We start from the raw sequence: 72,089 nt of genomic DNA, 5'->3' as shown, positions 1-72,089 counted from the left end.
GGGACACCATCTGGTAATAAAACTAGGTATGCCGTTACTAGTTTGTACAGCATGGAGCTTAGAACTACCTATTTTTTGTCATACAAGTCATTGCCCTAGCAATCCTAGCATTCTACCGCAACGGCTTAAAAATCAAAAAGAGAAGGAAGTGTGGGGGCAAAGAATAACTACTCTGATGTCTAAATTCTTACCGATAGGCCTAAGGGGAATCAAAACAAGGGATTGGCTTTTGCATGCCAAATTGTGCTACTTTGATATTAGCACAGGTCGATTTTGCATTTGTTGGAATTTTCTTGGCGAATTCAATTGGAATGTCTCCACTGATCTTGTTATAAGAAAAATTCAAGTAGTTAAGACTCTCTCCACCGAAATTCTTCGGTAAAGATCCATTAATCAAATTCGACGACAAATCTACAGCTTCTAATGAACTAAAACCACTAGAAACTTCGCCAATGAAGTAATTATTTCTAAGAAAAAGAGTTGTAAGATCAGGAAGAGAACTTAAGAAAAAGAGTTGTAAGATATATTTTGTTGCCATGGCCAACAAAATATAGTCTACATCTTTAGGGCCCCGTTTGAAAATTAAAAAATGAGTTGCTTTACATCTTGTTGCTAAACTTTCATAGTGCTCATCTTTCATACCTAGTATTTTTCTTTAGGGCCTGATGTTATAAGAGAAGATACTTTTACCATTTTATGATTAGTGTTTTTGTACATTCTGTTACTCACCTTTCATACTGCTTATGTTCTTGAGTCTTGACTAATGAGTAATGACTTTGATCACATGCAGCTTTTACGAGTACTTGCTTAAGGTCTGGATACAGGGGAACAAAACTGAAGCGGTAAAGCATTATAGGTGAGAAGCTCTTTCTTTGGTCATCATATCTTTGTGTTTTCCTCTTTGCTGCTAATGATTTCTGCTTTACCAATCAAATGGAGCAAATGCATCTATTACTCTTTTCCTTATGAAACTAATATGCATGATATCAGCATATATCTTTTGATTTTGGGAATATGTCCTTATTGCTCCAAATTTTGGTCATCATTACTAACAAAGTGCTCATACTTTTTAAAATAGAATAGCTAGGTACATAGTTTCCTTTCCTGTGGTTATCTCTATTATATCTGTAAATAATGTTACACCATATGAGATCATTTTTGTTTCATTAAAAGATAGTGTGCTCTCAAGCTGCTATTTCAGATGCTACACACTTGTGTCTGACACTAATGCACGTACCCAGATCATTTTCACATAGGAGTGAGCATACTGTTGGAGAAGTGCGAGGTTGTGAGAGATGCGATAAATAGAATTTATGGCTAATGAGAGTTCTCATAAACTTCTTAGTGCTGTTGTCTAGCTTTTTAGAAATTCTAAAAATCTATGATGATGTGGACTTGGAATATTTTAGGTTCTTAGTGCTGTTGTCTAGCTTCTTGTGTTTCTTGGTATTTTTATGTATAGATCTTAGTATAATCTTATAGGCTAATAATGGACTCTGCACTTTGACACTTGTAATTGATCTATAAGATTGAATTTGTATATGAAACAACAATTTCACTTTGGAAGTCTATCTTTTCCTTCTACTTGCGTCCACCTATTATGCGGCTAGAAATTGTATTGTGGGTTGAATATTTTATAGGATGTTATGTGGTGAGGAGATCACCCTCACCAGACTCTCTAGTTATGACATACTTTATATTATGTATCTGCATTGATTTGTCAGAAGATGTTTGTATTAGTTTATTACACAAAATGGTGGAGGTGTGCATCTTCCTTTTTCCTTATAAATGACCATAGCATTCGCTGCAGGAGGTGAATCAAAGCTTGCCAACTGAGAAAAAGGTCAAAGTTGTCTTTGTACTTGGTGAGCATTCAAGGGTTCTCAACTTCTAGTTTTTTAGCCTCTACATGCTCTATGTTTTCTTTCAAATTGAGACTTCAAAGGCCAACTTCGGCAACAAATTTTGATTATAATAGTAGATGTATATTGGTTGTTTAACTTGGGATGAATTCTACCACTTGTACTTAACTAATTAATTTTCAGATTCTACGTTGATATAAACTAATGACTGCTTATATTCCTGAAACTCTCTCTCTGAACATACACACACAAGCTTCTTTTGTAGCTTCAGTTTGTATTAAAGTTTGTTTTTTTTCGACCAATAGAAATGATATCAATGTATATTATTATCTTTTTTTATACATTGTGATAGTAATAAGTAATAACGATGATGGTATGGTAGAGTTTTTGTTTAGTTTAGCACCATTCAATGTTATGATGATAAATGATATCATTAATTTCCCTTTAGTTGCATTTAATCGAAAATAATTTGTTTTACTAATTTAAAGAATTTCGTGTATTTGGGATTTGGCATAATGTATGAGGCGATTATGATAAGGATGACTATAGAGTAAATAAGGATTAGGAGGTATATCAACTTGTTTATCAATTGGTTTGAGTGTCTCCCTCGCATTTTCAACAATGTGAGTTTAAAAGGTTATATGTACATATGGTTGTTGGAAGGATGTCATTATTGATTTTCAGGTTATGACAAGTTTAAGTATACGAAACGTTGACCAAACAAAGGAAACTCTGCCCAAAATTCGATAGAATTTGGATAGCATAATGCCTCATTCTATTTCTTCATATATACTTGGAGTTATCATAGCAAGCTTATAAGTATATTAGTTTTACAACTGGGATTATCTCCCTTTTCTAGTGTTTTTCTTTGTACATTGTTTCTTTAAATATGGTTTATTTAAATATGGTTTACTAATACTTGTTTTATTTTTCTTTGTAGCGATGGGTCCTTGATCAAAGAATGTGAAGAATGTAGCGAAAACTACATTCAAGGGTGTGAAGAAATTGTTTGGTGGCAGTTCCTCTAGTGGTGACGCAGTTGGAAGAAAGAGACAAAGGGCAGAGGACTTAACGACATCAGCGCGTAGAGGGGACCATTTGGAAAAAGAGGTTCGTGAGGTTGATTCATCCAGTGAAGATAGTGTAGATAATGTAGATAGTGATAACAATGTAGGTTTAGATGTAAATATGGACAAAGGGAAGAGTATAGTTGAAGAGGATAGTGAGGAGAGTGAAGAAGATGATGAGGAAGGTGATGAGGAGGATGAGGTGGAGGATGAGCAAGATGATGATGTGGAAGAATATGTGGTAGAACGTACCACCAGTGGAAGAAGCACCTCCAATATTGGATTTTGTAAGAAAATCCAATGATGACTTGGAGTTTCAAAGAGGTGTGTATGGGGGTGGCCCATATGAGTCAGAGTTGTTGTATGACTATGCGGTGCATGTCGCTCGCGATGTTTGGGAGAGAAGGGTAATATTTTGTTTTTCTTCGGTACTTTGATTTTCTTTTACAAAATCTTTTGTTTCTGCTCATATATATCTAATGCGTGCTCGATTGTTTCAGGAGGATCACGGAGCGTTGAAGTGTGTTTCACATTTAGCGAAGTTATCCCAATGGGATTTCAAGAATTAATGTGAAAGGTCTCCGAGATTTGCCCAACAGTTGAGAAGGACTGGGTTGTTTGATCTCGTGGAAGGTTATCACGAGCATATGAATCCACCATTGATCTCTGTGTTTGTGGAAAGATGGCATCAGGAGACCAACACCTTCCATATGCCAGTTGGGGAGATGACTGTGACTTTGGACGATGTTGTCCAAATCTATGGAGTCACAGTTAGAGGAAGAGCGGTGCAAGGGGATAGTGAGCTGAACTTATAACAATCGATAAATCTCCTACATATTGCTCTGGGGCTCCCTATTGATTTGATTAGAGCGGAGATGGAATCTAGCAGGTTCACATCAAAAGTAAGGCTAGAATTCATCCAGAAGCATTTTGTGAACAAGGTTCATGATAGCCCCATATGTGACGCTGCTGGGAAGGTGATGGAGAAGGCCTCGAGTTTCCAGGAAGTCCAACGGGCTGTCAGAGCTTTTATCCTGTTTTTCTTTGGATGTGCCGTTTTTACTAACAAGTCTGGGACTGGAGTGCCTATATGTTATCTGAGGCCGTTGTTGAAATTCAGTGAGATAGAAGAGTATGCATGGGGTGCAGCAATTTTGGCGTTTTTGTATAGAGGTCTTGGGGCTGCCATATGTGCGAAGGTGAAAGGGATTATAGGCTATATGACCCTTCTACAGGTAAAACTTGAGTATTTTAGAGTTTATTTTTTTTAATGTTGATTTTATTACTCTATCAATATGTTAACTATTTATGTATATCTAGGCGTGGATCTATGAGTATTTTCCGTTACTCAGAGCAGTCCCAAACTTCAACTATACCTCATCTCAGCCGCATGCTCATAGACACACCCCAGTTGCTCCACACTATTACGATATAACGCATGCATTGCAATACTATCGAGCAATAATTGATGATTTGAATTATTTCAATGTAAGTATTTAAGTTTGTTTATATTTTTTTTTAGTAATTGATCATTGGAGTTGTTAATGACACATTTGATTTTGTTTTAGGTTGATTGGCATCCCTATAAAAATGTCAGAGATACAAACCCGATCGATGACATTGCATTTTTTGAGGGATTACTATGTTTTTTCAACATTGTTGAGCTTTACGTTGTCGCAAGGGTGGTGCGTCAGTTAGGTCACGTGCAACTTGTACCTGTAGATCCTCCAATACCAAATTGGAGAACAAGAACTGTGGCAGGACGCGGGTATGAGGTGAACTGGACCAATATTAGGCCACTTTACTGGGAGTCATGGCAAAATCATGGGATCCAACCCTGCAATCGATGACCTATCTCGTCTTATCCATGGGAGTGTCATCAAAACTACATGACTTGGTATGTGAGAATTCTCATGTAGTTTTGGTGAACCCTGAGCGTCTTTCTATTCATCCCTCCCTGGAGACACTACCTAACTGTTCACCGATTGTAAGTATTATGATTTTTAATTGAGTTTCTATAACTATGATTTTTTGCATTCGATTGGTAACTTATCTTGATTTCCCTTTTTCGACAGAATGACATCATCGATGAAACCAGTCGTTTGCTAGAGAGAGGTCTACAATTGGCTGGGAATAATCTACCAGAGGAAGCAAGGTCCTCCTTCGAATGGGCGTACAACTTGACTAGGTGCAAGTACAGTGGTGGGCGTTATAGTTCATGATTTGTTTTAGTGTAGGGTTTGTAACTTTGTAATTTGTTTGATGGATGGATTATTTGAAACTTTGTTAACTTTGTTTCATTTTTAGTTTGATGGATGTAATTTGTTTCAGTTTAGGGTTTGTAACTTTGTTAACTTCGAATGGATGGATTATTTGATTTGGAACGAATGGATGAATATGATGTTTGAATGGATGAATGAATGTTTGAATGGATGTTTGATGTTTGAATGGATGAATATAATGTTTGATGTCTGAATGATGATTAAGTGGAATTTGATGAATATGAAAGTGTTGTAAAAACGAAATGAACTTTCAAAATTTTTTTGTCCAAATGACCCAGCCGCATCGTTTGGTATAAAGGCCAAATAACCTCATCAGATTGTTCGCCCTTTATACCAAATAACTTCGGCAGATCGTTTGCCTTTAAGCCCAAACGACCCACCCACATCATTTGGTATAAAGGCTAAACGACTTCGGCAGATCGTTTGCCTTTAAGCCCAAACGACCCAGCCACATCGTTTGGTATAAAAGCCAAACGACTTGACCATGTTGTTTCAGTCATTATTGACAATATACGAACATTATTTCAAATCACTCGATTGCCGTCTGAATCAACTAGTCGATCACTCGATTGCCATCCGAATCAACTTAGTCAATCTCTCGATTTCCAAATCACTCAATTGCCATCCGAATCAACTTAGTCGATCGTTCGATTTCCAAATCACTCGATTGCCGTCCGAATCAACTTAGTCGATCACTCGATTTCCAAATCAAATCAAATAAAAGCCCTAACATTATTTCCAAATAACATAAAAATCAAATCAAATTACACTTGTTCCAAATTACATCAAAATATCAAATTATATTAATATATCATATCGACAACATACAAATAACTTAGTCGATAATATGTACTGTTGGCTCTTCAACGGGCTCGTTTTCCCATATTAAATTGGGAATGTTCAATGCCATAAATTTCAATTGCCTTACTGTCAAGGCTAAATTCCAACTTTCAGCAATATCATATCGAGCTCTAAGCCATTGGCGCATTACTGGAAGAACCGGACAATCTTCAACAAGTTCAACATTAACAAAATAATTTCCACTAACATGTGCGCTACCCAACACTTGGGTCACTCTTTCAGGATTTGCTTGGGTTCTCAGCGGCATGATAAGGAAGCACTGACGAGCTCCTAAATGCAGGAGGACAACATTAAATCTTGAAGCAAATAGGTATCTAGCAAAAGGCATACTCATCCACTTATTTATGGGTGCGTAACCTTCTTCATGTAGGATTTCCTTCATCGCATAAACAACCTCACTTTGACTGTACAAAGTACAATAAAGGGGGAGGTTGTCAATAAGCTCTTGGTACAAGTCCTTTCTCATCTGCGGCCAATCTTCTTGACTTTTTCCTAATGCAATGCAGAAAGCTCTATAACCGCAGTTGCTATCGCCAACAGGGTCATGGACTCTAACAATGTATTTATGCATTTCTTCAGGAATATCCAACCCGTAATCCTTAGGACCCCTTGTCTTTCCAAAGTCTAACCCATCTCTCACATTTCGTGGTGTGGCTGTTTTTGGAGAAGGCTTATTTCATGGTGTGGTTGTTTTTGGTGTTTTTGGAGAAGGCTTATTTCTTGGTGTGGTTGTTTTTGGTATTTTGGGTTGTTATTTTTGGAGAAGGCTTCTTTCTTGGTGTGGTGTGGGTGTTTTGGGTGGGCGTAGTATTTGGTTGTGACGAGACCCACTCCTCATGATCACATTGAGAATGTTCAAAATGAGATGGATCTTGCTTTGAAAAGTTCTCATCTTCAGTTGGAAGCTTTCTGCTGCAGCTACCTTTCGGCCGACCTTTGGTTTTTGCTTCCTCATAAGATGGTACTAGCCATGTACTTTCTGGTACGGTAATCTCCATAAGCTTCCTAATCATAACCCTTTGCTCTTTTTCAGAAACCATTGCAAACCTATTCATGAACAAGTCCATCAAAGGTGTAACATCGGGACCAACACCCACTAACACATTGGGAGAAGCAGATAATGTTTTCCAAAAGGGGTCGATAGCAGTCAAAGGGATGGACCGCTCTTGCTCTTCAAACTCAATTAATTCATGAGCACATGGCAGTCCATGGCTCATGCGCAAATAACACCAACACCTGATCTCTCCATCTTTAACACGCTTTACGCGGGTATCTATTTCTTCAAATAGCAAGTCCAAACACTTGCGTGAGACAAGCCCTCTGAGTTCACAAAACAAAGGAATCTGGTGGTGGTGCTGAGTTACAATCATACTTCTCTCGAAGGTAGCTATAATCTCGGACATCTGGATCTCTAGAATCGGGTGGATTAAGCTAAACATACTCAAAAAATCGTGACAGTTTGCATTTCCTAGTACACGCTTCACCTGAGCATGAGACCCTTCAACTTTATTGGTCGTTGTACTCCCAAAGTGAATGTGTTGGTCAGTCCAACAACATAAGAATCGATCCCTGTGAGGAAACCAAGTCTCTCGCAAATAACTAACAAAATTGGAGTACTTAACCCTGTAATATTTTTCCAAAGCATCCCATCTACGCTAGAAAATAACCTCTATCTTCGATTTGACTACAGTGTTCCACGAGAACTGGGACTTCTCTACAAGTTTTGTAGTTAGAAAAATATCGTAACATTTTAAAAGGACGCACGTAGCGATATGCCATCTATATAGATGCTTGTGTGCGTTAGGGAAAACTTTGTCAGCGACACTCATCAGGGCCAAGTCCCTGTCAGACACGATCACGGATGGGCTTATGTCACCAAGCAAGCCACTAAAATGATGCAGGGCCCACTCATAGTCGATCGTTTGTTTTGGAAGCAAAGACGACACGACATCTGGTAAAAGACTTCCACGTTGAACTCACCCCAACAAACTGTACAAAAGGCCACCGATACCTGTTAGTTTTGTAGGTAGCATCTAACATGAAAACTGTTAGAAAAGTCTGAGCCAACTTAACACCTTCTGGATGGGCCCATAACAACCCCGTTATCTCCTCGGTATTCTCATCCTGTCTCAACTCCTCAAAATAATGTTCTTTTGTTAACAACTCACACAATCTCTATAATTATGTGAGACCATTCATATCTAATTTCCTCACCATCTGCCTTATAGTGTATACTTGGGATATACTAGATATGTTATCATGATACCTATTCTTGATGGAATCCAAAATTTGTTTAGGCTTTATTCCACACTTACTCATCTCTGACAAGTATTCAAACTCTGGAACGGTCAGACGAGTAGCAAATGCATGTCCTTCAAGGGTCTTCACCAATACATGGTTGTGAATACCATTTCTAACTTTTATTTTCCAACTATCGACAGTGCTGCATTGGAAAACACCTTTTAACTTAAATGGACATCCCGATTTCTTGGTTCCCGACCTTCTCTTATTAGCCCTCCCTTCGCCTTCCTTCTTGTGTGACCGGTACACACCTGAGCACTCACAAGCCAAATTCAATCTTGCTACTCGGTTTCCCTTGGCACACTCTGACTTTTCAATGACCACAACACATTAACTTGTCTTCCTCTAGCGGTTGCCCAACCAATTGCCTTGCTACGTGTATGAAAGACCTAAACACATAAAAAACAACAACTATTATTATTAATACACTAATAAAATTACATTTAGAAAATAAAAAAAAAAATGAAATCAATGCCTACTCAATCATACCCCTTCCATAGTAAAAATTTATGTTGTATCACTTAAAATCGGTTGACAATCCACATCATTCGAGTTTGCAGAAGATCGGTTCCTAGATAGGGGCAATGAATTCTAGATATAGAAGAATAAAACAAGAGTCTCAAACAATTTGCATTTAGTTTCAAAGTCACAAAAAAAAAAAAAAAAAACTTTTAACAAAATTTAGTCCAAACGACCAAGCCATATAGTTTCATAGAGGGTCCAAACAACCCAGCCATGTAGTTTCATAGAGGGTCCAAATGACCCAGCCATGTAGTTCTATAGTGTCCCCAAATAACCCGGCCATGTAGTTCTATAGTGTCCCCAAACGACCCGGCCATGTAGTTCTGTAATGTCCCCAAACGACCCAGCCATGTCGTTCTATAGTGTTCCCAAACAACCAGCAATGTCGTTCTATAGTGTTCCCAAACGACCTAGCCATGTCGTTTGGGCTCGGGTTTTAAATTCATTCAAGTGTTTTGCATCCATTCATTCATTCAATCAATCAAGTATTTTGTATTCATTTTAATCAAGTGTTGTTACCTCATTATTTAGGTTTGCACTTTGTCGTCGACAATTTCTCGGCATCTCATTTGCTTGACTAGTCGCATCTTCAAATTCTTCAAATTCTTCATCTTCACCTTCAACATTTTGTTCCACTTCTTCACTTTCAACATATCTTCTATTTTCTCCTTCTCTAATTTGTTGTTGCACCTCAAACATTACCTCAAATACTTCTTCTTCATCTTCATGTTCCATTTAGAGAAACTTGAGTATTCTAATATGTAGAGAAATTTGAGTATTCTATGTAAGGAATAAGAATTTTGATGAGAAAATGAGCAAGGAGGAGTAATGAGTATTCTATATATATTTGAAATTTTGATATATTTCGAATAATTGAGTGAAATATGTTTGTAAACCCTAAACTCTAACCCCCCCCCCCCAAACTAGTTTATTATTCACAATTGAATAAAAAAAAATGGAAAATAACAATTTTAGATATAAAACAAATTATTATTTTAAATTTGGATAATTGAGTGAAATATGTTTGAAATTATAATTTTTTTATGTCGGTACGAAATTTGTAAACTCTAAACCCTAAACCCAAACCCCAAACCCCAAAACTAGTTTATGATTCAAAATTTGAAAAAGAAAATAAAAAATAATAAGTTTAGAAATAAAACAAATTATTATTTTGAATAATTAAGTAAAATATGCTGGTACAAAATTTTTAAACCCTGAACTCTAAACCTTAAACCCTAAACCCCAAACCCATCCTAGTTTATGATTCACAATTTTAAAAATAAAATAAACAATAACAAGTTTAGATATAAAACAAATTATTATTTCAAATAATTAAGTGAAATATGTTGGTACGAAATTTCTAAACCCTGAACCCTGAACCCTAAACTCCAAACCCCAAACTAGTTTATGATTCACAATTGAAAAATAATAATAATAACAAGTTTAGATATAAAACAAATTATTATTTTAGATTTTAGCATGTTTGATTACATGTTTTAACTTGGTTATAAATATAGGTGACTATGTTATAACAGATAAATAGTGCAGAGTGCATGTTGTGTTGGTGTAATTGTGTTGTTTCTAACCCAATTTTTTAAATCGGATTTCAATTTTCCTAATTCAATTGGAATATGTTGATAGTTGATCATTACTAATTCAATTTTGCACATAATTGTTTAAATAAATTATTATACACTTATGATCGATTAATTATTTGAATTATAAGAAAAGTGTTAGTGTTTATGTATAAGAAAAGTGTAATTGGTGTTTATGTCTAAACGAATTCACCATATCACCCCATATAAGTCCTAAACGACCCACTTGCATGTGATACCAAATGATTAGCCAAATCTAAAATGCACACACAAACGATATGGCCACGTCATTTGAGTATATACTCAAACAATATGGCCAAGTCGTTTGAATGCATACCAAAACGATGTGGCCATATCGTTTGAGTGTTACACAAACTAATACTCAAACGAAGTGACCATATCGTTTGAGTGTATATGGCCAAGTCGTTTGAGTGTATACTCAAATGATATGGCCACGTCGTTTTGGTATACACTCAAACGATATGGTCACGTAGTTTGAGTGTTAGTGTGAGTAACACTCAAACGACGTTTCCATATCGTTTGAGTATACACTCAAACGACTTGGCCATGTAGTTTGAGTGTTACTCAAACTAACACTCAAACGATGTGACCATATCATTTGAGTGTATACTCAAATGACTTGGCCAAGTCGTTTGAGTGTAAACAGAAACGGCCCGGAGGGTTTGTTTTGGCGATATCGGTTGAATTTGTTGTTGGGCCTGGGCTTTGATGGCAAACTTGTAAAAAAAAAATTTTGAGGGGTTGCCCAATCCAATTTGATGAGTGTCCGATGGAATACCAAAAAAATTATTACAAATTTGTCATTGACCTTAAAAATCATATTTTATGTTGGGCATCCCCAACTACATTAAGGTTGGTAACCTGTTGCCAACCTGTTTAGCCTTTCTTTTCAACCAGACGTAAAAGCTTCAAAATAAGGATTATCAACTCAAGTTAGAGTTTTGTTGCTGCCACTAACTAACACCAGTTCCCATAATCTTCAAACCACTCTGCAGCCAATGATATTCCTTCACTAATTTCATCAGGAACCTTTTTTTTTTCTTGTTTACTTGGTTTTCACCGTCGATCTCCATAGTATCAGAAACGGAATCCTCTGGATTAATAGCCAGAGATTTTTTAACTAATTCCTTCAGTATCAGGGCTTCACTGACAAGAAAAGCAAGTTGTTCTGTGCATGGTACCACTTCATGGAGAGCTACTTCCTTCTCAAGAAAAGCCTTCAATTCAGACATGGATATATCCTCATTTGCTTCACCCCCTGTATCAATATCGAATGAAATTGCTGCAACATGGGGGAAAAACCACCAAACTTGGCTGCAAGAAGTTCATGCTGCAAAATATCCAAAAGCAGATATTCCCAAATGAACAAATGCCCAGTGCCTCTCTCTTAGTAACATGTGATAAATCTCACATATGGCTGATATTACTGTACTTCCCTCGACTTCTACAATATTCATGTGTGAGAGTCCTGCCATAAAAAAGCCAAACCTGGCTTGCATTGATTCAATTGAGCGTCAGTGGGTACGGACCTCATGCTAAACAAGGTGTGAAGCTCCAAGATGACTTCTCTCATCTGAGAAGAAGCATATAGATATTTCATGATTGATATGATTGCCAATGTCTGGTTTAGAATTTTACAGTAAGTGTCTTTTAAACTTTCTGTAGTATTTCTACATCCATGAATAAGGGCAAGTGTGAACTTCACGGTCTTATCAAGTTATCATCAACATCAGAGCTACTAACCTGGCTGCATAAAACAGAAATATCTAGTTTAATCTTTTATAGAAGAATCTCAAAACTCATTATGCAACAAAATTGTACATAACTGAAAAACAAGCTAAGGCACTTACAGACAGTGTAAGGCCAAATATAGAGCATAAACTGGTCCCCCAAGCACACATGAGCTACAAGATCTCAAAAAGTTATCTCTATTGACCTAAAAACTCCAATATTCAATCGCTCTGAAATAATGGACTCACAACACTCTCTTTTCTCTCTCACTGTGCGGCCTCCTTTTTCGCTTCCCATCTCCTTCTCTTTATACTGGTTTCTTCTCACTTTCTAACCGTCCAGTTGTCCTCCCATCTGACTGATCCCCTTCCTGCCGTACACTTGCCACGTCCACGATCTAGGGTTTCTCGGCTAGGATTGCATACTTCCCAGTTTATATTACTAAGATGCACCCCACTCGGTGTCCCGCTGACCTGGTCTTTTCCCTGGCTCAGTTCCTATGCTCCTGCTCTATCATATTACTCTGACTCCCATATGACGTCCGCTAACCTGGCATCCTTTTTATAATTGGTCCTATACAAATGCCCCTTCTCGATTCTGCGGTCCTAATTATGGACCCGGGGTCAAGAACCCACTTTTCCTCGTTTTCTGTGCACCTTTTCTTCCCACTCCTGGGATTGCATGAGAGAGTGAATGTACTCATCACGCGCGTTTTTCGTCACCTCTCGTACTTTGTGCTGCCACGTGTCTCTTTTAGGCTGGCTCGCTGTCTTGTCACCTCGGTTTCCTCATTCCTTGCAATTACCCTTCTACCCCCAGTCCCTTCAGTCTTTCTGCCCCCTCAAAAATATGCTTTTACCCCTCCCGTATATAATCCACTCTCCTTCTTCTTTCTCTCCCATTTCATCTCAGTTCTTTTCTTTTTCACCTTGCTCTCGTTCTTCACTCCGGCCAACATCCAGTTCGTGACTACCCTCCCTTTCTTTCCTCGGTGAGCTTTTTCTTCCTTGAGCATTCTACCTGGGCAACAAACTTCCCTATTAGCTTTCCTTGGTAAGTTTATCTATGCTTGAATCTCTTTAATTTTTGCTTTTATTTGAAATATTCAACTTTTTGAGCCTGTTCATCTTTCCTCGATGTCGGTTTCTGAATATACTGACCCCTCGTCTTCCCAATCCAGGGGGGTAGCGTCGCCCCCTCCGGTTCCTGCTGCGGTCTCTTCAACCTCTGGTCGTCCGGCCTCCTTATTGCCACCCCCTTCCTGATGTCGTAAACCTAATTTGGCCGCAATTAGGGCTGCCTACGGTATTCCGGCCGACATAGTTTTAGAGCATGGGCCTGCTATCACCCATTACCCTCATCTGGTTCCCCGACGTCCAGGGTACCTTGTAGTCACAGTGGGCCAAATTGTAGCCGGCTTGCGGCTACCTCTCACTTTATTAGACATCGAGGTATGTAATCATTTCCACATTCCTCCCTGCCAAGGCATAGGGAATTTTTAGAGAATTATGTACGCTGTGAACTCCTATAATAAGTCCGGGGACCCCAAGATCACGAGCCGCGACATATTTTCTCAGTACTATATCAAAAAAAGTACCAAAGACGTTGGGGTAGGGTACCAGTCTTTCTGTTGCGTCCTCGCAAGAAGAATTTCCTACTTCATATCACCTCCTCGGATAAAGTATGGCACCACTACCCATTGTACGTGTCGGGCCCATTCCTATCTGCAGATCTCCCTGACGATTTTACTCTTAACCATCTCGCCTTCAGATCACGCGGTGCATATCTCGGTTTTCCCCTTCTCTCTGGATGTATTATTTCATTTTTTCCTAACTGTGGTTTCTCTTCCTTGTGCAGGGTGGCGGTCAGATTCCAAGTTCCAAATCTACTATGGTATTTCAAGTCCTATCTTCTGAAGACTCCATAACTTAGGACCTGACCAAGCCGCACAGCTGTGTATTCATCCTACCATTGTGACCCCACTACTGTAAGTTCCCGACCTATACCACATAGGCGGTTTATCAGCTCCTTTTTACCGCCCTCCCCGTCCAAAAGAACACAAACCCTGAGCATCCCCCCAGAAAAGGCATCACCCCCACGCACCACGCCGCAAATGAACCAGGTCCACTACCCCTCCATCCGTCTCCCGCAGATCTCAAGACACTCCCACCTCCTCTGCTCCGGAAAGTGTCCCCTCATTCCGCTCTATCTCTGACTGGGATGATCAATACCACAACTCTCCTATATACGACATGGATGTTCACAAGCAGAAGCTGTTTGATAGCGACTCTGATGATGAAGCAGTCATTGAGGTTTTCCCCTCCGTCGTACAGACTTCCACTGAACAGCAACCCTTTAAGAAGCCGCGGACCACATGCTCTGCAGAGCCCAACCTCTCCACACATCAAGCCCTACCTCGGGAGACCTTGCATCCAACCCTTCAACTCGGTCCCAGGCCGTTTCACCACCCCCCTTCCATCGGGCTGGCAAGGAACCCGCCTCCACGCCCGCACCCACAGATGCCCCAGCATCCATCCTTTCTACTGCAGAAGAATTTCGCCCGGTCTTCAAGGTGCGCAACCGCCGAGTCAATATTGACAACTCTACTCTGGACAATGCCACGGTTGCCTCCTCCCTGTTTTACAACTCTCATTTGCCCCGGGATATTGCTTATGCAGATGGAGGCACGTTCGATTCGCATCGTACTTCGTTGTACACTAAGCGGGAAAGTCGTTTTTTTTTTTTTTTTTAAACCTTCTCCCTTGGGTCTCAGGTAAGCTTGGATATCTTTTTTATGATCCGCGGCGCCTTTCGGTAAACAAAGCCGACCGCCTTTGGGAGAGGGAGTTGGACGGCCCCCTGGCCTTGAGAGCAGTCTATGCAGGCCTTCAATCCGAGTTAGCGGCTGCCAACTTGGCCAAACTCAAGGCTCAAGATGAGCTCCAAACTACGGAAAGTTCTCATCAAAGGTACATGGACCAAGTCAATGACCGTCTAAGCCAGCAATGGGATTCCCTTTTCCAGCACCATCAGCTTAACTTGGAATCCATGGCCCAACAACATCAGGATGCCCTGGAGGCACTCAAACAGAAGCATCAGGAGGCCTGTGCCGCAGAGTTACAAAAGAACTTGTCCAACATGAATACACTTTGCGACCACTTCAAGCTTCTGGCCGACAAGAGAGTGGCCAGGAAACTCCAAGAAGCAATGGATAGGCTCATCCAAGAGGGTTGCCTTCTCCCAGAAAAGCTTGCCACTCCAGCGACCGACCCTTCTGAGGCCACCGGGGATGTGTTACCAGCTCAAGAGGTCCTTTCTATGCAGCTGGAGTCGGAGGAACGTACCACCTTGGAAGCTGCCGCGGCTTTCTCCGTAGAAATCTCTGAAGATGTCATTGCCGCCCATGATCAACCGCCCTCCGATGTGTTGCCTGTTAATGAATCTGTTGCCAGAATAATTTAGTGACCCTTGTGTTGTAATAAGACATTTTTGCTTTCCTGGCCTTGTGATTGGTCATACTTCCCCTTTAGCATGATATTTTGTATTTTGTATGTTATACTATTGTCTCTTTATCATTTGAGGCTCCTTATCAGTTTGATCCACAAATTTTCTCTTTATCTAGATCTCTGTTTCTTTCTCTATTCTTCTCCAAGCTCTCTTCCTCTCTAGCATCAGCGAAGGGCTCAACCCCTCCGCTGCCTATTCTCCTGAGATGCTCTGAAACAGGTCGGGGACACTCTCTTTGCCCCCATGTCTCCTGCGCCTCTGGTCTGCGGGGCCCAGAAGGTTTCCTGCGCCTGCCATATTGCGCCTGACATCTCTAATCCGTGAGGGGCTCATCCCACCCCGCAGCTCGCTCATACTCTTACACCTGCTGGGAACACTCTACTTCCCCACGTGTCTCTGACATCTCTGATCCGCAAGGGCTCACCCCACCCTGTGGCTCGCTCATGCTCTTACACCTGTTGGGAACACTCTATTGTCCCACGTGTCTCTGATATCTCTATTCCACGGAGGGCTCATCCCACTCCACGACTCATCAAGCTCTTACACCTGTTTGGAGCACTCTATTGCCCCACGTGTCTCTGACATCTCTATTCCGCGGAGGGCTCATCCCACTCCGCGACTCACCAGGCTTTTACCCCTGTTGGGAGCAATTTATTGCCCCACGTGTCTCTGGCATCTCTGATTCGTGGAGGGCTCATCCCACTCCGTGACTCATCAGGCTCTTGCACCTGTTGGGAGCACTCTATTGCCCCACGTGTCTCTAACATCTCTGATCCGCGGAGGGCTCATCCTACTCCGCGGCTCTCTTAGGCTCTTACGCCTATTGGGGCACTCTATCGCCCCATGTGTCTCTTCTCTCTCTGCTGGTACACGGTTTATACTCTTCCCTAAAACATTGCAGGTCACAAACACAATTCCATTCACAAAAGTGCTGTGGTTTTATACATTTACATACAGCTGTTGTCCTCTATTTTGGACCTCCTTACATTGCTCGGGATTTCCTTACATTCAATTGTAAAACATTTTTAACAGTCTTACATTCCATGGCTTCTCTACCTATTTACCCTTCATGGTTTGCAATTTGTAAGTTCCTGACCCTCTGGACTCTACCACAGTGTACGACCCCTCCCAGTTAGGGCCCAGCTTCCCATCCTTCTCTTATTTTGTGCTTGGGGTCACCCAACGCAGCACCAACTCCCCTATCTTGAAATGCCGTGGTCTGACCCTTTTGTTGTACTGTCTCTGTAACCTTCTGTGATATTCCTCCAGTCGGATGCGAGCTGAGTCCCTTTTCTCTTCTATCATGTTCAAGTCCCCCGCCAATTCGACCCATCCTCCACAGCCTTGGTTCTCATTATAGCCGCGATCATCTCTGAAGGAATCATGGCTTCCACTTCGTATGCCAAGGCAAACGGTGTCTCCTGGGTGCTCATCCGCGGAGTGGTTCAGTAAGCCCAGAGCACATGGTTTAGCTCATCGGCCCACGCACCCTTCTTATCCTCTAATTTCCTTTTCAGATTGTTCATTATCGTTTTGTTGGAAGATTCCGCCTGTCCGTTGCCCTCTAGATTGTAGGGGGTTGAGAATCCTTGTTTCACTTTGTAGGCTTATAGAAATGCTGCCACTTTAGCTCCCGTGAACTGTGTCCCATTATCTGCGATGATAGCATATGGCAACCTAAACCGACATATGATGTTCTCCCATAGAAACTTAATCACTTGCGCTTCCTTAACTTGCTACAAAGGGATGGCTTCAATCCATTTAGTAAAGTAATTTGTGGCTGCCAGCATGTATCTCCTCTTGCCGCTTGCCATGGGTAGCGGTCCCACAATATCCATAGCCCACATGGAAAATGGCCACGGGCTCGACACATTATTCAAGGGTTGCGTGGGTGTGAATATCCTTTACGAGAACCTCTGGCACTTGTCACACTTCTTAGCCAAATCCAACGCGTCCTTTTTCATATGGGGCCAAAAGTAATCTTGTGTCAACAACCGGTGCGCAGTGGTCCTCCCGGCCGAATGGCTCCCACAGTCACCTTCGTGCAATTCTCCTAACACCTTTGCAGCTGACCGTGGCCCTAGACACTTTAACAAGGGCCCGTTGAAGTTTTTTCGGTACAATTCACCTTCCACTAGGACGTACCTTTGGGATGTCTGTTCCAACTTTCTCTTTTCTTTCTTGTCTGTCACCTCCCTTCCCCTCAAGAAGTCTCTAATGAGATCCATCCAACACTCTTCCTCCTTAGTAACCTGATACACCTCTACCACCTCTTCTGTACTAGGCTTGTCCAATCTTCCTACCCGTATTGTCCTTTCCTCTGACCCCGGCATCGCGCGCCACCTGCAAATACTTTGCCATTCTCAGGCATCGAGCTGCGAACCCACCATTAACTTGGCAAACCACGAGATTCGAATCTGAGTACACTATTAGTTCTTTAACCCCAGATCCTCGGCCATACTCAATCCCGCTATCACTGCCTCATACTCCGCTTCATTACTAGATGCCACAAAACCCAACTTTGTAGTTAGCTCTATTCTATGGTTGTCGAGTGTAACCAACACCACCCCTATGCCTTTGCTTTCGTCAGTGGCCAATCCATCTGTAAACACCCTCCATCCATTTCTCTTATCCCAAGGGTCCAGCACGTTGGGCTCCACATCTCTCTCTGGTTCCATAACCATCTCTTCTCCCCAATTGGGATCCTCAACGGGGAACTCTGTTAGAAATTCTGCCACTGCTTGCGCTTTTTCCGTGGTCCTTACTTGATACTATATCTCATATGCGCTAAGCATCATTGCCCATTTCAACATTCTCCCAGAACTCTCGGCCCTTAATGCCTGTTTGAGGGGTAGGTTTGTGACCACTACGATGGAGTGAGATTCGAAGTAGGGCTTCAGCTTCAGTGCCGAGAAAATTAGTGCCAGGGCATACCTCTCGATTCTGCTATACCGCGTCTCTACGTCTAGTAATGTTTTACTTTGAAAATACACTGGTTTCTCCACCCTGTCCATGAGGCAGACCAATACCAAACTTACCGCGTACTCGGAAGCCCCCAAGTACAAGTACAACTTCTCCCCCTCTTCTGGCCGGGATAATAAAGGTGCCTTGCCCAAGTACCCCTTCAACTCCTGAAATGCCTCTTCACACTCCGCGGTCCATAAGAAATCCGGGGTACTTCTCAACAGTCGGTACAGCGGCCTGCATTTGTCAGATGATTTGGAAATGAACCTATTCAATGCCGCCACCCTTCCTGCCAGCCGCTGTACCTCCTTTACATTCTATGGGGATGACATTTCTATCAAGGCTCTTATCTGCTCAGGGTTGGCCTTTATTCCTCGATGAGTCACAATGTAGCCCAAAAACTTGCCCGTGGTCACTCCAAAAGTGCACTTCTCTGGATTCAACTTCAAATTATACTTCCGCAGTATACTGAATGTCTCCCGTAAGCCCTCCAAATGCTCCTCCGATGACATGTTTTTCTCCACCATATCATTTATGTATATCTCAATCCCTTTTCGAATCTTGCTCTCAAACATCTTCTCCCCCAATCTCTGGAACATGGCTCCGGCATTCTTCAACCCGAATGGCATCCTTGTATAGCAATACGTGCCGCCTTCTACCACAAATATTGTTTTCTCCTGATCCGGCCCATACATCGCAACCTGGTTGTACCCCATAGACGCGTCCATGAATGAGAATACCTTGTACCCCGCGGTCCTATCCACCAACTCATCTACCCGCGGCATGGGGTAGATATCTTTCGGGCACTTTCTATTCACATCCGTGAAATAGACGCACATATGTACCTTGCCATTCTTTTTAGGTACCGCGGCTATATTGGACAGCCACTCGATGAACTCCGTCTCCCGTATTATGCTAGCTCTCTTCAACCGCAATACCTCTTCGGGGATGTCCTCCGCATAATTTGGTCTTATGCTCCGCATCCTCTGCTTTATCGGCTTGGCATCTTCTCTCATGTGTAACCTATGGCATGCAAATTCTAGGTCTAATCCCGTAACGTCCTCAATTGTCCAAGCAAACACATCCCTATTCTCTGACAAAAACTGTATTAACTTACTCTTCCAGTCATCCGACAGACTGGATCCTACTGATGTGAGCCTTTCTTCCTCCCCATCCCCTATATTTACCACTTCAATTTCATCCAGCATCTTTGTACCCTATGCAGGTTCCAACTTACTCTCCGCGGAGGCACTCTGTAATTGCTATGCCTGCTTTTTCCTTAGGTGGGAACTTTCCTCTTATGTTCCGTGCACCAATCGTTTCACTGTTCCCCTATGACTATTCTTGGCCATCACCTGATTGCCGCGGACTTCATACGTGCCCGTTAGAGTAGGGAACCGTATCACTTGATAGTACGTAGATGGGACGGCCTTCATTTCATGAATCCATCTCCTCCCCAATATAACGTTGTATTGCGAGGCAGAATCTACCACCATGAACCGTGCAAATACTGTCACCGGTCCCGTTGTTACCGGCAACAAGAGCTCCCATAAAGGCTCTATCATACTTTCATTGAACCCGTATAAATTAGTGCGCGGAGGCCTCAGTTGCCCAAGATCCATTCCCATTTCTTCCAAAGCTCCTTTGAACAACAGATCCACCGCACTACCACAATCCACTAACACTCTCTTCACCAAGTAATTGCCCATCGCCACCGTGATAACCAATGCGTCCTCATAAGGGGAGTCCACTGCCCGTAAATCTTCCTTGCTGAAGGTGATCGTGTCTTTGTCCTCGGCTGACCCCCTTTTGGTCGTGGTCCTGTCATTGATATGTTGGATGCTCGTGGTCCTTCTTACCCTATCTCTATGTGCATTATGACTTAGTACCTCTCCACTGAATATCACATGTATAGTCCCCAACAACTGATCTTGTCGCGACAAGCACTCATCATTCTGCGCATCCCTCACAAACTCCTTCATCTGGCCCTTCTCCACCAATCTTTGAACCATCCACTTCAAAGCGTAGCAGTCATCAGTCTCATGGTTTCGCATCTGGTGATATGTGCAGAAAGGCTTATCCGGCAACTCTATAGGTGTATTCCGCGGTCCTTCATACCCCCGCAAGTTTTTAATCAAAGGCAATATTTCTCTCAACGGTCAATTCAATGGAGTCACCTCTATCTCCCGGTATGGCTTCCTTTCTCTATTCTCCCGACGAATCCCTTCCCGTACTCTTTCAACCCTCGAGGGGTAACCGCGGTACCCCCTGCTTTCCTTTTCCGAGGCCCCTTCCCTGCGCTGCTCCCTATCTTTCTTCAAAGACAAAACAGCTTTCCCTGATCTCTTCGGTAAAGTGTCCTCATACCTGATGTATTTCTCTACTCGCGGATATAGTTCGTGCAATATTGCAATCTCATTCTTCGCGACCGACTAGTGCACTCCTGTCCCTGGACGCAACCCTCGCTCAAATGCGATAACTGTGGTCCTTTCATCCAAATTCTCGACCTTCAATGTCTCAGCCTTGAACCAACATAGATACTCTCTTCCGCGTCTCGGTGACCCTCGTCTCACGTTGAACAAGGCCACGATGTCCACCGCACACTTCTTCTGGTGTATGAAATGGTCTACAAAGGCCTGTTCCAACTCTTGGAAATTCCTTATGCTCCCCGCTGGCAACCGATAGTACCAATCTGATGCCCCGCCTTTCAAACTGGCCGGGAACATCATGCATCACAATCCATCATACCGCGGCTCCTGCCTTAGCGGCATCTGTTGCCTGAAGTGGTGGATATGGTCCACTGGGTCTCCTTTCCCATCGTACCTCTTGAATTAAGGTTGACTAAAGTGTTTAGGGACCTCGAAGCCCAAATGTCGTCCACCAAAGGGTTGCGATTTAGCCCCGCCACCACTTGGCTAGCCGCTCCTCGCGACTTTTCCCCTTCTGCTGGTTCACTTCTCTGTCCTTGTCTATCATCTCTTGCACCTGTTCGATTGTCAAGTTGACAACTAGATTTTCCATGAGGTTTGGCTCCTCTTCTTCCTCCTCAGAGCTATCGTTTGCCTCCCCACCCGTACCTTCTTCTTCTCTTTCCCTTTCTCTTCTCAACCCATCATTCTCCTCTCTTAGCCTCCCGATCTCTTCCCTCATAAGCCGTGTCTCCTCTGTCTCCAGATCCTCTCTCCTGCCTCCTTCTTCATCAATCACCGCCTCTGGTGTCGGTTCCTGCACTGCCACTCTCTTCGGTCTACCTACTTGTTTCTTCGATGCCATCTCTACTTTGCCTTTGTTATTTTCCCCATAGATGGCGCCAAATGTATTGACCTAAAATCTCCACTGTTCAATCGCTCTGAAATAATGGACTCACAACACTCTCTTTTCTCTCTCACTGTGCGGCCTCCTTTTTCTCTTCCCATCTCCTTCTCTTTATACTGGTTTCTTCTCACTTCCTGACCGTCTAGCTGTCCTCCCATCCGACTAATCCCCTTCTTGCCGTACACTTGCCACGTCTGTGATCTAGGGTTTCTCGGTTAGGATCGCATACTTCCCAGTTTATATTACTAAGATGCACCCCACTCGGTGTCCCGTTGACCTGGTCCTTTCCCTGGCTTGGTTCCTATGCTCCTGCTCTATCATATTACTCTGACTCCCATATGACGTCCGTTGACCTGACATTTTTTTCATAATTAGGCCTATACATTATCCACTTGAAGTTTCTTAACGTTGCTCTCCATGAAGAAAAAAGATTCAGTGGGAACCCTTCAATGAGCAAGTTTATATATATGGTTGATGTCGTTGGCGATCTATTTGTATTCATTTCTTCAAGATAAATTGGACTTGTATGGTCGGCATCAGTGAACAACCAATCTAAAATTTGGATCTTTGACTCCTGATTCACCTCAACTGAATTCAATATGCTATGAAGTAAAAGAATCGAAGTTGGCTCTAACAGTTCTGTTAATGCTTCACTTGAAGCTTTCAGGTGAGTTGCTTTGCTCAGTGAAACATGGAAGGTTGAAATCATTAGGCCACATAAAATTATCTCCTTGTATATGGTGAATGCTTGACGTGGATAGTGGAACAACAATCGGATAACATTAATGTGGTAGAATTTAACTGGAAGAAATGTCCTTTTAGCTTCAAGTATTGGCTCAATGAGAACCAACAAATCATAATGAGATGAATCAGAACAAGGCTTATAACCAACAGATGCTCAAAAGAACCAGTTGATTAACAAGTTCAGAATAAACAATGGTCCCTATCTCAGAATTGTTAGAAAAATAGATTTGTACAAATCCATTGAGATATGAATGAGTAATTTGTCTCCCAAGTTATCCCACTTGAGATGAAATGGATTTCTCTTGAAACAGTACGTAAATTAGTGAGAAAAACCTTTTCAAAAGGGTGCACTGGTTCGAAACAGTGCATTATACCAAAAAGGTGCTACCTTTCAAAATGTGCACTAGTTCGAAACAGTGTATCATGCTAAAAAAGGTGTGACCTTTCACTACAAAAAAACAGTCAAGAAACAACGGACCATAGCTATTGTTTAAGAAGAAAACTTGTGCTATATTCCGTTGTTACGGCCATCACAAAAACCGCTGTAGTTTTTGAAATACAACGGCCCGGGGCACTTGTAAAGTTTAAAAAACAACGACGGCTTTTAACATTTGTAAAATAACGACGGTCGTCAGCACATGTTTCCTTTTAAATTCGTCCCACCTATATTTGGAATTAAACAATAGACTCAAGCCGTTGTTTATGGGAGAATTGTTTAAGTGGTTCTTGCTGTCATTTATTTATTTAGCATTTTTTTTTGTACCTAATAGAAACAAAATATATTCCTATAAAGCTATAACTAAAAAACAATAACAAAATATAAAACAAGAACAAGAACCTAAATCAAAGCAAAAAAATTTTCATTGGATACTTGAAACTTTAACAAAAAAATCTCATCCAACAACTTGAACAAATCCTATTCTAGAACTTTGTACACAACCAAGTCTTTCATATAACTTAAGAAAGTAGTTTAGATTACATTAGTAAAGGCTTTAGGCCATGTAATAGAAGATCCCATGTCAATGTCACTAAAGGTCTTTCCTCTAGCACCAAACAACTCAACATTAAATTCTAGGATCTTGTCCACTATAATCCAATATGCATTCTCAGGTACATCCTCTCGATCACCAAGCATTCTTCCAATGGCAACCACTCTTCCCCTCATGCTTTGCAGCTCACACGTTTGTGCAGAATGTGATACCATTGGTCGCCTAGATAATGAATGACCAGTTGTCTGTGATGAACAAAATATGAAGTAATAAGAAAATCTCAATACAACAAACATGTCAACTAGCAGATTCATGTGTAAAATCAAGAGTTATATAACAAATATATAGCAATATTATATATTTATAATTGATAACTTCTTGCAGACTTAACAATGAATAAGTAAACTTGGCAGCTTTATATATAAGCAAGAGGGAATTAAAGCAAAAGAAACCAAGTCATTTACAACATCCCAAACACTGAAAGAAAAAGGAAGAAATCCAATAATTACAAAACATCAAGCAGACATCAGCAAGTGGCATCTTCATGTATAAATGTGTAATGCTTCTTAATCACTGGTGCCTTGACTATAATGTGGGAACTAATACAGGAGCTCTTCATTATTTCATTTGGCATTGCTCAAAGTTAAAAAAGAAGAAAATAAACCATATTGTACTCTCACGGTTCCATCTTACAAGATACACTAGTTCAATACCAAGGAATTTGCTAGGATCATGTCCTCGTATTCTGGATGCACAATTTATATTCCTTTCTCTTGTTTCTTTCTTCCTAGTCCTACTATCTTATTGGTTGTTCTATTACCTTCTCGCACTTGTATCTTTATGTTATATATATATACAATATACTACAACTTAGATTTTCATCTCAAAATCTTAAGCGGATAACATAAATAAGTGTTATTGAATGCTAGCTCGAGTATAATAAGATGGCATCTGTACCCAGTAAGATCCAGTCCTCATTTCAACCGACCCTATCTTTTGGCAGTTGAATGATATAAGAGACTGCCAAGTACCAACAAAGATGTAAACAGATGATGTTGGTCAGGTATACAGACTACCAACAAAGAGTTGTGTGTTATATAAGAATTTTGACTGATGGGCAACATGGGCAACATATCGTGTTAGACTTAAAATAAAACAATTGTTTGGTATGGTTAACTCAGTTGATAGCGCACCGAGGCATGAGTCCTGGTCAAGTTTTTGTCGGTAAATGACTAAATGTAATTTATACCAGCATGAAAGCGCAGTTAGACTTACTGTTGACAAAGTCCAATCTAAGAAGTTCAAAACTTCAAACCAACCATTGGATTAACTAGAAACAGCTACCGTACGTTACAAAATCTTTTAAGTACTTTAGACTTTGGTAAAGGATAACGTAGAAAAAGCAAGCATTACTAAAATTATTAGTCGGTTAGAACTAGTGGTTGGTTGGTTGGTTGTTATTATCTATGTTAAAACAATATAAAAATATTATTCTTTCATCAAGCTAGGAAGAAAGGATGAAGTACATTTTATAATTTTAAAAAGACTGTCACCTGAAGCTCTTTTCGTTTTTGATAGCATTCAGTTTTAAGAGTTCTTGATATTTCTTTATCGCATCACTGACCTCAATTCACAAGTACAACCTTAGAGTTGTGGCTTATTTGTCTCTATTCACCCTAAATCAGTTCCAATCGAGGTTTACGAGAAGGTATCAAACTAACCAACTGGATCATTTATGTTCCTAGGTAATAGTTACTTTGCAGGTTTACTTTATATTTCATTTTGGGTCCACAGGTAAACCAACCAGTTCCTAATAACAAGCATACTACTACCCCTATCATGCAATAAAAAGCTACTGCAAGTTTAAAGATTTTGGATTTACAGCACCACTTAGAAAGATATATTGCTTTTCAAGTCCATGATGCTGCTGCTAGTAACTTCAGGAATGTGACAACTTCCTCCACTGAACCAAGGCGATATCGTGCATTTGAGCGGTTTCTTCCCACAACAACAGAGAAGTAATTATCTCCCCTAAGATCGAGCACTGCTCCATATGCCCTAGTTGAAACAATAACAGTAAAGAAGTATGGACTAGCTTTAGACCTTGTTCTAAACCATGCTGGAGAGATTCAGGAGAAGACTCGAGCTTAAAGAAGTCGGAGCTGATGAGAGGTGGACAAACCAAGAAGGTCGTAAGATCAAGGAAGAGGCTTTAGACCTTGTTCTAAACCATGCTAAAGAACTTCCAGCAGTGGAGGATGACCAAGACTCCACTTTTACAGCAACGTTAGAGATGGCAGCAGTGGAGGGCATGCAAGGCTTGACTTATACACCACGGGGAATGACTCAGACGAGACCTAACATCCGGTTTGAGCCTGATCCACTACAATCGTGGTAGATCTTTCTCAGGCTATCGAATCAGCCAGGGTTCGAAGAAGAGGAACAAGGATTTTTCTGCGCATGGATATGACTCAAACAAAACAGCTCTTTGGGGGGTCACTTGAACCAGATGGCCGTGGCGATGGAATCTAGGAAGGAAGGCTCATCCAGGCCAACGACACACAGTGGAAAGTTGGTTTGGTCTCCCGCCTACCCTACCCGAAATGAGCTATGTGCAAGGGAACACAACAACACTAAAAGTAAAAGTAATAGCACTAAAAGCACTTGGGCTGAGGTGATAGGGAACACAACAGCATGAAGAGATTAATTGAGCTATGTGCAACCAACTATAATTAACGGTAAGCCAATTATTCATGTGGGGTTACGTAGTGATAGCATCCTTATGATTTGCAATTTACAAGTTAAAATGGTACACTAATTTTAACCAAATACCTGATCAAATGGAGAGTTCGTAAAGATTCGTGTTGGTGCTCCCTCATTAATTCCTTGCATTGCGAGCATTGCATTCACTTGTGACTGTATCTCCATTTGTGTCTTTTTCCCATCAATCACCTGCTATTTCAAATCATCTATTTGGCTTTGGAATTCCAACTTTGATCTCTCCGCTTCTTCAGCTTTCCTTTTATAAGGAGTTGCAGCCATAAGAGTGGTCTTGGAGACACCACTACCCAAGCCTAGTACTCAACCCCTTCCATCCTTTCCAAAGACCTACAAACTCATTTTTACCCACATTGGGATTAATTTTAGAAGAATAATTGTAAAATTAATATATAAAAAGTATATATTAAACAAGAAACACACCTCTGCAACAAGGTCATGGTCCAAATCCTTTTGTTTGCTACTCGGGTCACGAGGAACAATTTCATTGATTTTTATCTGTAAAGCGAGAACAAAAGTAAAATCAATTAAACTTACTTCTCTTGACTATAAGAATAGTAAATATATATTTCATACCATTTTTTGTCTCGACTTCCCTCTCAAAACAAATGTTCCATTCTTTCTAGTATGAGTCACCACGAATATATCAGTTCGGGAGGGGGGATTAGCAGGATCATTAGCAACCTATGAATAAGAATGTATCATCCCTTTAGTCACCTGAATAAGAGCTATCAGTTCTATAGCTCATACAAAAATGCATCCTTCTGCGAATAGAAATTCAGTAAGATAAAATAAAACAAAAATTGTTCCACAAAAACACTTAATACAACTGATCAGAGAATACCCGTAGTTTAATCAAAACTCAGTGAGTGAATATTTTACTTTGCTTTAGTTTACTAATCAGGCATCTTCCATATAAGGACCTCCCATATAAGGACCTATTGTCATATTTACCTCTCACAGAATCTAAGTGCATCTATCGATTAGAGAATGAAGGAGAACATCTAGAGGCACATGTCCTAATATCCACAACTGTGACCTATATGTTTAATTGTTAAAACTTGGATCTTACCTAACTAAAAGAAGGACAAAAGGATGGTAGACAAGCAAAACAAGCAATCTGCTTATTTATGACCAAGAAATAACAAAAGAAAAAGAATGGGCTAAAGCATTTTATGTATACTTGATTGATCATCCTTAAGGATTCATAGTAGTATTTGACTATAACTTACCATTTCTTCTACAGTCCTTGCTGATCCTCGCCTACCCGTCGTGTGTGGATTCTTCATCATTTCTCTGTTTTCTTTCCCCCTTTCATGACGAAGGCATGCGAGCTCAGTTGACTCCATATCAACAAATAGATCCCACTCTTCTTTCTTCACACCACTTTTACAATTCCGCTTTCTCTCTAGGATTGTATCATATTGGTCACAATGCTTCCGAAGACTAGACTTCCAATTCCTCCACATGTTATTTGCTTTGTGTAGTTGTTGGCTTTGATATTCTACTAGGACATCAAACCAGCTCTACCAAAACAGATTCAGAAATCAGTCATATATATATATATGAAAATTTCGAATGAAAGACATACTCACCAAGATACCATTCCACAAAAGATTTATCGCTTCTACAGGAACAAGGGTCCATTCAGAGTAATGTGGAGGACAATGTTGCCTTGTAAGTTTCCCTAGTCATGAAGCATATTTCGCTACATTTGGTCCAACCGCCTTCCCATCAACATTGAATTGAACTTCTATTCTCACAGGAGGTGGGGCTACATAACAATATAGTAGATTGTTAATTATACATATACATAAGAAATAAAATAAACTAGAGTGATAAGACTTCCAAATATTAAAAATCTCAGGCTCAGGCTCATGCTCATGCTCGGTAGATTTCTCCTCCGACATTAGCATTTGATCAAATGTTGGATGCGACATGTATACCTAATATCTATCATGCTCAAAACATAGCAATTCAACTTAATATCATGCTCAAAACAAAACATCCATTTACTATTACTAATTCTGACAATCAATTCCTCCAAAAGAAACTTAGAACAGAAAATATATATAAAAAAATAATAATAACACAAAACACAAAACAAAACAAAAAAAAAAAAAAAAAAAAAAAACAATCTAAACCCAAGAACCATCTGTGGTATCTACTTCTTCCACAATGTCATTTACTAATTCTAATATCATTTCCTCTTCACTCATTCTTGCCTCAAAAACCAAAGGATCCTCAAACGCGTCCACACCTTGATTCAACCTCTTTGGAGCATCCAAGACAACATACCAATTGTCCCTTGTTGGATCCTTGCAGTAGAAAACTTGAGAAGCTTCAGATGCACAAATAAATGGCTCGTCACTTTCCTTATATTTTCCTTGGAACCTCCCAAGGTTAACAAATACTAAATTTGTTTTCGGATCAACCACACATCCATTTACTTTATCTCCAATCAGCACCCAATCGCAATAGAACACCACTTCTTTGAAATCAGAGTAATCCACTTCAAGTATTTGCCTAATGATGCCGTAATAAGTAGCTTGTTTCTCCACGAGGTTCTGATCCTTTGCACTTGCTCTAAAATTAGTAAAAGCATTTATTGAAACCCCACTATTTTGGGTTGACTTGGCCGTTTTGGACCCTGCAGTACAAAACATGTATCCATTGTGCTCATATCTGTCATACGACTTGGCTTCAAAGCTCGGACCCATAGCAAGCCTTTTCAAGGTCGTCATCTTCTGATTTTGTAGTTGTTGTCTTAACCAAGGAACATATTCTAATGGCTTTTCAGTTGCTACATTCCATTTTCGACGTCGACCTCTAGAAGGATGAGATGTATAAGGTTCAACGTATAACTGGTACTTCCTGTAATTTAAACAACTTTAGATTTGAATAAATTTACATGTCAAATATTTGAAAGTAATGAAGAAAAAAAATCAGATTTTACTTACGCCTCCCCTTCAGCATTGTGAGGACAATGTTGCAGAAGCCATTTGCACACTTGTTCGTATTGCAAATTGGACAAAATGTACCTTGTCCCCTTTTTATTAGTAGTAAACTTTCCTCTTTTATGGCTTCCTTTTCTCGCTTTAGGCATGTACTCCATGCAATATCTTACTGATTTTTCCATAATGTACCGTTCCGGGATACACCCTTCTACATGTGTCTTATTCATCACGTTCCCTTTGTATATTCTCATCATCCTGTTATATAAAATAAATCAGAGACATGATAATTTCATATATGAATAGCATAAAATGAGATAAATATATATCACATACCGCTCAAAATGGTACATCCATCGAAATGGAACAGGTCCATTAGTTAATGCCACCTCCTCCAAGTGCACAACAAGGTGTATCATGGGAACAAAAAATGAAGGAGGGAAGTACTTTTCAAACACACATAAAGTTTCCACAACACATTTTTTCATGTTCTCGAGCGTCTCATGGTGAATAATTTTTTAGCACAAGACATTGAAGAATAGCGACAATTACAAGATAGCAGCACGCAAAGGCTTATGCTTTTTGTATGCATGCATTAGTAAAACTGGGAGCAATTGTTGCATGAGGATGTGATAATCATGTGAATTCATGCTCTTGAGTTGAAGCTCCTCCATATTCACATGATTTTTTCAGTTTGAACTATACCCTTTAGGAACTTTCAGATCAACTAGAGTTTGACATACCAACTGTTTTTCTGATTTTGACAAAGCGAATGGAGCTTTAGGCAAGAAAATCTTGCCATTCTTTTTGATAGGCCACAAGTTCTTCCTTATCTTCATTTCTTTAAGGTCTAGGCGAGCTGCAAGACCATCCTTATTCTTCTCTTTTGTTCCCATGATTGTCCCAAGGAGATGTTCAGCAACATTTTTTTCAGTATGCATCACGTCCACATTGTGTGGAATAAATAACTCCTACATTTACACAAAACTGAAAATGTTAAAATACCTAATATATTATAATATATAACACTGGTGATGCAAAACATTTTAAACTTACCTCTCAATACGGCAAGTCAAATAATTTTGATTTCTTGAACCATGCATATGAACCATTTTCATCGTCGTGTGCGGGTCTTTTCCTTTTCTTGCTTAATTTTCCGTACACTGTGGGAAATGTTTCCACCCTTATCAATACCTCAGAACCAGTCAAGTGATTGGGCTTTTTTCTATGCTCTTCTTTTCCTTTAAATTGCATTTTTTGGCTCCTAAACACATGATCATCTGGTAGGAATCTTCTGGTTGCCATGTAAGCTTCCTTTTTCCCATGTAATAGTCTGATTGAGTCGGTATATATGTACACTACAAATTGGATAGGCATACTTTCCACCTATTCTACTACCTGAGAGATGACCCAACGCTGGAAAATCATGTATCGTCCATAGCAAAATAGCTTTCATAGTAAATGTTTTCTTGGCATAGGCATTGTATGCTAGACTTCCAACTCTCCACAATTTAGTCAACTCTTCAATCAATGGTTGCAAATACACATCAATGTCATCTCCTGGGCTGTATTTTCCGGGGATTAACAATGTTAACATTGTAAATTCTCGAGTCATGCAATAGGAGGGAGGAAGATTATAGGGAGCCATCATGATAGGCCAGCAACTATAAGAATTGTTATTCATTCCAAAAGGATTAAATCCATCTGTAGCTAGTCCTAGCCGGACATTACGTGGCTCACTTGAAAATTCAGGCCACTTACGATTAACTGATTTCCAAGCAGAAAAATCAGCAGGATGGTGCATGTAATCCTCATCTCCAACTGAATTTGCATGCCACCTCATTTTCTCTGCAATCCACGGTATTGTGTATAATCTCTTCAGCCTTGGTGTTAATGGGAAGTACCTTAGCACCTTCCACGGAATTTTGTTCCCTTTATTCCTAAGAACAATTGACTTCCATCTGTTTGCCTTACACACTGGACAAAACTCCCTAGTTGCATGCTCTTTCCAGTATAGAATGCAATCATTAGAACACGCGTGGATCACCTCATAGTCCATTCCCAAAGATTTGATCAGTGTTTTCGCATTATAGGTGTCAATAGGTATAGTGCTCTCCTTTGGCAAAATAGCTTTTAACATTTGGAGCAACTCCGTGAAACTATTGTCCGACCATCTATTTCTAGCTTTCATACTCATCAACTCAACTGTCACGAAAAGTTTCATTAATCCATCTTCACACGAAGGGTATAAAGGTTGTACTGCATCTTCCTTCAATTTTTTGTAGTAATCATTACTATGTATATCTTCTTCATTTTGTGTGTCATGTCCACCTCAAAGTTCATCCATACAATCATCTAATGACTCGAGATCTATATGGGCATTGTTAACCAAATCAACCATCCTAGGGGCTGCACTTGAAGAAGTGCTAGGAATCCCCTTTTTAATACCACTAGTGGGCAATGGTTCACCATGAAAAGTCCACGTTGTGTATGTCTCATCAATACCAAGATGGATTAGATGGTCACTGACTTCATGTAGAGTCTTTTTCCCATTAACATTACGACATGCTACACATGGACAACAGTACCATCCATCGTTTCTCAGTTTGTTTTGAGCAAATGTGAGGAACGATATGACACCATCAAGGAATTCCGTAGAAGCTTGAGGTGCTTTCATCCATGCCCTATTTGGGGGTACTGAAGACATTCCTACTATACAAAAGAATGAGAACTAAATATAATATTAGCAATAAGCACAAGTTCAAGCTAGCAACTGCAAAATACCAAGAAAAAATTTAATGGTATATCAATCATAATTCAAAATACTATCAATCACTAAAACGCTATATGATCAAAAGACCTCAATATATGGGGATAACAAGACTCATTAGAGACTGCAACTCTTTAATTTGGATGAAAAAAGAAAAAGAAAACCCTAGAAACAAAATTTGATCAGTTCTTTGTAAGTCATATATTCTAAAAACTATATTGAAGGGCTTATTTGATCAGTTCTTTGTAAGTCATATCTTTTAGAATAATCGTCATAAATATTTTTTCTATTTCTTTCTGAGCTTCTCGGTTTTATTTCTTCTCCTTCTTCTTAGATCTCGTGATTCACACTAACACAAGTCACACACTAACACAAGAAGATCACCTCCTAGTTTACAAGTGCACATATTTACGCGGACATTGGCAAGGAAAGCAGAGGTAATAAAATCTTTAGTTTTTTTTTTACTGTTACAGTTGTTATTATTAATGTTATTTTCCTTTTATGTATTCTGTAGATCTTTTATACAAGGATTACGAAAGTATTGTAGATTGACGCTTACTGCCCGCTTGGAGTATGGCTGCTTCCTTACCTTAAATATTTTCACATTCCATTTTATATTAAAGTCACTATATAGGAATCTATTGTTTTCAGTCTTACTAAACGGAGTGTTTGAATACTGATATTTTGCTTATATAAACACACACATATATACAGGGGCCCCTATATATACAGACTAAACCACTTTATTGAGTTACTTTTACTTTGTTGTGAATCATTTAAGTTCACAACCTAATATTAGCCAAAATAGAGAACACCCAAAAAATTCCGTAAGTGAAGAAGCACTACTAAGTAGTGTACTTGAGTTGATTGAGGTCGAAGAGAGGTGCCATGAAAATAAATGGTCGCGAAGAGTGAAAATATTTTGAGAGGCAAAAAGGAAGGAGGAGAGAGTGAGAGGTCTTAAGGAGTAAGCTTGAAAGTTTAATGGGAGGAGAAGGAGGAGCGAAGGGATCGGAACCACTGAAAAGAAAACTTGGTATTAGAGGACTACGATGAAGAGGATATGGAAGATGACCATTCAATTGATAGATTCTCTGGCTAAGGGCTTGCAGGACGAGGAAGAGGATTAAGCGATGGCAGTGGACTCTTGGAACTTCTATTTTTTTACATCTAATACTCACGAGTCACAACATAGGTTACATGTGGGACTCTTGGTCTTTCTACAGCAACTATGAAACTTATTGGTATAGATGGAGTGGAGCATATTGCTTGTTCAGTTGGAATAGGTCCAGTCGATGCAGCTTACAAAGCGATAGATCAGATTGTCAAGGTTTGTGTAATTTTGAAAAAGTAAAAGGTTTCTTTTAATCCATTTTTATATTAGTCCAGAGTAGTTACTCGTAGTAAATAACATTAATATATTAGTCGAGAGTAGTCACTTGTAGTAAATACAAGCAAGACAAGTCCACTGTGCATTCATATGAATATTATATCAAAGATGATAGAAAAAATACACGCACACGCACAAAAAAGAGAAAAAGGAAACTGAAAATTGTATTAACTACTTCTCCAAAGCTTTTGAGGAGTTTAGGGGATTCCATTTTCTGCATTTTTATATTAAATCTACTATGCTTAACAAACTTTTTCTTTACAAATAATATATACTACCATTAAAAAGTGAGTTTTTCATTTTCATTTGTTGTGCAAAAAGGATGCCGTTCTATCATATCCTTACGCTACCATTAATGCCAGCGTATAACTGTCATTGTGCTATACTAGAAGGCTACCCTACACTACTGAAAAATTCTCAAATACTTGATTTGAAGCCTAGTCAAATACAATTACATTTAGCTTTGCCAGAGGCTATACTTGAAGAATTTTCTATTGCCTTAGTGAAGTTATTCATCAGGAATGGTCGTATTTGAAAAGTGAACACCCATATAGATGGAGCATTTTCATGGGGTTAAGTTAGGGCTGTTGAGAACTTTTCTGTTTTAGTTAGTTTTGGATCCTTTTCTTTTGGCAAATTTTGTTTTGGCTCTTATCAATTGTGTAGCTTGTCTGAATTTAGCAATCAAATACGCGTTGTTCCCCTTGTAGGTACCGGTGTCTCTTCTGGAGTACTCCATGAACTCAGTCACGGAAGGCATTGATGCAATAGCCTCCACAAGAGTTGTAATTGTTGGAGAGAATAGTCATACATCTACTCATGCTATTACTGGACAAACCCTTAGTCGGACGTTCAGGTGCGGAATATTGATGTCTTTCTCTTTTTTTATTGTTTATGTTAAGGTAATAGCATTTTCCTCCCATTACAGAGGGGCAGGGGAAAGTATGTCGCTCATGGCGATCTTCATTCTGGAAGAGGGTTTCCTCGAGGCGCTAGGGGATCTTGGGTCAGGCCAGCACCTCATAGCTTCCCTGGTCGTGGTTTAAGAGGCGTTAGTGGCCATTTGGCACCTAACCATGGTCGTGGATTTAAGGGACCTTTTGGATTTAGAGAGACATCCTATTATGGCTGTACCAGAGAGAGTCAGACCCATGCCGCCCCCTATGAGGTCTTACAGCAGGAAACCTGGTAAATCTTCGAGCCTAATAGTCTCCTTTAATATGATCTTTATTTTTTTAAGGTGGTTTGTAGTTAATTCTGCTCTTCCATTTGGGCTGTTCCTTCTTATCCTAGGAGTAGTGCAAAGAGGGACTTTGTTCGATGTGATGAGCCTCCACCAAGAAGTAAAGTTCCTTCTTATCCTAGGAGTAGTGCTTATTGTTAGTATACATAATTGCCTACACTAAGGTTTAGAAGAGGAATTCCTTAACAATGTTTTGTATCTATCTGTCATTTAACTTCTTTTCATGGTTTCAGGTAGTATTGTGGATGAGGGTTGATTAATTACGGTCACTTCTTTTATTGACGGGTCTTCTAAACACCGAGTTGATGGGTAGTATTGCGGATGAGGGTTGATTAATTTTGGTCACTTCTTTTATTGAATCTCAATGTTTCTTAAGCTTGATCATTTACGTGAATTTGGCATTCACAGAAGTTGGAGATCTTGGAGTCGGAAAAAGGGGAAGCTATTGGTAAATTTGTTTAGCACTCTTTCTTGATATTTTTTCTTCTGTTTTATGTCTAAATTATTTTTGGTGATCTACACACTTTGGTCAAATTGCTGGCAAGAGGCCAAAGTTCCTGTTCTTGTAAGTCTGCTGGCATTGTCTTCTCTTCTTTCCACATCGAGTCCAATTTGTTTGCATGTCCCCTAATTTACTTAATTTATAGTCTAAGTAATTTGCTTAGTCGTGCAAGTGTTTTCTCTTCTCATAGCTTTGTTTAATGGCAAAAACTATAGTTGTTGATGCGTGTTATCTAATGGATTCATAAGCTCTAAATGGTAAGAGCGCTCTTAATTGAGAGGTTGGTGGTTCGAATCTATCTGAATCCGATTTTAAGCTTAAAAATCTATAAAAATTTAATAGCATTGAAAAAACTGCTATCGAGGCCCCATAGCGTTTTTCTCAAAAACGCTATAAAAATTACAATAGCGTTTACGAAAATCACTATTGAATTTCATAGCATCTATTTAGAAACTCTATCGATTTTATAGTGTTTTATTCACAAATGCTATTGTACAAAGGATAACATGTTGATTCATAGCGTTTGCATAAATGCTATCGAACTGATTTCATAGCGTGTGTTGAGTGCTATCTATTGACTTTTTTCCAGTAGTGAAACGTGTATGAATAGCTCAAGTCTCGCTCTAAACACCTCAAGTCTCTACATCCAAGTATCCTAAGATTTGTATGGTTTAGCCATACACAACTACACGTTCATAAATTTTAAGTGTTTCCATTCAATTAAAACAGATACAAAACTCAACCATCGACTACACATATCCTCTAAAAACACCACGTCAAGGTGCCAATCGCAAGAAATTCTATCCCAACATGGTTATGAAACATATTGCATATCTCAGTTTCTCACATATACTTTAACCATTCAAATTGCTTTAACATTTTTTTTCATATACTTATAACTAATAAATTTACATATCATCAACAAAAACAATTTTATACCTTAGTCCTCTTAAACACAACCTCAATATCCGAATTCAGCTCAATCAAAACCTTAATCCTCCCTGGCGTAGCAATAATAACACGAGGCATACTCATCAACACTTTCCCTTGCTCAATCATATCCATTCCACCAACAATAACACTACACCTCAAACTCAAACTAGACCCAAGTTCTTTAAACTCGTTAGCTAACTGAAACGCCAATTCACGCCAATACACCTGTTATTTTTTGGCCAATTTGGTGTAGTGTTTCAAAATAGACACTAGTTCGAAACAATATTTTATGCTGAAGTGGTGTGTCCTTTCGAAACATGTAACTTTTCAAAGAGTTGCTTACTTTTTTTCAAGAGTCACTGTGTTGTTTCAGAGAGGCATCACTCGTCTATAAATAGTGGATGAATTTGGAGAGAAATACACACTAGATCACACAGAGTTCTGATATTTTTCTTCTCCCTCCGTTCTTAGTCAAATACTATGTTGTGTTTGCTGATTCTATAGAATTGAAGTGCTAGCTTTCTATAGAAGGAAATCTATTCTATCTTGGGAGACAATTTCCCATCAACCTAGTGTATCTACACTACACTCGGATTTAACTAAGAAGTACAAAAGACACTTATAAGACAAAAGATTTGTATAGTTTGGTAATTTGTAAAGAGTAAGTACAATTAAGTTGCATATTCTTAACAAGAACAATGGTCCCATTGCTGCCTCGGAACATCTTGTCGACTCTGACCCAAAGGCAAATCCTAATACCAGTCGTCATGCCTAACCTTATAACCACATTTTATCATAACTAGAAGTGAGTCCGGCTGGTACTGAATCAATCTTTAATTTCGTGAAGACCGAATCAATTTTTGGTTTTTGGTGAATTAATTTCGGTAGAGAGGAAGGCTGGTAACTGGTTTCTTTTTGGCTGGGGGTGTAACCGGTTGGAACTGGTTATTTCCAATTTATTTTTGTTCATGATTTGGTGATGGGTTTGCCCAACACTTCAAGTTGCTCCCAACACAATTACAGACCCCAAATTGGGATGGGGCCTGCCAACACAAAATGGGGTTCGTCAATAATAGGACTCTCTTTTATTTTGGTTGGAACCTACAGCAGCCTGTAGGATGTTTGTTAAACAGAAGATAGCGTTTGAGTTGCTTCTTGATCATGTTTTGGCGACATTTGGATGTCTATTTGCTCTAAAAGAAAACGGGATCCACATACACTTGATTACAATCTTGGCTCACTTTTTCAGTTTTTCTTGCTTGTGGAGTCGTGGGATTCACTTTTTCTTGATTGTGGGATAGTTTTTCTCGGAATTAATAGTTAAGCCAATTAAATATGGATTGTGGTATTGACACCCCACTTTATGGAATTAGCACCCATTTGACTAATTCAAAGGTACTGACACCCTTCTATTAATCACATAAAAAAACACTCATGGTAAGAAATTGCCATGAGATCGCACAATCCACGACATCGGATTGTCACGATATCCCATATCCCACGGAAGGTTGTTGTCATGGGTCCTTTTTTCTTTTAAATTTTTGTTAATATCCACTGTAAAAAAATTTAGTTGCCGCGAGATGGTTGTGTTCACTAAAATAGAGTCTTTTGTTTGTGTTAATTATCAAAACTCTTCTTTATTAATTTGATCACAAGTTTTTCTTATAGCATATGAAAATATTTGCTGTGAGATAGCAAAATTATGCCTCGATTGTATTTTTTTTCCATGGTTTTGGTGTTGTTTTTGGAGTGTATAAAGAAGTTTTAAAGAAGAAAATGAGGTATCCATATGTTGTGTGTGTTCAATATACAAAATTTGAAGTGAAAAAAAAAACAAAAAACACAAAAAAAAGTTCCGCGGCAACTCCCTGCCGTGGGATATGGGATCTCGTGGCAACTCGATGTCGTGGATTGTGCGATCTCAAGGCAACCTGATGTTGTAGAACTATTGGGCATATGGAGTGTAAAAGAACATATAAAAATAACTATTATTGTTCTACTTTTTGCCAAAGGGGTGCCAATCCCATAAAGTGGGATGCCAATACTGCCCCCTTAAATATTATATCCAAAGAGAAATCGGTCGATAAAAATTTTATGGTTGGACACAACTGTCAAATGAATGCTTACAAATAAACTAAGTCGTGATTTTTGGCCTAGCTCGTTCATTGAAAATTTTCTGTGAAATTTATGGGACGTAACTTGATCTTTCAATCAACAAAGTATGATGACCTCAGTATGATGATCTCATTATCGTCTAGAACATCCTCCCCATAAGTCACGGCCTAATTTTGTGTTGTGCCTAGCATACGTACCGTCTAACAAAGTTGAAGACTAAGACTTGAAGCCACTACTGTCCACCCCCGCCTCCAATATTGTTTTTTGTTCTTATAGCGTGGACAATGGTGCCTTGGAGCTTAAGATTCCCAAATGCTGGATTAAGACACTCATGGGTTTGTTTCAATAAAGAAATAAAGACTTGTTCTCATGGGTTTGTTTAACATCAACACACTCATCAGTTATCACTAGCTTTCAAACCCGTCCTACGAATGGGTGTCATTATGTTATATTAAAATATTAGCAACTATGCAAAGTTATGAGATATGGAAATTATATTAATCACTCATTCAAATTTCTTGTATCACTCTCTATAAAAAGAAAACACCAAACCTTGATAAAATCCATCGACTTATTTTTGTTGTTAGGTTTAATAATAGAAGTTTGATTGAAACTTTGTGAGAATACCCAATGTGGTGAAGATGATATTGAACGAAGCTACTTGAATAGCAAGGCATTCCCAATCATAATAAAAGAATTATAATAAACACTACTTAAAATGTAAAACTATACTTGTTAAAACATTATATTCTCCCTACATATAATACAACTATGTTTCGGGGTTAGTTCAATGCATTTGCATCAAGTTTTCGATTTTACGTTAATTATTCTTTGAGGCTAGTTCAATGTAGTTGCATCTAGTTTCCGATTTCTCATTACTTATTTTTTTAGGTTAATTCAAAGTAGTTGTATCAAGTTTCTGATTTTCCATTAATTATTCTTTGAGATTAGTTCATTGCATTTGCATCCAGGTTCCAATTTCTCATTAATTACTCTTTGAGGTTAGTTCAATATATCTGCATTCAATTTCTGATTTCCTGTTAATTATTTTTCGAGGTTAGTTCGCATCTAGCTTCCAATTTCCAGTTATTTATGCTTTGAGGGTAGTTCGATGTAGTTACATCCGGTTTTCGATTTCCAATTAACTTTTCCTTGAGGTTATTTCAATGCATTTATATTCAATTTCCAATTTTCCGTTAAATATTAATCAAGGATATTGCATCCAATTTCTGATTTCCCGACCAGTTAGTTAATCTATGATTTTAGTTTAATGCAATTGCATCCAGTTTCCGATTTTCCATTAATTATTCTTTGAGGTTAGTTCAATACAATTGCATCCAATTTTCAATTTCCCATTAATTGGTCTTTAAGGTTAGTTCAATGCATTTGCAGCAAGTTTTCTATTTTCCATTAATTATTTTTTGAGGTTTGTTCAATACAGTTGCATCAAATTTATGATTTTCCATTAATTATTCATTGAGGTTAGTTCAGTGCAGTTGCATCCATTTTTCGATGTTTTGTTAATTAGTCTTTAGATTAGTTCATTGTATTTGCATCCAGTTTCCGATTTCTCATTAATAACTCTTTGAGGTTAGTTCAATACATCTGCATCTAGTTTATGATTTCTGATTATTTATGCTTTGAGGTTAGTTCGATGCAATTTCATTCGGTTTTTGATTTCCTGTTAACTATTCTTTAAGGTTATTTCATTGCATTTGCATCTAGTTTCTGATTTTCCGTCAATTATTCTATGAGGTTAGTTCAATGCAGTTGCATTCGATTTTTGTTTTAGGCTAATTATTTTTTGAGGTTAGTTCAATACATTTACATCCAGTTTCTGATTCTCCGTTAATTATTATTTGGGATTTGTTTGATGTATTTTTGCATACCATTTACAATTTCCCATTATATATTTTTCAAGGAGTTGCATCCAATTTCTAATTTCCCGCTAGTTACTCTCTGATGTTAGTTTAATGCAGTTGCATCCAGTTTTTAATTTATAATTAATTACTTTTTGAGTTTAGTTTATTTCATTTACACAAAGTTTCTGATTTCCCGTTAACTACTCTTTGAGCTCAGTTCAATGTATTTGAATCTAGTTTTCAATTTTCTTTTAATTATCCAATGTGGCGTGTAATACCAACTTTCTACTGATCCATCTGTAGTGTCTTTGCAAACATGACATAAAAATAAATTATGTTTTATTTATTATATGGGATCATCAAAGATTATCCAGTTCCCAATTTCCTGCTAATTATTCTATAAATTATACCTGACTCACTATGTAGGATCTTCAAAGATTATCTACGAACGGGTCCTGTTATATTAATTATTCTAAAAAATATATGCAACTATATATGCAGAACTATTATATACAAATATTGTATTGATCACTCATCCAAATTTTTTATAACATGAAAACCCCACGTACTTTCTATTAAAAAAAAAAACTCGCCATTGATAAAATCCTTCAACTTCATTTGGTTGTTTAATAATAGAAGTTTGATTGAAGTTTTGTGAGATTGTCTATTAAAAGAGGAAGTTCATATTGAAGCTACTTGAATAGTAAGGTGTTCCCAATCATACGAAAAAAAATACGATAAACACCATTTTAAATGCAAAACTATAATTATCGAGACATTCCCACAATATATAACACAACTATATTTTGAGATTAGGTCAATGCATTTGCATTCAATTTCTGATTTTTCGATAATTATTTTTTAAGGTTAGTTCATTGCAGTGGCATCTAGTTTCTGATTTCTTGTTAATTATTCTTTGCAATTAGTTAAATGCATTTGCATTCAATTTCCTGTTAATTGTTCTTCGAGGTCAGTTCAATGCATTTGCATCTAGTTTCCGATTTCTCATTAATCACTCTTTGAGATTAGTTTAATACATTTGGATTCAGTTTTCGATTTCTCGTTTATTATTCAATGAGGTTGCATTTGTATCTAGTTTCTGATTTCCCGTTAATTATTGTTTGAGGTTAGTTCAATGAATTTGCATCTAGTTTCTAATTTTTGTTAATTATTTTTTGAGGTTAGTTTAATGCATTTGCATCCAATTTATTTTTTAAAATTAGTTTAGTGTAATTGCATCCAGTTTCCAATTTCCCGTTAATTAATTTTTAAGATTAGTTTCACGCATTTTATAGTTAATTTTTTTTTTAGGTTAGTTCAATATAGTTACATCCAATTTCTGATTTCCCATTAATTTAATCTCTGAGGGTTAGTTCAATACATTTGCATCCAGTTTCTGATTTCCCGACAATTATTTTTTTATGTTAGTTCGATGTATTTGCATCTAAGTTTTGATTTCCTGTTAATGATTCTTTGAGGTTAGTTTAATGCAGTTGTATCCATATTCCGATTGTCCATTAATTATTTTTTAAGATTAGTTTAATGCTTGCATGTGCATCTAATTTTTGATTTCTCGTTAAATATTATTTGAGGTTAGTTCGATGTATTTTCATCTAGTTTTATGTTTTCTGTTAATTATTCTTTGACGTCAGTTTCATGCAGTATTATATATATTTTAAAATATTTGTCATTATTGGTTTGCCGTTATTTATTTATTTTTTTTATTTTCTATTATATATTTTGTATAATTTAATTTTTCACATATAATTTGTTTTGTTTTGGTTTGGTATATAATTTATTTAAGCCCAACGTCCACTTTAACTAAATCAATAGTTATATAATTTATTTAAGCCAACATCCGCTTTAACTGAATCTCGTTATTCCGCTAAAATTAGAAATTCAAAAATTCAAAAATTTAATTGGAATATATCGTAATTATTATGGCTGGGATTGTGGTGTTTGAAATCGGTAACTATGACTAAATGTCTAACTCCCACAGTGGATGCCATATCAAATTGATCCAATTTTATTTGTTAGGCCCATATATATATAGTGTGCATACAATATAATTTTATTTGTTTTGGGTGTACACTGTTACTTATTTTATGATTAGTTTACTTTTTTTCCTTTTTTTCCCAGTCAGATGTGTGGTTAACAAATGCAAAAAGTAAATGTTCAAGCAACTCAATTCATTTTTTCCTTTATTCTTTCATAGATTTCTTATCATTTTCTAGAAATAAACTTTGTTATGTTAAACTTCACCTGAGATTAGTGTGGAAACTATTCTTTGTGGCGTAAGGGTTTTAGGAAAATCATTTTTGGTTAAAACTATTGTTTTTAGCAATTTAGTTTTTTGTCTCATTTTTTTCTTCTTTTGTAATTAGCTATATTGTTTAGGAAAAGTTGGAGACTCTGTGAAACTCTAGATGGAATTGTTTCTTTATTTATATCATATTTTTTTGTAATTAGTAATAGAGTTTAGAAAAAATTGGAGTCTCTGTGAGTGCTCCAAAAAATAGATCGGTCAGGGTACAACTATAATATATATCTAAGGATTTGGATTTTTTTTTTTGTAATTAGTATTAGAGTTTACAAAAAATTGGAGACTCTGTGAAGCCTTGAAAAATAAAGCCAAGAGGGTATAGCTATAATATATACTAGCTTTCGAACCCGTCCTACGAACGGGTGTCGTTATATTAAATTATTTAAAAAAATATTAGCAACTATACAGAACTATGAGATAGGAAAATTATATTAATCACTCATTCAAATTTCTTGCGCCACTCTCTATAAAAAGAAAGCACCAAACCTTGATAAAACTCATCGACTTATTTTTGTTGTTAGGTTTAATAATAGAAGTTTGATTAAAATTTTGTAAGAATGCCCAATGTGGCGAAAATAATGTTGAAGCAATTTGAATAGAAAGACATTCCCAATTATAATAAAAGAATTATAATAAACACTACTTCAAATACAAAACTATACTTGTCGAGACATTATATTCTCCTTATATATAATATAACTATGTTTCGGGGTTAGTTCAATGCATTTGCATCAAGTTTTTGATTTTACGTTAATTATTATTTGAGGTTAGTTCAATGTAGTTGCATCTAGTTTTCGATTTTCCATTAATTATTCTTTAAGGTTAATTCAATGTAGTTGTATCAAGTTTCTGATTTTCCTTTAATTATTCATTAAGGTTAATTCAATGCAATTGCATATAGTTTTCAATGTTTCAATAATTACTCTTTGAGATTAACTCATTGCATTTGCATCCAGGTTCCAATTTCCCGTTAATTACTCTTTAACGTTAGTTCAATATATCTGCATCCAGTTTCTGATTTCCTGTTAATTATTTTTCAAGGTTAGTTTGCATCTAGCTTCCAATTTCCAGTTATTTACTTTGAAGGTAGTTCGATGCAGTTACATCTGGTTTCCGATTTCTAGTTAACTATTCTTTGAGATTATTTCAATGCATTTAAATCCAGTTTCCGATTTCTTTTAAATATTCATCAAGGATATTGCATCCAATTTTTTATTTCAATGCAGTTGCATCCAGTTTCCGATTTTCCGTTAATTATTATTTGAAGTTAGTTCAATGTAGTTGCATCTAATTTCTGATTTTCCTTTAATTGTTCTTTGAGGTTAGTTCAATGCATTTGCAGCAAGTTTTCGATTTTCCGTTAATTATTTTTTTTAAGGTTTGTTCAATGCATTTATATCAAATTTATGATTTCTCGTTAATTATTCATTGAGGTTAGTTCAATGCAGTTGCATCCATTTTTCGATGTTTTGTTAATTAGTCTTTAGATTAGTTTATTGCATTTGCATCCAGCTTCCAATTTCTCATTAATAACTCTTTGAGGTTAGTTCAATACATCTGCATCTAGTTTATGATTTCTTATTATTTATGCTTTGAGGTTAGTTCAATGCAATTTCATCCAGTTTCTGATTTCTTGTTAACTATTCTTTGAGGTTATTTCAATGCATTTGCACCTAGTTTATGATTTTCCACTAATTATTCTATGAGGTTAGTTCAATAACGTTGCATTCGGTTTTGATTTCATGTTAATTATTTTTTGAGGTTAGTTCAATGCATTTGCATCTAGTTTCCCGATTCTCCATTACTTATTATTTGAGGTTTGTTTGATGCAGTTTTGCATACCGTTTCCGATTTCCCGTTAAATATTTTTCAAGGATTTGCATCCAATTTCTAATTTCCCGTTAGTTATTCTCTGACGTTAGTTTAATGCAGTTGCAGCAGTTTCCGATTTCTAGTTAATTACTTTTTGAGTTTATTTTATCGTATACGCATAAAGTTTCTGATTTCCTGTTAATTACTCTTTGAGCTCACGTAAATGTATTTGAATCCAGTTTTTTATTTCCTTTTAATTATCCAATATGGTTTGTAATACCAACTTTCTACTAATCCATATGTAGTGTCCTTAATTGCAAACATGACATAAAAATAAATTATGCTTGATTTACTATATGGGATCAACAAAGATTATCCAGTTCCTAATTTCCTGTTAATTATTTTTTAAATTATACCTGACTCACTATGCGGGATCTTCAAAGATTATCTATGAACGGGTCCCATCATATTAATTATTCTGAAAAATATATGCAACTATATATGCAGAACTATTATATACAAATATTGTATTGATCACTCATCCAAATTTCTTATAACATGAAAACCTCACATACTCTCTATTAAAAAAAAATAACTCACCATTGATAAAACCCTTCAACTTCATTTTGTTATTTAATAATAGAAGTTTGATTGAAGTTCTGTGAGATTGTCTAATAAGAAGTTCATATTGAAGCTACTTAAATAGCAAGGTGTTCCTAATCATAAAAAAAAAGATAAGATAAACACCGTTTTAAATACAAAACTATACTTATCAAGACATTCCCACAACATATAACACAACTATATTTTGAGATTAGTTCAATGCATTTGCATCAAGTTTATGATTTTCTGTTATTTATTTTTTAAGGTTAGCTCAATACAGTTGCATCCAGTTTCCGATTTCTTATTTATTATTCTTTGCAGTTAGTTCAATGCATTTGCATCCAATTTCCAATTTCCGGTTAATTGTTCTTCAAGATCAGTTCAATGTATTTGCATCCAATTTCTGATTTCCCGTTAATCATTTTTTGAGATTAGTTTAATACATTTGCATCTAGTTTCCGATTTCTCATTTATTATTCGATGAGGTTGTATTTGCATCTAGTTTCCTATTTTCTATTAATTATTGTTTGAGGTTAGTTCAATGAATTTCATCCAGTTTTCGATTTTCCGTTAATTATTTCTTAAGATTAGTTCAATGCTTTGCATCCAATTTATTTTTTGGAATTAGTTCAGTATAGTTGCATCCAGTTCCCGATTTCATGTTAATTATTTTTTAAGATTAGTTTCACGCATTTGCATCCTGTTTCCAATTTATAGTTAATTTTTTTTAGGTTAGTTCAATACAGTTGCATCCAGTTTCTGATTTCCTTTTAATTTAATCTCTGAGGGTTAGTTCAATGCATTTGCATCCAGTTTTCGATTTCCAGACAATTATTTTTTTATGTTACTTTGATATATTTGCATCCAAGTTTTCATTTTTTGTTAATTATTCTTTGAGGTTAGTTTAATGCAGTTGTATCCATATTCCGATTGTTCATTAATTACTTTTTAAGATTAGTTTAATGCTTGCATGTGCATCCAATTTTTGATTTTCCGTTAAATATTATTTGAGATTAGTTCGATGCATTTGCATCTAGTTTTTTGTTTCCCGTTAATTGTTTTTTGATGTTAGTTTCATGCAGTATTATATATATTTTATAATATTTGTCATTATTGGTTTGCCGTTATTTTTTTTTCATTTTCTATTATATATTTTGTGATGTTATTTTTTGTATAATTTAATTTTCTACATGTAATTTGTTTTAGTTTGGTATATAATTTATTTAAGCCCAACGTCCACTTTAACTAAATAAATAGTTATATAATTTATATAAGTCAATGTCCATTTTAATTGAATCTCATTATTCCGCTAAAATTGGAAATTATAAAATTTAAAAATTTAATTGGAATATGTCGTAATTATTGTGGTCGGAATTGTAGTTTTTGAAATCCTTAACTATGACTAAATGTCTAAATCCCATAGTGGATGCCACATCAAATTGATCCAACTTTATTTGTTATGCTCATATATGTAGTGCATACAATACAATTTTATTTGTTTTGGGTGTACACCTGTACTGTTACTTATTTTATGATTAGTTTTTTTTTCCAGTCACATGTGTGGTTAACAAATGCATAAAGTAAATGTTCAAGCAACTCAATTTATTTTTTTTCTTTATTTTTTTTTTCATAGTTTCATTGTCATTTTCTAGAAAGAAACTTTGTTATGTTGAACTTCACCTGAGATTAGTGTAGAAACTATTCTTTGTTGCGAAAGGGTTTTAGAAAAATCATTTTTGGTTGAAACTATTGTTTTTAGCAATTTAGATTTTTGTATATACCCCCCCCCCCGGTAATTAGCTATATTGTTTAGAAAAAGTTGGAGACTTTGTGAAACTCTAGATGGGATTGGTTCTTTATTTATATCCTACTTTTTCGTAATTAGTAAATAGTAATAGAGTTTGGAAAAAACTGGAGTCTCTGTGAGTGTTCCAAAAAATATATTGGTGAGGGGTATAACTATAATATATATCTAAGGATTTGGATTTTTTTTTTCGTAATTAGTATTAGAGTTTACAAAAAATTGGAGACTCGGTAAAGCCTTGAAAAATAGAATCAAGAGGGTATAACTATAATATACTAGCCATTTTGCCCGGCTTTAGCCGGGCTACTACATTTATGGTGGAAGAGGATTGTTTTTATTTCAAAGATTATTTAATTTAAACATTAAAAAGACTAAGTTATCAGTTATCACATATGATTTTTGTTCAATTGGTCTTAAAATTATGGAGTCAACAAAGAAATGCAAGTTTTATTGGTTTTGTGCTAGACGATAAGTAAAAAGATCATGTAATTATATAACAAAATGGTAATTATTTACACAGAATAGTAAAAGAGTATATCTTTAGTCCATATAATGTCATGCTAAGATTATGAATGATCAATTAAATAAAAGTTTCTCATGACAAAATATAACACAATTTAATAAACATATATAAAATGTTACATAATGTGCAATATATGGAAAACAATAACACATGATCTCTTGAGGAAAACAAATTTTCCATTAACTAATTTTTTTCGAAATTTTTTAGTAATACATGTGTTTAGAAATGCGTGAGACGCATCGATATATGCTTGAGAAAGTGGTTTTGTCATCCATGTTCACTAAATTTTGCCAGAGAAAGTTTTCCACAACTATGCTACGTTAATATCCACTCCTATTATCACCTGATTATCAAACAATTTCATAAACTTAATTAAAAGAGAACAAATCTAACATTAATAGGTTCATTTTAAAATCCAACTAAAATTTATGTGATCATATTTTAAAACACAATACAGGATCACGCCTTTAACTACAAAATTTCACTATTTTGAGTAGAGGACCTTACTTTTCTTTACTTGTGTATAATCACAGGCTCATCATCTGAAGTTGAAGCCTTACTAAATCCACCATTTTCAAAACCAAAAGTACCTGAATGATTGAGAAGGGTTGATGGTGCCACTACCTATCGATGTCCTCACTGTGAACAGAGTGAGAAAATCATTTATACATTCAGTTAACTATTCAACAAAGAGAGAAATTCAGTTAACCATTTAACAAAGACGAACAAAGGGGAGGGCAAACATAACCCAAATAGATGCTCTTTAGCTTACAACCTTACATAATACATATATAAAATACATTTGTTAACTAATTTTTCCTGAGTACGAATAGATACTAAATACATTAAAACCCTAAGGCCCTAAGCAAACAGAACCCATAACCTCTTTTAAATCCTAATTTTAACAGTAGATTTTATGCCATTCATTTATTAAGTTTCTTAAGCACATACATATATATATATATATACAAATGATTGCAATATGAGCTAAATTTAAGTCTCTTTAATCATCCACAAAAACCTGAAATCTATTATCTAAAGGAAAAAAGCAAGACCAAAAGCTTCCCCTAGTTTTCTTGGGTGATGCAGACTAACTACCTTTAGCAAAATGCGCAAATATCTCAGTCAGCTGTAAAAGTACATTAGCAGATGACTCTTATAATAGTAGACAGACGGAAGTCACAAAACTTACTAATTTGGAATTGGGTTCATTTGGGATTTTGAACCTCGTTAATTTACTCTTAGCAGATGACTCCAATAATGCTCATTTAAATTAGTACTCAAATCCAAATATTGAGAAAAGCAAATTGCAATTGAGTTTTTCAGATAGATACCACAAATCATGATAGCATTAGAGACAACATACTAAAAGATCCAAGAGTATATACCATCAAAATAATTCCTCAACACAAACCATAACAAACGGACAATAAGGAAAAACTTTGATACATGGCAAACCCTCGCAATATAAAATCAAGTATCAACAACAGACAACTAATTTCAATGAGAAACAACATTTGTTAAAAACATGAAAAGTAGAAATAGTAAAAAATTATCTGAATGTGACAATCAAATTCTCAGAAGTTCAAATGCAATAACAAAAAGCGCAAAAAGAATTTAAAAGTAAAACTTACTAAAATCAGTATTCCATTTACTAAAATAGTGGGTTTGCTAGCGTGCGTGTGTTAAGGACCAACCTATTGTACTCGGTATTCTCCAGCAGTTGCAACTTAGCAACTCAACTGTTTTCAAATTTAAAGTTTTATCTACTTAGAATGACCTAGAAACAATTTGTCATTCGCTCCTATACACCAGCTACTTCCGCTAGAGTAATTATTCCTTTTATATTATTAGTGCCTTGAGAGTAAGTCATGTCCTTAACAACTCTCGTACTCCATACCCTGCCCATATGAGGAAGACCCACTGCGCAAGTAGTATTTGTGCTAAATCAGATTCCAACCGGGCCATCAGAACCTGTTTGAAGAGTCCATGCAGAAAGAATCAGGGAATGGCAGATACATTTATATAATGAAAACTCAGAATATGAAATATGATCATTTTCATTCGAGGCTGTGATTGTGTTTGGCTTGGCAAGAAATTGTGGTCAATAGACACTGTAATCGGTATAATTTTTTTCTTTTTAAGTTTGGGGACTGCTGGGCGATGCGAGGAGTCTAGAAGTACAATTCCCAGCACGACTTCATGATGTGTCACCTTGGCATATGCGAGGAGTCTACCATAACGACAATCACATGTAAGGCTCTTTCTTTGATGGGAACAGTGCCATCACAGTTAGAAGTTATAGCAACTAATCGACCATATAATTTGTTATAACTTCTTTGCACAAAGAAAGGGTTGTGAGCATCCTATCATGCCAGACAACTGATTCATACTTATGATGGATTTTGAATATGAATGAGTTGCCTTTTGACCCAGGGAAATTCCTAGACCAAGCCCATATAAGAGCAGGTTCATTACCTTGCAAGTGTGGTGGCATCAACTCTAACATTAGTACTTTTTCAAGAACCTTGACAATAACCTGGATGAGATAAAGTTAACTTAGGGTTATGACTAACCTGGCACTCCGGATCTCCAAAACGCACATTGTACTCGATTAGTTTAGGTGCTCCTATTTTCTCAATCATGAGCCCTGCAAACAAGACCCCCAACAAACTTGCAGCCTTCAGCAGACATTCCTTTCACTGTTGGTAGGATTATAGAAATCATAACCAAAGACTTGACTCTTACGTTAATATTGGTCTTTGGCGAGTATGCACCCATTCCACCCGTATTGGGTCCTGTATCACCATCCCCAATGCATTTATGGTCCTGAGCTGATTCAAGAGGTATGGCATTCTCACCATCCACCAAGGCAAAGAACGAAGCTTCTTCTCCTTCTAGAAATTCCTCAATAACCATAGAGCAACCCGCAGAACCAAATATACCCTCAACCAACATTGAATCAACAGCTTCATATGCCTCCTCCAAAGTCATTGCAACTACAACTCCTTTTCTTGCAGCAAGTCCATCTGCTTTGATAACAATGAGACTTTAGAAAACCCAAGTGACCTGTGTAAAGTGCATGGGGTATTGGGGTGGCCAAGTGGTTAGAAACTCTGCGGCCTTTTTTGGATTATACAGGAGACCCATCACCTCTACCAACATGTTTGGCATCTAATTGATCTGTCTGGGAAAATCAAACACAACTTCGAAAGTCGGATACCTGTCAATATGAACTCTTACTAACATCCCATGAGTAAAAAGAAAAAACCCGAATTTTCATTTCTGAAACCATAAAAACTTTAAAATGTGTAACATTATGAAAATAAAAATTGGGGGATTTCTAAAGTCCTTGTCCTTACGTTGCAAAAATTTCTAATCTCAATAACTACAACTAAAATTCTTCCAATTTCAGTGGTCTCGTCACAATATTCTACAATTTAGCTACTTAGCGACATCCAGTGCCCCAAAATGCTGCTTAAGAACTATAGTGCATCTATCAGAAAACTTAAGGTGGGAAAACAAACTGTTCAATATAGAAATGGGTACAACATTGAATGTTTCTCCATATACTAATCCTCACTCCTTCACCAGACAAATAAAAATTAAAAATCCATAGCTAGAAGTAATAAATCTATGCTCTGGAAAACTAATTTAGTGGTGTTTCTGAGGAAACAAAACTGAAATAAATCTATATGTAAAAAATATATCTATAATAAGTTTCGAACCTGGTACACCTTAGAGGTATGCAGAAGTGCATGTATCAATTGAAACAGTTGAGTACCATTAGTAATTGTGCATGTTTTCTGATACGGATGACATCAAGGTCGTTGGGCATAGCTTTACTTCAACAGGTATAAAGCTGAGCAGAATAGAAACAATTTATAAATAAACAACTAATTGCAAATAAGAGAGAGCACTAAGACGTAAAGCATAGCTTGTAGGATAAACACCATAGTCTCTCTAGTGAATATAAATTTTTGAAGAGAAATGCATACCAGAAGATTCTAAGGCTTCACATCCCTGTGAGAAACTCCATGAACAGTATGAATATAAGCCAACCCCCTAAATATATGCATAACAGGGTTTAATTAGTAATAGACAAAGTCGAGATAGTTCCATGGAAATAAGGTCATGCATATACGTCATTATAAAGCTTCAATATATGAGGGCATCCTCGATTTACATTGCTATAGTGTCTCGTAACCCGATATACAATTTAGGGGACGTACTCCATTACTAAATTGAGGAAAAGCTCATTTTAGTCAGCCGTGGAAAAGAAATAGTGTTTCGGAGAGACCACATTTGGGTGATCCATTGAACGCATCGTTTGTAGCTCACGGTTCTTATAACGCCGGTCTGTAAAACCTTCTTTATAGCCACAGTCTCTCCGGCTTCCAAACATTTTGCCTAGCATGTAAAGAAACCGACTTTAGACCAAAATGAGGCATGTACAATGGAGCCATAGTGAACATAAGTAATATTTGCTTACGGAAGACAATACCAAAAGGTCCAGTCCCCACAACACGCTCTGCCATGTAGCTGATAGTCTGTAGAAGAAGCATCAATTGTTAAATCTTAAACAGAGAGTATAAAAACATGTTAATCAAGTAATTGCCCACCTGCTTGGGTTCACCATTTTTTCATCCAATAGTAGTAGATATAATATAGCCCGTAACTTGATCATTCCCATCAACAAAAGCTGAATTTATTTCCTACAATTGTAGCATAAATCAGGAATCATCCATAAACTTGAAAACAAAGCAAAGTTAAAAAAAGGTAAAGACCACTACTTTATTATTATTTTCTTCGCCCATTTGAGTTGAATCGATCTTCTTCACACTATGTTGTTGTTGTTGTTGATGATGATGGTTTGGAAAAGAAGAAGAATGAGAAGATGGGGCCACTGAAAAAAGAGACCATGTGATTCCAGCAAGCCTCTTATTTCTTTGTTATTCCGGGACTGCATTTCAATCCTGCTTGTATGCAATAAACTGACCACTAAACAACTACAAAAACAATAAAACATAGATGCTCTGTAGTCGTTTCTTCAACTGAATGAAGATTTTTATAGTATGTTATGCACAATCTATGCTTTTGTTGAAAAATTACAAACATGATAAACAGCTCAGAGATAGAAAATCATGCCTTTCTTCTTCTTTCTAAAAGTAACTCACTTTTATCACGGCTAGGAAAACTCTCGTCAACAACTCCAAGTCGAAGTTGAATGAAATTGGACTCTTTTCTGTCTCCATCGGTTTCTGCTTTCTGGCTACAAGCTGAATCTTCTCCATTCTTTTTCTTTGCCATACTCTCTGTATTGGTCGCTTCTTTCAGTTGAGAGAAGAACATAACTAAAGGCTTGGAGTATCTTTTAAGTCTAACTACTTGAAGAAGAGAATAATAAGAGAGAGGGTTTGAAGAGATGAATTTTTTTTTGGAGAATTGAGAGTATTTTGTAGAATTGGAAAAAAAACATGGAAAGAGGTTTTTATCTATTTTGGATTACGAACAATTGAAATCACCAAAAAAAGACGTAGAATTCCTTTTTTTATAAAAAATATGATGTGTCAGTCTTTGAGAAAAAAGAGAGTTATTGGGAGCATTCTCAACTACTCAGTATTAATAGTCTTTGATATCTAAGGATCTAAGGATACGGTGGTTTCCATTATGGGCCGGATCCCTGGGCGCCCGCTAGTTATACACAAGACATATTGGTTGTATTGGACTACTTAGCCTTTGTCTCATAGAGATTCTCAGAGATCGAATTGGTTGATTCTCAACTGTACAGAAATCACACGGTCCTTCGGGCCACTCAGATTTTGAGACTTGGTGGAATTGGAATTTTGTTGGAAGTAAATTGTGGTCCATTGGCACTTGGCAGCGTCCAGACCCCAAGTCCGTCCTCCACCATCCAAAAAACAATTTAAGTACAGTAGTACACAGTGGACCTGCAAATTTTCATCATTATTTAGAGACAAGTGTGATGCGAAAACTTAAAGGAATCAATTGAACGTACCGGAGATTAATTTCAAATAATATGACACTTGTCATGATGTATTATTCGTCTCTACTCTCTAGTGTGTCCTATTATTATTTTCCTTACAAAACATTCTCTTTTCAGGAATATATTATCTGCTCTACCAAAAAGTAGTAGTGATTTTCGGCCTTTTCATAGTGATTGTGCAGTTAACTGTACCTTTCAGTTCTTCAGCGACCTATAACTTTCTTGACCCTTTTCTTCCACTTTACTACACTACACTCCAAAAAATAGTTCAGAAAGGAATCTGATTCCTCTTGCAGATTACTTTTCTCTTATAAAGGGATAAGTAGTGTTTGAAGAAAACACTGATAAAAAAATAATGGGATCATTGGAGAGAGTATTGGAGAGGCTAAGACATCTTGTAGGAAAAAATGGATGGGACTATTGTGTTGTTTGGAAGTTGGAGGATTACCCAACAAGGTAAATGACACTTTCACATTACAAACGAGCTTATTTTCTAGCTACTTGGATTTTCTTTAGCCATAATGTGTAATGAAGTTGTGTTTTGTGTAAATGTGAGTTAAGCTTTATTGAGTTGATGGATTGTTGTTGTGTGGGAGCTAAAGAGGTCCAAGTGAAAGAAGAAGAGGAGATGTTGCATCAACTTTGTTTAGATACAGCGTTTCCACACCCGAAAAGAACTAAAGCTTGTGATGCACTGGCCAGTTTACCTTCTACAATTCCTCTAAGTATTGGGTATATTATAGTAGCATTTACTTGTTTCATTTTGTATGTCACCAAATAAATACCCAATAATGAATGATATATCTGACTTATTGAGCTGGGATTTAGGATTCATGGCGAGGTTTTAGTCACTGGGCAACCAAAGTGGATCAGTTGTGATGTGAGTCTTTTCTTTTATCTTCCCTTCTCTTGATACTGTTACCTTAAGATTATTCTGTTTAGTATTCTTGAAACATGAACATAGACCATGCATTTATCTGATAATGTTACAATGTACATGTTGGTTTTTTAGTCTTAGCATGCAACTACAGAAACACCACCAACAACGTCTTGTCCAACAACCAGCTCACTAATTCTATTCCTCCAAACAGTTAATTATGTTATCCACAAATGTTTTGTATATATAAGTGTAGAAAACTAGGGAATGTTTTCATAGGAATCGGATTGGAGTCAATGACTGCCACATCTAGTTGTCCTAAAATTTGACATTTTTTCTTATTCCTTTTTCTGGGGACTTTTACAGGAACCTTTAGGGACCAGAGCTTTAATTCCGGTTATCGGAGGGCTTGTAGAGTTCTTTGCAGGAAGACAAGTATGACTCGTTTCTTTAACCCACTTCAGCATATATCACTGATCAAATAAATAATATTTTTTTCCTCAATTTTCGTACACTAATCTGAATATCTGATAATCAAAACAATTATAAATGCTACAGGTACCAAAGGATCAACAGATGATAGAGCTCATAATGGTTCAATGTAACATCTCCTTGGAGCAGGAACCCACGGTTGTGTCTACGGATGATAACCTCAAAGAACAACTACTAGAAGGTTGTATGTATGATTTGCCACCTTTAGATGATGGAAATAGAAATCTCCCTTTGAGAATGATAGACCAGTTCTTCCTTGAAGGATCTTCAACGGGATCAATTCACTTTGAGGAGTCTCTGTCATTTGGTTCGAATCCAATATCTGCCTGTCAAAGAGTTGTTGAATTAGACCAGTCATTTGGAACTACTAGTCCTGAGTTGGTTGTTGAATCGTTAGGGTCTATACAGCCTGACCACAATGGAATAATTAGGCAAAAGAAAAGTTCCATTTCACATTGTGGCAATAACAAGGAATGCTACATGAGGAGGGTGGAGGGAGATTCTCGAAAGTCAAGAAACCTCGTCGTAGAACGGAACAGAAGGAATAAGCTCAAAACTAGGCTCTTAACTTTGCGCTCTTTGGTTCCAACAATTACAAAGGTATGAGTTCACAAATTTGTGATTTTGTATTGTGATTGATTTTGTCGAAGCCATGGAAATCTGATAAATGTCAAACATCATCCTGACTTTATCTATGCGTATGAGTTGTCTTTCATCAGATTTACATTTATATGTGTTTAGATGGATATACAATCAACTCTAGGAGATGCAATCTCATTCATAGAGGAGTTGCAAAAGAAAGTCAAAGCTCTTCAAGATGAAGTCAAGGACATGGAAGAAGAGGAGGGCAATGAAAATGGAGAACTACAGTTCCAAAAGGTTGCTGCTAAATGGAAGACAGAAGAATATGTAACTAGTCATTTTAGTCCTAGTGACATTTCTACCGAGCAATTGAAACACAATCAGGATTCTTCAATTGTTAATGACCTTGCACAACAAATGGACGAGAAAGTGGAAGTTAGTCAAAGTGGAAGAAATGAATTCTCTCTGAAGCTCATTTTTGAGCAACAGCGTGGCTGGTTTCGGAGGTTAATGGAAGCCATGAATGCTTTGGGACTCCACGTAACTGAAGCCAATATCATAACTGTCAAAGGCAGGGTCATGAACATTTTCAAGGCAGAGGTGAGGTTGAGGAGCTAAAAATATGATTAGTTTATTCTTTCAAGGCTGAAAAAGATTGACAGATTAAGCTAAATCTTTGTTTATTTTTTCATACTTCATTAACAGGCAAAAACGGATGATATTCAAGCACAACAATTGAAGGATTCACTACTCAAGCTTATACAAAATGGACTGCTGATGGACAAGGCATAAATTGACGTAATGGGTTCACAAACTTCCTGTCAAGGTTTGCTTTATTCCCTTTTTGTTCTTCAAGTTCATGTGATGCCAAAATCTTGATGATGGTTTATTTTTTTACTTCAGGCAGTGTTATTGAAATCTCTTTACCTTTTTGGGCGAGTTGACTCTATCCAATCTAGAAGATCCATTATATAAGTTATATAAGGTCAGAAAGAATTAAGATGCTTTCCCATGATATTGCAGCTACTAGTCAGTTATTCCTCTGTGCACTACACACCACTAGCTCATGAGATAGTTCTGATATTAAAAACTCCCAATGAAATGAGCCTGATTGGCAATATCTAACCATTGGCTACGAACATTTTTAGCCATTGCCTGTAAACATAAACAACTGTTCATCGTTAGTGGTATGTGTATTTGAGGCATGTGCTGTCGGTTCAATCATGTTATTTTGGTGTGGAATGTTAAGCATCAGTTCTTCCTTCTTGGGCCTTCTTTATGCTGCACCTCATTAAGAACACACCTCATAAAGAACATTTGGCCCTTCCCATGCCAGGTTTTCCTTTTAAACATGTATCTCTATAGGCCGGTAATTAGGTACTAAGAATCTTAGCAGTTGCAATTTCTACAACCACAATGAACGGGAGAGTGCACATTCCATGTTTGATACTCAGAAAGATTAAAACGGAAGACTTCTCCATCAGGTTTTCTTCTACATGGCGGTTGGCAGCCCCAATCTTATTCAGCCACACACATGTTATTCTACCCAATAGCAGTCTTTAACACACAACTTATTGTATGCTCAAGTAGTAACTTTTCAAGGACGTAGTTTTGAATTTCGGTGCTTGTTAGTGTTCAACATCTTGAATGGTTTTCAAGTGTGTTTCTTGTGTGGAAGCTTTCTCTTTCCCCATTGCGGTGAACATCTGTTTATAAACTCAATCACATGTACAAATTGTATGTGGATCTCGTAGGATAGTTTGGACAGCAATGCAATGACCTAGTGTCCTTGTTTTGTTTAAAAGTTTAGTAAAAGATTCATATGTGAAATTGCTTACAGAGCTCTACTAATTTATTACTTGAGAGTATAAAATCTACTGACATCGTGATTGTCTGGACATAAGTCTCAAAAGCTTCCAATTACACAACTTTAACTTAACAGAGGAGTCACTTGAGGTGTTGCCTGAATATCTCTGCTGAGGCAGCCCAGTTTTTCTTGCTAACTCGACAGCCTCTTCCTCGGTCTGAATCACACGGTCAAAACATATGTACCTTCCACACACTGTGTTCCTTAATGCTTCATATATGCACACATGTGCCTCTGCTACTCTACTCACATCAGTGGTTGCTAACAGCCCCTCCGCATACATCTCTTCTGCCCCTGCAAGTTTGGAAGGAGCTCAGGGAATTTATGATTAGAAACAAGTAATTGCTAATGAACCATGGATGAGGCAAGACATAATCAAGGATATGGTGCTAATGAACGTTGCATTTGAGGAAAAGAGAATTAAGTTACGTAAGATATTAACTGCAGTTATAGGGTAATGGGAATGACCGAATGACTAAAAGCAAACCTTTCAAGTAGGCGATCGAGGATGTTGGATTCCTAGGATAAAATTCTGGCCCTGTAAGGAGGCCTGGACAGATTGTCGCCAGTTTCACCTCATTTCCTTCAGCCATTCTCCATGCAGCTCTCTCTGCCATCGTTTTGCCCAGCGCAAACCATAACTGTCAGCGTTCAAAACATCAGCAATCATCACTAGGACACTCTCCGTGGTATCTTTGAATAATAATCGTATGACTACATACATATTTATCCTTTTATTGCTATAAACATTATATGACAAGAAGAAAAGTACCTTCTTCTCTCTGCAGATTGATTCTTCGCTCCAACAATTGTGGTCGACAATGGGAGGGACATTGTGGAGGGCATAATCACGCCACACGCAAGCCAGGAGAGATGATGTGAAAACACATTTTTGAACAGATTCAGTCCTTGCACAAGCCAGCACCACATTCTCACTTGCCTTCACTTCTAAGTCTGCCATGTACTTCTGATTGAGACAAAACAGTCAATGAAGCTGTTAAAGAGAAAATTGTATTCATCTTAACTACCCAATTTAAAGTTTAACACCCAGTTCAGTTCAATGATTAACAATGAGGCTTATGGTTAGGGTCAAAGTCATAGCATCCTTTCAAGTTTCAACAAGCATATTTTCTTGTCCTGGTGTACCAAAATTTCAATATTGCTCTGATGCTTGGCTCACTCGTTTTGTACTTTCTTTTTTCAAAATGATCAAAATGACCTATTGTGGGTTAACCAGACCCAAACCTGCATTTAAACTAAAATCTCGCATGCATCTTGCCAGGTTTGTCAGAATTTACAATGCACAATATTGTAAACTACATCAATGGATTCGTTTTGAAGAGGTGGCTATGGTTAATCATAAGCCTATCTTACGTTGTTAATCTGTCTGAGTATCATAAGCCTCATTGTTAAAAATCAGAGAGCTATGCCACTAAACAATTACGTTGGCTATGGTTGTATAAAATTTTATACTGTATTATAAAAGTTTTATGATATGTTGATATTGAAATTTTTTCCGACTCATTATTATTGTTCACTTGGTCATTCTCAGAATCTTAGGTGTTTATAATTTGGTGACCGAGTAACTAAGATTTAAGTATTTAACGGCTACTTATTGAGTTATGGGCATATGGGAGTTCTGGCTTTAGACTGCAAGCTCTCTTATGGCTTTGGACCACAAGGGCTAAAATCCTATATTCAAGAAAGCGATCAGCTGGATTAATGTAAAAAAAAAACACAAAAATTCGGTCAACTTTCACAAATTGAAGAATAATTATGGTTGTAATACCGGTTTATTTTTATTTATGATTTTAGGACAAATCAACGGGCCAGTGTTAGTAATTATGGTTCGGGACAAAATTGTCTATTTTTGTTTTATTTTTTTCCAATGTATCATACGAATTACATTTTCATACAAATCACATGGACACTCTTGAAATTACATTTTCATACATTTTCATACATCTTCCTAGAATAATATTTACGCCTAATTTTCCTTTCTAGCAATTACTTCTGGGCGTTTAGCTAAATCGAAATTTGTTTTTAATCCAGAAAAACCGTAATGAGCCACAAATATGAAGTGACGAAGTAACAAAGACATAAGTGCCAAATTAACACGAAGATAATGCATGGGAGTTTTTAATGTGTGGCCCGTTTGCGCAAGTGCACATGCGGGATCAATGCCTTGCCCTCACAAATACACTCGCAGCAATTCATGAGCACAGTCACAGCGTAACCAGGGAGAGCACTACTAATACTAGTTGAAGGAAAAACACTTGAAAGTAAGAACAAGAATAGTGGTAGTAGGACGACTCACGGTGTAACCAGCGAGACCAGCAGGGTCAACAAAAGCAGAGGTGTGAAATACACCACGGCAACCAGCAAAGGCTTCAATCAAGCTTTCAATGTCTGTTACTTTCACCATAACTGCTAAGACTCTATCACAACTTCCTCTTGTCTCTTTGAATATCTCCATCTCTCTCAACCTCTCTATATCCTCTGTTCATTTAATTGACCAACATAAAGAATTTAATTATATTATAAATAAAGTTTTTTTTTTTGCTCAAATTATAAACAAATTTAAAGAAAGAAAATTCTGTCAATGTATGTATGTGATTGAAAATGACTTGGAAACCATCTAATATTATACACACACCAAAATACAGATCTGATATCACAAGACCATTAATGATCGATGAGAATGAGATAAAGATGAAAAAAGATTGTTTCAATTCTTAAATATAAGCAAGACAGACAAAAAATTCACACAGTATATGCATCAACGTTGATGACCCCGGTAGCAGAAATGTTTCGTTACAAAACTACAAATGCAAATGTAGTGGAAAATGTGTTGTAGGTTCACTCACACCTTGAGGTTTTAGTATATCTTTTTATCTATTTTTATACTAGAGTTGATAAATGATATAGATGTTTCCAAAAAGAAAATACTGATTGTCTATTGTTTTGAAGTAGGCCTCTGCAAAAAAATTGTTAGGAAATGTTTTCATGAGAATGTCATGGGCTAAAACATTGTAGACCATTACAAATGAGACAAAGAATGTGATACTACTAGGAGGCTAGGATCATTTTAAATTGATTATCCGCAACTCAGTAAGCACCATCAGAGTGCAACTTGACTGTGTTGGGACTCATTTCATATGAGATAAACTAAGCACAAAAGTAACGAACAATGTTTTTCTGGGGAGCAACGTCTATGGTTTATGATATATACTTCTTATTATCTAAATTAGTTGAGTGTAAATTTTACTATGTTAGTAGAACTCTGAACTTTGTCGCGCATAGTTTAGCTTTTAGAAGTAGACGGGCTCCTCCGTATTTTTGTCTAGACCCTGTTTCAGCCACAGTTTTTAGTTGAGTTATCATTGAGTCTGTATTTTTGTAATCTTAGGGAGTTCGGCCTCTTTTTAGAGGCTAACTCCCTTTTGCTCAAAAAAAAAAAAAATAAATAAAAAACAAACAAACAAACTAAGCACAAAAGATAGAGAATGCATCTTAATCACATCCAGAATCGCGGCGACTCCTTTAATTTTAAGCTGTATAGATACTGGGATTACAGGCCAAAAATAATAAAGAAGTACAAATATATGATAAGTCAATGGATATACCTTCATTGTCAACTGCGATTCTAACAGAGTATCCACGATACAAGAGACAATTAACGACAGCAAGACCCAAATAAGAAAGACCACTGGTGACACAAACCAACTTCTCCTCATCTTCTTCTTCTTCCTCCTTCATTTCCTTTCTTCTAGGATCTTTAACTTCTTTGTCCACTTTCTTACTTGGATATGCACTGCCACACTTTACTAACACGCGACGGAATTCTTCTACCTCCCTCTTCTTACTTTCCATAGTGCGCACGATTCCCATTTCCTTCAGTTATTCTTCTTCTTAATTCTTGTTGTTCTTCAGTTCTTGTACTTGTTGAAGCATAGAAGAAGGATAAACCAATCTATTTATAAATACAAATTGTAGTACGTATATATAGGACCATGTAAAGATAAGAATATGGTTAGCACAAATATATATAATTGACATAAAGTAACGATTATATAGTCCAACGTTTGAGTAGTAACTTCTTGTTCTTTACCTTACTGCTAGCTCGCGGTGACCCAAGAGGGTAGTCTTCCTATAATTATAGATGGGATTCCCTGTAAAGTAGTGTGTTTGATAAGTAGGACACAATTTCTACCTGCCGTTACATACTAATGTACAGACGAGTAGACGACACAAATTCTATATATTGTCAACACGATTGTTCGTATTTCTTAGCTCTCACATGCTATCTACCGGCTTGGTAGCTACCCTCTTAAAATTACAGTAACTCAATGGAACAGTAATTAATCTGTATATTTAATTTCCAAAGACATCTTTTTGAAACATTTGGGAAATCACTATCTAGTCACTTGAATTTCAAAAAATGGTAATAAAAAGTAGTAATCTGTAGCTATTATATATATTGTGAACAATAAAAAAAAATGGGGGAGCTAGTTCTTTTTAATCATCCTATTCATTATCAATGTAACATTTAACTGATTTTTGGTGTGTTGATCCGATTTACTGGTACACAACCAGAATATGAAATATATATTTTCTTGTCACTTGGAAGGCTTCTAGAACATGATCCCCCATTCCAACTAAATAAGCTTTTTTTTCGATGCAAACTAAATAAGCTAATATGGTCATCTCATTTTCTTCTGCCACATTCATCATTAAGATATATATGTGGAAGGACTGTCCAGCATTTGATGGTCCTAAGATCAGTAGATCTGTATTGTTGTTGGGTCACATACTCACATGAACTTGGCTAGAATTAGTAAGCTGTTCAACAAACTCAAGCTTACATTATGATGGTCATTATCTTTAGGGTAAGTTTTCGGTCATGTCATTGCCAATGACCAACAAGTCCGGTCATGCAAATAGAAATATATTACATGTTTCGGAGTTCGGACCACAAAGTCGATCTCCGTGGTCATGTTGAAAGTAAAGCTGTCTACTTTTTCTATGGATTTTGATCTACCTACGTACTCAATTCGTGCTTTTCCTTTCGTTTATGTTTGTACAATTGGAAAGGGAAATCGTATCGTTCCGTTGTTTGGATATGTCTTTTGCGTGAACATACAAAATATCAGGTACTAATTACATAATTTAACTATATTATTAAAAGAGGTAGTTGGGCTGGAAGGTGAAGATGTAACCATGTGGATGATAGTCTCACATGGATTGCTGGCCTAGTCCTCTACCAAACAGTCAGTTGTAACTTCATTTATTGGATGCTTCTGCACACTACCTCACAAGCCACCAGATCGATCGAGAAGGGTCTGATTAGGGGTGTGTTTCGGTCAGATCGGATCGGAATATAGGTTTTCGGTTTCGGAATCTGGTATGTTGTGAATCCAATTCGATCCAATGTTTTTTTGGAATCTTCGGAAATCAGATAATTGGATAAAAATCGGAATTCGAAAAAAATCAAAAAATTCGGAAATTATATAATTGGGATGAAAAATCGGATAATTTGGATAAAAATCAGAAATTATTGAAAATTCAAATATCTTAATATTAAATCTATTTTATAACTTATACAATAAATACTAATTCTAGGGTTTTTAGTTTGTTTCTACTATATATTGATTAATACAAGTTAATCCAATGTAATTATATTAAAACAATTCTAATTATATTATAATTTTAGATATATTGTATGTAATTATTCCAAATAATAATTCGGCAAAATCGGATTGGATATGCATTAGCGGATTCGGATCGGAAAAAATCAGTAAATCGGAATTTCAGAAATCATCCGAAGTCGATCCGAATTTAAATTGGATTTTTGGAAATCAATCGAGTAATATTGATGCCAAATCCGAAAAAAAATCCAGATAGAAAATCGGAAAAATTGGAATTTTGGGAGAAAGTGGCATCCCTATTGTCGTGGGCAAATATCGTAAACTGATATTTCAGCCCATTAGTTTTATTAAAACATCGAGATATCGACAGAAGGGTCGATATCTCCATATAAGTTGAATTGTTGCAGGTATGAGTGGGGAAAAGAGAGGGAAATGAAGAAGAAGAAGAATGGACACGCGTCGTGATCTGATTAGATAAAAGCTAGTTGGAAACACTATATAAATACCGATTCAGAAGAAAGAGATCATTATCTTCTCCCCCATAAAATCATTATAAACTAGAGAGAGAAAGATAAAAATGAGTGAGAGTTGTTGTCACACTCTAAATTTCGACAAAATCGGAAAAATAATATTTGTTCCCGACTCTTCGATTTTCGAGGTGTGATGCACTCTCCACTTCCAAAAACCCATAATCAGTTTAAATATGCGGATAATTAAAAACCAATAAATTTTTTGAAATAAACAAAAGTTCTCTTCATTACCAAAAACTCACAAATATGATTAAATTACAAATCTCCTTTCAACCCTCTTTAATTATAATTACACCTAAAAATACAAAACAACATTTGTCTCAACTAAAATCTATTACACCTTAAAGGAAAACAAAACATATCCTGAATGCGACGTTAACGCAAACCACAAGCAGCAACCAACCTTCTTCAACACTAATCCTGTCAAGACTTATCAACTATGTTCATTTAATGAACACACCCGATAAGCAAACATGCAAATCGGGTCAGCATTATAAACAATGCTGGTATGAGTAGTCCTAAAATACAAATCATACTTATACATATACATACACAATCAATAAGGCAGTTAGTTCCTCCACCGAGGCGCCTTAATTTCCAATAACTAATACAACATTCTTATATATACTAATTAAGGCAGGTAGTTCCTCCACTGAGGCGCTTTAGCTTCCAATTCATTAATAGTAAGACACTTAGTTCCTCCACTGAGGCGCCTTAACTTCAAACTGTACTAGATCAACTGTATCTAAGAATAGAATAACCAAACTAAAACTTACTCTATACTTACATTGGTGTAAGCCAAATCACATAATGAGCCACACCTGCATAAATAATCAATTCAACCCACCCTTCTGGAAAACCTTTGTGAATGCAACATAAATTACAATAAAACAAACCTATCATATACATAATTCCAATCATCTCATTGAACCAAATTTCACAATCACCATCAATCATTTATTATAGATTTAACGTACACTTTGATATATCATCACAATTATTGTTTAGAGTTTCTTCGAGTGTCTCTAGAATCACGTTGTCTCTATGTCTTACCTAGTTTCCCTGGTTACCACAATCGGTTCCTAACACCGAACATGTACATCCACATGCCTCCCCTCACATAATGCACCACTTCGTGCGTAGTTACCCTAAGCGGGATATCGCATACCAGATAACCCTCACATGAAAGCCATTATGTGAGTATAGTGCTGTCAAATGGGCTGGGCCGGGCTAGCCCGGCCCTCAAAACTTACAACCTTCACAAATTGAGGGCCAGGCCAAAACGGGCTAATAGAAAATGTATGAAGCCCTTGCCCGTCCTTCAGCCCATTATAGAGGGCTGAGGGCCGGGTTAGGAGCTTTTTTTACTCACTGTAATCTTTGGGTGTGGTTAGCAAAAGACAGACAAGGACTTCAGACTCCAGCAAATTCAGGAAATAAAAAATGTACATGTCCAATTAGTATAAGTGTACAACACATTTGAAAAGAACACTAGTGCCTGTATACTCAAACTTAGCCACCAGCCCACCACATCCTAAACTTTCTTTATTCGTGGACTACAGTTCTAAAAGACTGTGTATGTCACATTGCACAGAACAATACTCTACTTCCTGCTTCAATGAACCTACATAATGAATTTATGGATGTGCATAAAAAAACATGTCAGTCACATGGCCATCAACTTATCGTTCAATTACTGCTTCAACTGAAAGGCTTTCATCCGCGACAGATTGGGGACTATTGCTTGGAGGATGTCCAAAAAAAATACTCTTGGGAGAGTCGAGAGTGTAGCCCATAGAGGAGCACCAAAGCAATTTTGTGAGATTGTTTTTGATATTTAAGTCTCGATGAGTTACCTACTCACCTCTCATAGTTTTGTCGGCTTGTTGCAATATTCCCAATCCACACTCCCCCTGTCAGAAACATAGAAAATTAGGTGCTCCCCATCAGCATCGAACACATAAAAACCAATATATAAAGAGGCTTGGTACGGAACAATTTAAAACAAACTAATATTCTGTAATTTAGCAAATTTGGGCTAATATTAGGCCATTCAAATTTCTGAAAATGGTGTTAAGAAGAAATCCAAAGCCGGGATAAACTATTTGGGCTTCCATGTTGAACAATTTTCACTCCTTACGGGTAAAAAGAATTATCGTTAAATAAAGGAAACAGATAATAAGATGCATTCCGAAGTTTCGACAACATTAGAATTGATACACATAATAATATCTAGGAAGTACAAGTAACAAGTATCTCTAGTAAGTTAAATTTTATATGGTAGTACAACTATAAGACTACTCTATTCCATTTTCGGGATACCCTCTAACTTGATTTGAACTTTGTTGCTCCTCAATGGGTGACAAGTCCGACAAAAGGCTTACGAAGCCTCGTGCGCAACTATTTGATTGTTCTTTGGGAAACAACAGGATGAGCTTCTACAAAATTATCGATGGCTTGCTCAAAGAGACACTTTTGTAATAGAAAAAATTTGTAAGCAAAACACATTGGAATTGTAAGAAAGCACCTATCAATGGCGCGGACGATGTCCTATCGCCAGAAAGCGTGCATATTAACCATAATAAGGGGTAACATGGGTACATACCATTTGGCTCGCCTAACATGAAGATAACCAAAGGCTGAAGTGCAAATACACGAAACTTCGCAGACTAGCAGTCTTCATTCAATATTGAAAATCTTGATCTTATCCCATACTACTACAATACAAACACTTAGACCCAAAATAGAGTGTTGATTTATGGTTACAAATACATGTATAATGTTTGGGATCCAACCATACAAAATGAGGAACAAATACATAGTTTAAGTCTCAAGTGGTTTATGGCCCCATCCACTGTCATGATTTAGCAATCAGGTCATGACTTCAAGGCATACCTAAACATGCAGCACAACGAGTCAACGAAAATATACATGCCTTTTAAGAAAAATGTGGTCTGTAACCAACTTGTTACAATAAACTTCATACACATTAACAAATAACAGAACTTGGCGTACCTTTCTGAGTTCAATGTTCTTCAAGTGACCGATGCTCTTTTGGAAATGAAAGATAACGCATAAGAAGAAAACTAATATATGGTTAGACAAGCTTGTAGACTGAAGAGCTAATTGATCCGCCAAATTAAGTCAAAAGCCATAATGCACTCAAAAGAATCTTGCATGTAAAATACACCGATTTGAGCGACCAACTCGGATGGCATAAACCAATTGTATCACTACCAAATATGCAAAATTTACATTGCAAGTCTAAAAGTGTGAAGGCAATCTCAAGTATCGGGGACAAGGAAATTAAGCTACATAAGTACATAACTAAGCAAAATAACATAGAAATCACCTGTACACCATCAACTATTCTTGAAAGGTAACACCGAGTCACCGACCCACCATAGCACTACACAAATATATCCTGAATATGCAATGTGATACCTATACCACCACAATCAGCAAACATAAAATTAAACTTAGTAAGACATAGTAATACTTAAAGAATAATAATTATTATAAAAAAGATATTGAAAAAACTAATCGTACCCTTCCAATAAATGGCCTAGTCACTAGTCAGACCATTCATCTCCCCACCAAAAATTTATCAAAAATTACCTACAAGTCTGAATTAGGAAAAGGAAGCATGTACTTAATACTTGTTCGATAATGGAACGCAAAATGTAACCAAAATTTTATCCCCTTGTCCAAAATAGACATCGAGTTACAACTCAAGATCCTGCATCAGCTCTTCCATCACCTTCACACCATGATCTTGGAGCCCTTCTTCAGCTTGAAACCAATCCTTCAAGCACATCAAAGCCTCAATAGTCTCCGGCAACAAAGAGCTGTGGTACTTGCTGACCACCCTTGCACTAGCGCTAAAAGCTGATTCCGATGGAACTGTAGAAACAGGTGAAGTTAGTAAATCTCGAGCCATTGCTTGAATGTAATTTGATAAGTACCTTCCTGAGTTTTCCACCAATCCAAAACGTTAAATGGTGGCTCTTTGTCGACTTTAATGACTAGCTGCTCCAAATAATGTTGCAAATCAGACTTGTTAGTATTACTAGAAGATGCTCTCTGCTGTAACAACAAGTCAAATACAATGTCATCATCATCACAAGAATTAGGTATTGGCTGATTCAAACCAAATTCAGTATTACCCATTTTCTTTTCATATTCTTCAAAGAGCTCAGCCAATTTGGTTTTATAAGTCTTCATTTTCAACTGATTAAATGTAAGTTCTGAGTTTGGTACAACTTGAGGCTCAAATTCATAATTCAGGTCCACACACAACTCAAGAATCGTAAACTTGTATCGGGGATCCATGCATGAAGCCAGCCCAAGAACCAAAGGAACATTTTTCCAATATCTATCATATTTTTTTTCTCATGCTAGTATACATAGGTTTGAAAGCAGGTTCACTATCACATTTTTTCAAGACCAACAAGATTTTACTCAACTGATAACAAAAGGCACTAGATGTAACATACCGACTCCATGAAAACAACTTAGTCGCATCCTGGTAAACCTTGAAAAGATCTCTAATAGCAACAACATTTTTCCAATCAGCAAGAGTAGGAGTATTTGCATACTCCTCACCATAAAAGAAGAGATCAATAACTTTTTGGTACGGTATTGCATCTCTCAACATTATTGTTACAACCTTTTCTCTTATGAGCCTATTTCCTGACCCTTACACACTATTCCCTCCGTCAGCTTTCTCACTCCCCCCTCTCTCTTAGGTCTATCCTCCCTTTAGGTTAATGAATCCGCCTCCTCTTCTCTCTCACCCACTATTCCCCTTTATACCTTTCTTTCCATCCATCATGGCCCTCCACCTGTCTCTCCATCTCGCGGTCCTCTTAGCTCCATGTGTAGGGTTTTCGTACCGCGACCCCATACTGTCAGCTCGATCTGGTGGATCGCGGACTTCGAAGTTACGCTGATTTGGCCCAACTCACTATTCCTATTCCGTTGATACATCCTACCACTACAGATGCCCCCTCTCGAGTCCGCGATAGTATGTCAGTCGGGGAGTCGAGAGTTCTCCACATTCGCCTTTTCAACCGTAGCCTTCCGTCTTCCTTTCACCGCTGGATTCACGAGTTCCCATGTGACTGCAGCTGACGCCCCCTCGTTTCTTGTGCATCCACGCGTCTTTCATGGGCTGGTTCCTTTTGGTGTCCCCTCGATTTCAGCTCCCCTCAAATTACCTTTTTACCCCCTCCTCTTATAAAAAGCCCACTCAATTTTTCCTCTCTCACTTAGCTTTTTTCTTGCCTTTCAGTTCCTCTCAACCTCTCCTTCTACCTTTCTTCTTGTTTTCCAGCACCGGTTGCTCTTACGGTCGTCTTCTCCGATTTCCTCTGTGGAAATTCTTACTCCGGCTGCTTTCCTCTTACCTCAGGTTGGTTTTCTCTTCTCTCTAGCTCCCTTTAATTGCTATATTGCGCATTTCTCCTTTGTTCTTGGCGTTAGAGTCTGTTCATTTTCCCTTCCTTCTCCGCCTTGTTGTGACTGATTGTCTTCCACTCCGACCACGATGTCGGCAGCGAGATCCGCCACCTCTTCCTCTTCCCAGTCCCGTAGCCGTGCTTCCCCCCCTCTCCCCGACCAGACCGAGGCCCCTTCAACCTCTGGACAAGCTTTTACCCTCCCGCCGCCTCCACCGCGCTGCCGTAGACCTAATCTTGAGGCTGTTAAAGCGGCTTATGGGATACCCGCTGACGTCATCCTAGAACATGTGCCTGACCTAACTCACTTCCCCCATCTAGTTCCCTACAGGCGGGGTGCCTCAGGGCCCGCGGGAGGACAAATTGTCGCCGGCCTGCGTTTGCCCCTCACCCGTCTCGATGTCGAGGTGTGCAATCACTTTAACATCCCCCCTTGCCAAGGCATCGGCAACTTCTGGAGGGTCATGTATGCCGCGAACCACTACAACCATTCTGAAGTACCCAAGATAACGGTTCGCGACATGACCGCTCATTTCTTCATTAAGAAGAGCACCAAGGAGGTCGGTGTCGGCTATCACTCCTTCTGTGTCCGTCCTAGAAAGCGCCACTTTATTCTTCGTATCACTTCCTCCGACAAACTTTGGCACCACTACCCTATTTATATCTCAGGCAACTTCCTCTCCGCAGATCTTCCATCCGAACTGAATCTTAACCACTTGGCTTTTCTTCCTAGTGGTGAGTCTCTCTCTTTATCTTCACCCCTTGATGTATATCTTTTGTTTTCTCAACTGACTTGACGACTCTCTTTTTCAGGTTGGCGCCCCGACTCAAAGTCGCGACCTTACGACCACATTTCCTCCACCACCTTCCAGAAAATTCGCGACCTGGGACCTGCTCAGGCCGTGATACTTGGGATTGACCCTGCCACCGCTACTCCCCTATTGTCCGATCCTGAACTGAAATCCATAGGGAAATACTGCGCCCCACTTTTCCGTCCTCCTCCTCCCAAAGAAAGAAAACCACGTGACAATCCACCCACTAAGGGAAAACGCCATACCACAAAACCCCCACTCCGTCCCAAGTCCGCCAGAAGAGAACCGCTTCTCCTCCCACGCCCCCTACTCCTTACCGATCCCGACCACCTGGGAAGACCAATACTCATCCTCTCATTCCCCTTCCACCACCTCTCAAGACTCAGACATGGGTGCCAACAAACGCAAACTTTTCGACAGCGACTCGGACGAGGATGTTGTTCCCATTACTGCCCCCCTTGCCGCTGCTCACTCCTCTCCTCCCCCCGCCTCCAAACGTTCACGGCCCTCGGCTCCTGAAGAGGGTCCCCCAGCTACAAACGCCTCCCCACCTACCGTGCTTCCTCAGGCGGTATAGCGGCCCGGGAAAGAGGCGGCGCCCCGGACTGAGAAGGGGGCCGCAGGGCCCGTTCCTCCATTCTGCCCCGCTTTCAAACTTCGCAACCGCCATCTAACCATCAACGACTCTGCCTTGGAAAATCCAGCTGCGGCTTCCTCCCTATTCTTTGAGTCTCATCTCCCCAAAGACATGGCATACGCTGAGGGTGGCACCTTTGAGTCTCACCGGACTTCGTTCTACACTGGCTGGGAGAAGGTAAACCTCTCTTTTCACTCAAGTATCTCCCTTCCCTTTCTCTGAGTATTCTAACTTCTGTTCTCTTCCACAGATGAATTTGGATATCTCCTTCATGATCCGCGGCCTCTTCGGTGCCCGGGCGCGGATCGATGAACTGGACAAGGAGGTCGCCCAGCTGGAAAAGGATAAGTCTGCCGCGGACATGGACAAGCTCAGGGCCCAGGATGAGCTTAAAGTTGCAGAAGCCGCCCACCTTGCTTACATGGACAAGGTTAACGACCGCTTGAGTAATCAGCGCGAGACCCTCCAAGCGAAGCACGCTGCCGCTCTGGACGCCCTCTCCCAGAAGCATCAAAAGGAGGTATCGGCTCTCCTGAATCAACACGAAGCCGATATGGACGAGCTCGGGACGACTTCGGCCCGGGCAAAAGAGGGGGTGGCCAAGAAGGTCAAGGAGGAATTTGACCGGCTCACCAAAGAGGTCGTCTCCTTCCGAATCCCCTGCCGCTGCTCCTACCCGAGGTCTTCAGTGCCTATCCCGGACTCCCCTCCGCCATACAAGATGTCATTTGAGCTGGTCTGCGGGCGATAGATGAGGCGGCGGATGAAATTATAGCCGAGCCCGCCGAGTCCGTGATCCGCGAAAGCACTGCAGCTTGAAATTAGCTTGTTTTTGGCCATGGCTAGGCTTCCTTTGATGCTACTTTGTAACACTATTTTTGCTACCGTTTGCTGTCTTTCCACCCCCTCTTGTTGGGATGTTTATATTATGCTATGTTTGTTTGTCTGGAGTGTTTCTGTTGATACTCTTACTCGTGTATGAGCAATAACAGGACCCTATTAGTGTATTCGCCCCCATTGGTTGGGAATGTTTGATTTGCTTGCCCCATGCCCAGACCAGGCCTCCGCCACTCTCTCTAAATCTGGCGGGCATCTCTCGCTTTGCTGCCGGAAGCCTCTTTGCTTCCGTTAAGCCTTTATCCCACATAGGTCGGGGCACTCCTCTCACCCCGACGCTGCGGGAACTTCATCTTCGCGAGGCACTTAGTTGTGCCTCACTAAAAGTTGGACCTCTCGTCCCTTGGAGGGCTCACCCCTCCCTTCCCTTCACTCGAGGGGCAATGAAAACTCAAGCAATAATATTTAACTCAAAAGTGCTACGGTTTTATATATATACGGATAGCTCACACCATTCCCCATTTCTTCCATTACATCTACTCGTGAAATTTTTTCAGCAACCTTACATTCCCGGCCTATCCACGTTTGTGCCCTCCACGGTTGTAAACCTGTAAGTGCTGTTCCCCCACCTCGACCACCACGTATGGCCCTTCCCAGGTCGGACCAAATTTCCCTTCGCTGGCCTTCTTGGCGCTGAGTGTCACTCGCCTAAGCGCCTTGTCTCCCACCATAAATTTCCTCACTCTCAATTTCTTGGTGTACTGCCTTTGCAGATGGCGCTGATATTCTTCCAGTTTGACGCGCGTAGTGTCCCTCCTCTCTTCCGCTAGATTCATGTCTCTGGCCAGGATGCCCCAGTTTGATCCATCATTTACAGCTGCGGTCCTAGTGGTTGCTGCCACCATTTCCGTCGGTATCACGACCTCTACTCCATACGCCAATGCAAAAGGGGTCTCCTTGGTCGAGGT

The 72,089-nt window shown here is 38.0% G+C and overlaps 4 protein-coding genes and 2 pseudogenes across 13 annotated transcripts; 1 reads left to right on the top strand and 5 right to left on the bottom strand.

Annotated features, from left to right (window-relative positions):
* Positions 1 to 17,653: 17,653 nt before the first annotated feature.
* Positions 17,654 to 18,082, bottom strand: LOC147497551 (uncharacterized). The gene has a single exon (XM_086562925.1). The coding sequence runs from the start codon at positions 18,080 to 18,082 to the stop codon at positions 17,654 to 17,656; it is 429 nt and encodes a 142-aa protein (XP_086419051.1).
* Positions 18,083 to 20,011: 1,929 nt separating this feature from the next.
* On the bottom strand, positions 20,012 to 20,767 carry LOC147497550 (uncharacterized). The gene has a single exon (XM_086562924.1). It carries the CDS (start codon positions 20,765 to 20,767, stop codon positions 20,012 to 20,014), a length of 756 nt encoding a protein of 251 aa, XP_086419050.1.
* A 28,475-nt stretch (positions 20,768 to 49,242) lies between these two features.
* On the bottom strand, positions 49,243 to 50,547 carry LOC147497549 (phosphoribosylamine--glycine ligase-like; annotated as a pseudogene).
* Positions 50,548 to 50,652: 105 nt separating this feature from the next.
* On the bottom strand, positions 50,653 to 52,683 carry LOC147497548 (shaggy-related protein kinase eta-like; annotated as a pseudogene).
* An 827-nt stretch (positions 52,684 to 53,510) lies between these two features.
* On the top strand, positions 53,511 to 58,343 carry LOC147497547 (transcription factor ABORTED MICROSPORES-like). 8 transcript variants are annotated; one of them, XR_015195141.1, is made up of 9 exons: positions 53,511 to 53,836; positions 53,942 to 54,112; positions 54,209 to 54,260; positions 54,624 to 54,692; positions 54,816 to 55,349; positions 55,491 to 55,931; positions 56,037 to 56,157; positions 56,235 to 56,316; positions 57,987 to 58,343. XR_015195141.1 is itself a non-coding variant. In XM_086559998.1 (8 exons), exons 1-7 carry the CDS (start codon positions 53,736 to 53,738, stop codon positions 56,121 to 56,123), a joined length of 1,455 nt encoding a protein of 484 aa, XP_086416124.1. In that variant the 5' UTR covers positions 53,532 to 53,735; the 3' UTR covers positions 56,124 to 56,157; positions 56,235 to 56,592. The 8 variants fall into 8 exon arrangements, 6 of the variants coding, with proteins under 6 accessions (XP_086416124.1, XP_086416125.1, XP_086416123.1 ...); XR_015195139.1 differs by having other exon boundaries at positions 53,590 to 53,836; positions 53,915 to 54,112; XM_086559998.1 differs by lacking the exon at positions 57,987 to 58,343 and having other exon boundaries at positions 53,532 to 53,836; positions 56,235 to 56,592.
* Positions 57,155 to 61,541, bottom strand: LOC147497546 (NAD(P)-binding Rossmann-fold superfamily protein). Of its 3 annotated transcripts, XM_086560003.1 has the most exons (6): positions 61,310 to 61,541; positions 60,825 to 61,171; positions 59,516 to 59,697; positions 57,971 to 58,165; positions 57,686 to 57,839; positions 57,155 to 57,492 (listed from the first exon to the last, which is right to left on the bottom strand). In XM_086560003.1, exons 2-6 carry the CDS (start codon positions 61,087 to 61,089, stop codon positions 57,206 to 57,208), a joined length of 1,083 nt encoding a protein of 360 aa, XP_086416129.1. In that variant the 5' UTR covers positions 61,090 to 61,171; positions 61,310 to 61,541; the 3' UTR covers positions 57,155 to 57,205. The 3 variants fall into 3 exon arrangements, with proteins under 3 accessions (XP_086416129.1, XP_086416128.1, XP_086416130.1); XM_086560002.1 differs by lacking the exon at positions 61,310 to 61,541 and having other exon boundaries at positions 60,825 to 61,232; XM_086560004.1 differs by lacking the exon at positions 61,310 to 61,541 and having other exon boundaries at positions 57,971 to 58,162; positions 60,825 to 61,232.
* Between the last annotated feature and the right edge of the window lie 10,548 nt (positions 61,542 to 72,089).

The sequence above is a fragment of the Coptis chinensis genome, chromosome 5, assembly GCF_015680905.1.
Source record: "Coptis chinensis isolate HL-2020 chromosome 5, ASM1568090v1, whole genome shotgun sequence".
NCBI lineage: Eukaryota > Viridiplantae > Streptophyta > Magnoliopsida > Ranunculales > Ranunculaceae > Coptis > Coptis chinensis.
The sequence above is the reverse complement of the archived record's forward strand: the minus strand, read 5'-3'. Positions and strand labels throughout refer to the sequence as shown.

Bases quoted from the DNA above. Each gene is read 5' to 3' on its own strand.
- LOC147497551 (XM_086562925.1), bottom strand. From the start codon at position 18,082: ATGCCGGGGTCAGAGGAAAGGACAATACGGGTAGGAAGATTGGACAAG.
- LOC147497547 (XM_086559997.1), top strand. From the start codon at position 53,736: ATGGGATCATTGGAGAGAGTATTGGAGAGGCTAAGACATCTTGTAGGA. The intron at 54,113-54,208 runs GTATATTATAGT...GCTGGGATTTAG, and splicing joins ACAATTCCTCTAAGTATTGG to GATTCATGGCGAGGTTTTAG. The intron at 55,932-56,036 runs GTGAGGTTGAGG...CTTCATTAACAG, and splicing joins TGAACATTTTCAAGGCAGAG to GCAAAAACGGATGATATTCA.
- LOC147497546 (XM_086560003.1), bottom strand. From the start codon at position 61,089: ATGGGAATCGTGCGCACTATGGAAAGTAAGAAGAGGGAGGTAGAAGAA. The intron at 57,840-57,970 runs GTACTTTTCTTC...GAACGCTGACAG, and splicing joins CAATCTGCAGAGAGAAGAAG to TTATGGTTTGCGCTGGGCAA. The intron at 57,493-57,685 runs GTTTGCTTTTAG...CCAAACTTGCAG, and splicing joins CTCGATCGCCTACTTGAAAG to GGGCAGAAGAGATGTATGCG.
- LOC147497550 (XM_086562924.1), bottom strand. From the start codon at position 20,767: ATGCGAAACCATGAGACTGATGACTGCTACGCTTTGAAGTGGATGGTT.